At 30.6% G+C, this 72,089-nt stretch overlaps 6 protein-coding genes across 45 annotated transcripts; 4 read left to right on the forward strand and 2 right to left on the reverse strand.

The window, feature by feature from the left end:
- The first annotated feature begins 7,446 nt into the window (after positions 1–7,446).
- Positions 7,447–11,861, forward strand: LOC112287988 (uncharacterized). The gene is made up of 10 exons (XM_090253552.1): positions 7,447–7,780; positions 7,964–8,483; positions 8,785–8,927; positions 9,135–9,325; positions 9,451–9,726; positions 9,859–9,917; positions 10,097–10,205; positions 10,401–10,689; positions 10,813–10,918; positions 11,037–11,861. The coding sequence occupies exons 2-10, from the start codon at positions 8,204–8,206 to the stop codon at positions 11,312–11,314; spliced, it is 1,731 nt and encodes a 576-aa protein (XP_090109678.1). The 5' UTR covers positions 7,447–7,780; positions 7,964–8,203; the 3' UTR covers positions 11,315–11,861.
- A 4,685-nt stretch (positions 11,862–16,546) lies between these two features.
- On the forward strand, positions 16,547–17,970 carry LOC112288005 (uncharacterized). Of its 6 annotated transcripts, none has more exons than XM_024531733.3 (2): positions 16,547–16,999; positions 17,185–17,970. In XM_024531733.3, the coding sequence occupies exon 2, from the start codon at positions 17,303–17,305 to the stop codon at positions 17,726–17,728; it is 426 nt and encodes a 141-aa protein (XP_024387501.1). In that variant the 5' UTR covers positions 16,547–16,999; positions 17,185–17,302; the 3' UTR covers positions 17,729–17,970. The 6 variants fall into 6 exon arrangements, with proteins under 6 accessions (XP_024387501.1, XP_024387502.1, XP_024387503.1 ...); XM_024531734.3 differs by having other exon boundaries at positions 17,287–17,970; XM_024531735.3 differs by having other exon boundaries at positions 16,547–16,886.
- Positions 17,971–28,254: 10,284 nt separating this feature from the next.
- LOC141045874 (large ribosomal subunit protein eL29z-like) lies at positions 28,255–29,097 on the forward strand. Of its 2 annotated transcripts, none has more exons than XM_073536968.2 (3): positions 28,255–28,357; positions 28,563–28,672; positions 28,896–29,097. In XM_073536968.2, exons 2-3 carry the CDS (start codon positions 28,571–28,573, stop codon positions 28,983–28,985), a joined length of 192 nt encoding a protein of 63 aa, XP_073393069.1. In that variant the 5' UTR covers positions 28,255–28,357; positions 28,563–28,570; the 3' UTR covers positions 28,986–29,097. The 2 variants fall into 2 exon arrangements, with proteins under 2 accessions (XP_073393069.1, XP_073393070.1); XM_073536969.2 differs by having other exon boundaries at positions 28,566–28,672.
- A 573-nt stretch (positions 29,098–29,670) lies between these two features.
- Positions 29,671–32,282, reverse strand: LOC112287581 (uncharacterized). Of its 34 annotated transcripts, none has more exons than XM_073536947.2 (6): positions 31,642–31,901; positions 31,283–31,348; positions 30,770–31,146; positions 30,585–30,689; positions 30,301–30,384; positions 29,671–30,159 (listed from the first exon to the last, which is right to left on the reverse strand). In XM_073536947.2, the coding sequence occupies exon 6, from the start codon at positions 30,118–30,120 to the stop codon at positions 29,767–29,769; it is 354 nt and encodes a 117-aa protein (XP_073393048.1). In that variant the 5' UTR covers positions 30,121–30,159; positions 30,301–30,384; positions 30,585–30,689; positions 30,770–31,146; positions 31,283–31,348; positions 31,642–31,901; the 3' UTR covers positions 29,671–29,766. The 34 variants fall into 34 exon arrangements, 31 of the variants coding, with proteins under 31 accessions (XP_073393048.1, XP_073393051.1, XP_090109684.1 ...); XM_073536950.2 differs by having other exon boundaries at positions 30,585–30,678; positions 31,283–31,412; XM_090253558.1 differs by having other exon boundaries at positions 31,283–31,412.
- Positions 32,238–36,669, forward strand: LOC112287578 (uncharacterized). The gene is made up of 11 exons (XM_024530708.2): positions 32,238–32,537; positions 33,524–33,601; positions 34,007–34,096; positions 34,379–34,457; positions 34,558–34,656; positions 34,810–34,886; positions 35,170–35,280; positions 35,437–35,568; positions 35,658–35,763; positions 35,905–36,107; positions 36,356–36,669. The coding sequence occupies exons 1-11, from the start codon at positions 32,238–32,240 to the stop codon at positions 36,422–36,424; spliced, it is 1,344 nt and encodes a 447-aa protein (XP_024386476.1). The 3' UTR covers positions 36,425–36,669.
- A 1,848-nt stretch (positions 36,670–38,517) lies between these two features.
- On the reverse strand, positions 38,518–39,584 carry LOC112287579 (large ribosomal subunit protein eL31). Its single transcript, XM_024530709.3, has 2 exons — positions 39,438–39,584; positions 38,518–38,915 (listed from the first exon to the last, which is right to left on the reverse strand). Exons 1-2 carry the CDS (start codon positions 39,518–39,520, stop codon positions 38,636–38,638), a joined length of 363 nt encoding a protein of 120 aa, XP_024386477.1. The 5' UTR covers positions 39,521–39,584; the 3' UTR covers positions 38,518–38,635.
- Positions 39,585–72,089: the final 32,505 nt, after the last annotated feature.

The following is a 72,089-nucleotide window of genomic DNA, read 5'->3' on the forward strand; positions in this document are numbered from 1 at the left end:
AATAAGGTGACTTAAAAATATTGTAAAACTTAAGAGACATATGATTCCAAAACTCTCTATACTAAAACCATCATCTAACTTTATGTGTTTATTTTTACTATAATGTTCACCATTTAAAATATCTTCCTTTTTGAAGCACTATTAGAATTTATGGAATAGCTACTATTGAGTATTTTATTAACACTCTTTTAATGACAAAAAATATGCTATAAAAATAAGAAAAATAAATAAATAAATAAATAAATAATTAAAAAAATAAATAACTTATTAATTCTTAATTAAAAATAATAATGAATAGAGATAAAAAATTACATAAATTTTAATAACTTTATTTAACTTTATAATGAAGTAATTATAATTATCTTCTTTTAGATATAGATAGGTATCATACAATAAATATATTATGAAATAAGTAATTAATTATAATTCAATCATATTAAATATAAAACATAATTTTTTTTTTTATCTATTATGCATTATTCAGTTTTAAATAAAATGAAAAAAAACTAAAAAGAAACCAAGGAAAATATTTTAGGCTAAAATAAGTATCAAATTACTGCAATAACTTGAATAAATAACAAGATTGGTTCAAATTAGATTTATATATATATATATATATATATATATAATAAATTAGATGTTATAAGAATAAAATTTATCAATCTATAAAATTATTAATACTCATTTGAATATTAATATGTATATATTTATATAGAAATGAAATAGAAAAACTTAGGTTTGTTGAAGATTTTATTAATCTCTCAAGAAAGATCTTAAATCGAAATCAAGAAACTTCAATAAAATTTAAATGACCAACACACATACACACACACATATATATATATATATATATATATATATATATATATATATAAAACTAAGTATTGAGTAGAAATTAAGTTAATTTTGGTATTAATTAAAATAATAAGGATGTATTATATATATATTTTTAAACAATTGGTTGCATAAAAATAAATTATAAAAGTCTAAAAATTATATTACAAATAATAAATGTAAGATTAGAACTTTTTAAAATTTTAATTAGCTTCTATTACAAGTAATATCTACAATAAAATAATATACAATTACTCTAAGTTTAGCCATGTTTTAAAATGGATTATTATGCTCTAAATACAAATAATGTCTATAATAATTCTTTTATATTCTAAAATTTATTTTTATTTTTAAATATATTTTAAAACCAAGTAAAAAAAAAGTCATATAAATTAAATATTAAAATTAAATTTTTTAAGTTGTATGATTATTATTAATTTTTTAATTAATTTCAATACTATTTTTCTTAATAAAATAAAATAGTTATATACTTGATACTAATAAAAAATATTTATTTTTTATTTTATTAATTAAAATAAATGATTTTAAATTATTATTTTTTTATTTTTATTTACAAGTATATTAAATAAATTTAAATAGAATTTACAATAATATTTTATAAGTAAAAATATTATATATATTTAGTTTTTAAATATATTATTAATTTATTATTAAAAATATTTAAAGAAAAAAGAAGTGTATATATATGATATTATTAATAAAATTATTTTATATCAAATATTTTAAAAGATAATATATTAATATAAAATATAAAAAGTAAATTAAAAAAAATAAAAAAAAATTATAATCCGTAACAAATTATTTTTTTAAGTACAAGATGGTAACTGATATCAATCTTGTTGTAAATTTATTTTAGATATGTTGATTATTTCAAAAGAGTTGTATGAATGATTCATCTAAAAACATTATGTTAAGAGTGTAAATTTATTATGATTTTCAATAATATTATATAGATCTACTTAAAAGTTGTATTAAATTATTTAAAGTTTTTAAAATAAATCTTAAAGTTGTATTAATGAATAGTTATGATTTTTATAAGCTTGCAAGATATTTTAAAAGAATCTTGTAGCAAGTTTTTGTATCAACTTTTGAAGTGGCTAAAAAAAATACTTCTATAACAATTTTTTAATCTATTATATGTACATGTAACTAAATAGAAATTTTATTGGCAATTTTATAAGAAATTTAGAAATGCAATATAAACAATATAATGTAAAACAAAAAAATTATAATGTTTATATTGCATGCCATAGGTATCATAAATTTTAACTTATCCTTTATGATTCCAATTGCATTTTTTTGAGAAGAAACCTAGTCTTCTTTTGGTTGTTGTTGATGCAACTCCTTCAACTCTATAGAAAACTACAAGCCATCACTATTGGTGCTAACAAGAACTTGACACTAATAAATGCCATTGAAGATGTTTGCTTCACATCTATGGTTTTGCTTTATGTTTGACACATCCAAAAATATTTATTAGTCAACTGTAAGAAATATTTTCTATTCAAAGTAGATGGTGGTTGATCTAGCTTTCTCCGAAATGGACCAACGTCATAAATTTCTCTTTAAATGAGGTTTTTCAAATGGAGCACATGATCATGTGTGCTCAATTTTCTTTTGCTTCTACTAAAGTAATTGTAGCATGTCTTCAAAAAACCTAGACTCTTTATAAAAAATAATTTATAAAATCTTTAAAAAAATAGTAACTTCTATCTTAGTTGTATGCACACATTATATGTGAAAGGTCAATATTATGCCCTAAACTTATACATCAAATTCTCCACCAAAAATCTTCAAGGTATACACATTTTTCTATCTCACATTTTTGAGAATATAATTAGAGCAATTAAAACACAAAGAAAGCTCTAAATGTATGCATGTACATCGCCTTCACAAATATCAATTTTTTCAAAGGTGTTTTTATGAGGATATCAATGCATGCTCTTAATCTTGTATATGAGTAGCTTTAATTCTCTATAATTCTTTTAAATACTAACAATAATTTATGTTTAAGTGTGTTTATAACCACAATGAGACTCTCTTATCAATATCAAATTAAGAGAATTTTACAATGAAGTCTTAATGATCAATGATTTCTATAATCAATATCTCTTGATGAATCTATTAAGTTTTGATAGTTGAGTCAATTCTAAAGAGATTTGTTACTTTTATTGAATTGGACTCTATTTTTGAAGTAGTTGGTTATACATATCGGTTGATCCTACCTCACAAGTAGTAGAAGGTATATGAATAGCTTTTGGAGCTTACAACAATGACTAAAGGTTTAGAAAATCCGATACGAAGCCATCCAAAAGGTTGTTTGTGCCACACAACAAATAAATCAAAGCCACATTCTACACAATATTTTTCTTTGCAATTTAAAGAAGTCAAAGCCAAAAGTGCAAATGTGTGTCATTAAAAAAATTCCAAAAGCATCCAACATAATATATGCACTTGTCATTCTTGTTATGCTTATATTTCACAATCTTTTATTATTGCACAACCAATTGACTTGGATTTATAGTAGAGGTATTACAACCTTATTTAAGTAAAAATAAAAAAAATATAATAATCTATTGGCTGAGTAATCTCAATATGAGTTGAAATTGGAGTGCTATTCTAACAATCTAATATAATTTGATTTGTGCTCATGTCCATATAGGAGCATATGTGCTTATGTAAGCTATGATGATTTATGCTTATGTTTATATAAACTAATCTTATTGTTTTTATATAAGCTACCTTAATTTCCTCATTTTGACATTATATTGTTGATATTCTTAAACATTGTTGTTCATTGCAGCAAACATTAAGGTATTTAAGTATCTAAATAATTACAAGTTTTGAAATAGAGTTTTGTGTGCACTTCTTATGGAATTATTGTTCTTGCAGATACTTCATTGAAAGTATGTGAAGTTAAATATACTATAAAACTTGTATAATGCTACTACAAGAAAAGAAATTTTCTTCTCTATTTTAATGTTGTATGTTACAAAATGTGAATAAAAAATAAGCTTTAAATATAATCTCTACAAGAAAGATTTTTGTCACAAGTGTTACTACCTTCATAAATGAGACATAATCAAACCTCAAATATACTTATGCTAAACTAAATATTTTATTCTAGATACTAATCTTTCTTATATTTTTTTGTTATCTATTGGCAATGAAGTTTGTCAAATATCAAATTTAACAAAAACTCTCTATATTTGAGATTGGATTTTGTAGTGAAAGATTGCTAATCCAAGTCTATCTCTATTACAACCTCAAGTTGGATTGTTACCTCCATCTATAGCTAGAAATATTATTGACATGTATATTTATTCTAATATTTGCTTATATGATTAAATAGAAGTAGATAAAAGTAGATTTATTTCATAATATTTTCTAAAGAAGCTTTCTTGAAGCTGCATAGATATTATTTTGACTTTATATTTGTTTGTAGTTGATTGGTAGATTAGAAACTTGATCAACAAGTTAACCACATGTTGGTAGCTTGTAAAAAAGGTGAACTATATGGCATACATGTAGAAAACTTATCTTGTAAGTTAAAATATGTGTCTTGCAAAGTCAATATGTTTTGAAGGTCTTATAAGCCATTGCCACATAACTCCTAGTTAAGAGTATATATGGAGACAAAAGTGAATCCTTCTTCATTCTTGTCAATGCCTTTCTAATTCTTAGTCTTGTTTCAAGACTTTTTAGTCTTTTTATCTTTAGCAATAGTCATTCTAATTTAATATCATATCATCTTCGAGTGATTTTCTTATCTTTTGAATGACACAAGAGTGTATTGAAGTTTTCTTTCTTTGAGATTCATGTCTTTGATAAGAAATCAAAAAGCCAACGAAGCATAAACATTAGATTATTACTTCATGTATAAGACTTACGAAACCACATCTTGCATACAACAACATATATGTGCTTATTGCTTGGTAGAATAATATAAGTCTTAGATATAGAATTAAGGATTTGAATTGAATCTAGCAAGGTGCATATCCTACAATTTGCATAGTTGATTTTTTTTTATTTGTTTTGATTTGTGATTTGTATTAGAATTGTTGAAATTTATGAATTAATAGAAGTCGTTAATTAAGTTTGAAGGTTACTAGAATATATGATTTATTGTAATGTTTTTTATAGACATTAGATATTGCAAGCATGTTGTTAAATTCAATTGTGTCCATTGGTTATGTTGCAAATCAAGTATTGACCATACAAAGTTAAATCAAAGCTGAAATTTGATCTAATTCATAACAGATGAATGTAAGTGGTGTATCTAGTAAGATAAATTTATATAAAAAGCAAAGCTTACAACTAATCTTGGATATAACAAGGAAAAGAATTCATAGAAACTATGCTTTGATGTGTCACACACTAGCTTTTTGCCATGCTAGTGAGTCCACGACAATCTAAGAAAAAAAATACTTGCTTGCAATGCTTAATGCACCAAAGTACATAGTTACAAGAATAAAGAAGTTATTTGGTTCTTTGATTATCAATCATTGGCATAGTTGGTGGTGCATAATTTGCAAATGTATTTGTACAATATTTTTTTTTCCAATCATTTCTTGTGTTGATTTTATTTAGTGACGAAGCAGCTACATAAAGTTTGGAGTAATAGACTATCTTCCACCTTGTCCCAAGAAGAAGTCCACTCACTCTAAACCTAGTCACATAGTTAGTCATAGCTTTAATAAAATATCCAAAGATAAGTATTCTTGCTTATTGTCTATTTTTTTTTATGATTATAACCTTGATGGAATTTTTCCATGATTGTAACCATAATAAAAATAGACTAACCATTTTGTCATTGGTTGCACATCCAACATCAAAAAACTAAATTTGGTGATGATCTGGTATTTGATGATGGCTAGGATGGGTGGATCAATTTAACAATCGTTTACTTACTTCCTTACATACTTATTTATTTATTTATTGTTTTTAGTCTTAAGAACATTAGCCATCCTAGTTTAAAGATTAGCCTTTATAGGTTTGACTTCCTAATGGTTGACTTTCTGAATGGGCGGTGCTAAGATGGATGACCGCTTTCATCCACCCAAGCTTCATCCTCCTGCTCCCGTGCAATCGAGCGAATATATAGAGAGAAAGAAAACAAAATAAAATAAAATAAATCCTCCCTCATGGCCGTGCGGTGCAGGCTCGACGACAGCTACGGCGAAGTCAGATCGAAAGGAATTTCAAGGGGTGACCCCCAAATCCAAAGACGCCCAGGGGCGCCTGATAAAGAAGAGAGAGTGTATGATTTTGTCCGCACAAATGGAGAGATGTGGTGTTGTGTGCGAAGAATCGATTTGTCTTTCGACATGAAGTCCGTTCTTTGGCAGAATCTAGGCGCCGAAATTTCGGAAATTTCTGGCACGATCGAATGATCGTGGAGCCCAGTGAACACAACGCGGCGTCGGTCCTTGTCGTCGTCGTCGTCACCCGCTGAGCAATGTCATGTGCTGCCGATTGCCAAGGTCGTCGAGATTTGCAGTTCCACCGTCCATACTCAAGTTGTATTGTACACCTAGTACGAGTACGTTGTACATACGAGCTGAACTGGGTCACCTAAAGGCTTAGGCATGAACTTTTCGTGTTACAGTTAAGATTCTGGAAAGATAAATGCGAGATGTAGGAAGTATGATTCATGCTTGTCTCCGTAGCGTCTTTTCTTATTTCTAGAGGAATAAAGAACAATTGCCTTTTGAACAGGTCGTGGGTTTTGGTTGCAAGGCAGTACGGGGGGGGCTTCTTTTTTTGGCTTTTGCTTTGGTTTGACCGATAGTGGTTGCAACCGAACTTCAATATCCATCAGCTTTTTTTTCCCCTTACCTGAACCAACAACCGCACACAGTTTGCTTCTGAAAAATACTGTGCCATTGCTTACAAAGTCGCAATAACGTTCTTTCGCTGGTCTGTTCCAGTAATCTCACATGTTGGTCATGGAGACCACAAAGATACATTTTGTACACTGGTCCTGGTTACTAGCGTTTGTGCTCTTCCATGGGCCATTATGCTAAACCCCCACGTTTGAAGTCGTGGTATGAAACATGTGAAAATCAGAGTGTTGATATCTTCACATATTGCTTATTATAAGTTGTTAATCTCTTAACAAACAATGCTTCATGTTAAATAAAGAAATCCTGTCCCAATCCACATTTTGGCCTCTGTTGTTCGCGTACAGATTTATGCTTCCCTGTCTCCATCAACTAGCCCACTCCAAGGTCCATCCTCATTATCAAAACAAAATAACAAGCTACAGAAATCTCCCTCTACTTAGAGTGGGTCCAAAAGCGTACCAGTAAACAGTGTCAATAATGAGAAGTGGAACTGGTCCAAGCCGCCGATGACAACAAGTCTAAATTTAATTCCAAGTCAATCTCAGCCTGCGTTGATTAAGTGGCATCTGCACCTGCACTGGGAGGTTCTACCAAACTTCCTCTTAACCTCACCATATTTCGGAGAATCCTGAATTCCATTAGGGGACCGCCTACAGCGATTACTGGACGGTTATCAGCTACTCTTCAGATGCTATAGTAACATGGAGAAGGACGGACGCAAGAGAAAGTGGCACAGAAGCTGCAAAGGTTCTTGGGATTCAGGCTCCAGAGAGGCACAGGACTGGGCTTCTGTGGCGTGAGAGGCCGTTGATAGTGGAATACTCTTTCAGGGCTGGAGTCGTCACAAGTTTGGCCTGTTGTACGCTGGAAGCACGTCATGCTGGTGTCCACCTAGAGTGGACCAGTCAAGGCTTGTTGTTGCATTGACGTAACTTGATTGGCCGCAAGAGGTTCTTTCGGTATCGCGTGTGTTCGTTAGCATTTCGTGGCTACTTGATAATATGTAGATGAAAGAATGGAACTGCTCAAGGAAGTTTTGGTTGCTGTCGCCGTGTGCCAACAGGAAAGCTGTGAAGAAGGTTGGGAAAGTGGCCTCAAATGTTTTGATTTCTCCTGATTAAATGCTGGAGGAAACACAAGTCTTGTTTGCGACTCTGTGATGATCATTCTAGCTTGATTATTCTTGTTTCAATTTCGTTCAGCCAAGCTCGCACGATTGCACGCGGTTTGCTCATCTTTGCGACAATATTGATTTCAATCAGCTTTTGCAAATGCTTTATGCATTCCGGCAAGAATGAAGGCTCATGAAGGATCTTGCACTGTATTGGAGCTAGTTGGGGACAACCTTAAGGCCGTAGCAACTCTTTGTGTGCACTTGAAAGGATGCACACAATAGATTGTATGCCGCCTTACCGAGCAAATGCTAGTTTCCAAGTGGGAGCAATCATTGCGTGACACATTGACAATTAGAGTTCGGAGCGAACTGCAGTGGCTCGTAGCCAATGATGTCGAATCTCGGATTTGGGATTCCAGGGAGCGTGCAGCAATTAAAGTATGCAGTAGTCATTGGAGGATCACTGCCTCAAACCTACAGAATCCGCTCTTCTGTAAGAAGCAGTGTGAGTTTTGCAGGAATTTTGTTTGTGTATCTTGTTTGCTTAGCATTCCAACCGCAACCAGTGCAAAGCTACAGTGAGTACACACGAGTAAGAAGACTAGGAGGGTCATATCTCAAGCTCTTCCCAATTGCATCTGGAGACAGCGGTAGCGAATGGAAGTTTGGTAAGCTTTCAACACCTCCTTGTCTGTTGAATTGAATGCAGTAACTGAAAACTCTCTCAATTCTGAATTGTCCGGGATTGTGAAATGAACAAGTCCGGCAGTCGATTTGCAAGATTCTTTCAAAACATCTAGGATCATTGAATTAATTACAGGCGATGATGTCGCTTTACTTCGTAGAATGTAGGACGCACATCGATTTTAGTTTAGGTTTGGAACAGCTGTTAGACATTGTCTTGTACCGCTGGGGGTAGTTGAGCGGTTGATATTTGGCGACACTTAGCCCCTGATCGATTCAATGCAGTCCGCGGAAGATCATTATTGGCGACAAACACCTCAACAGAGAAATTCAGGCCGCTGGCACCAAGAGACGACAGACTGAACCCGTTTGATAGTTTCAACCATTATCGTGCCGGGTACGACATCAAGAGTAAGAATTACTGGGGAGTGAGTAACGTACAATCATGCCACCCTCACCCTGATTTCGTGGGCAAATCTCTGGAGTGCAATACTTGCTTTTGAACATCGTCTTTTCCACGCAAAAATTATTAAGGTCGGAGGCCATTTGAATGCATCACATTCCATGTTGATTCTTTCGTGAACTAGTCAGTCGCTGGATTACTCACTAGAGCGGTGCGATGTGGCGTATGGCAGTCTGTAGTGTTTACAGGAATCTATGGGTACGCAATTGCTGCCGCTTGGCTGGTGCTAGGGCTGGTCGTCCTTCTTGTGCTTTGCTGCCGATGTCTCTGCCGACGGTCATCCAAGGCTTCGAAGCGGCCACGCACAATAGCTTACCACTGTGTGCCCTGGACAATAATTTTCCTCCTTTCTGCGGCTACTGTGTAAGTATTGACACATTTCAAACTGTATAGTTGATTGCTGATTCATTCCCAAACCCTAAATTTCACGCACATTGTCTGGACGGAGTTGATTGATAATTTTCCACGGCCGCCGTGGGTAATTGCAGTGGCAGCAGCGTGGTGCTGTTCATAGCGTGCAAGAATTTCACCTCGCAGGCATACAATGTGGAGGACGTGATTGTAGACGCAGCTCAAAATGCAACGAATGCGGTTTACACCGTCTCCGACACACTTAACGAAGTGAAGGGCAATGTGTTGCCTTACAATCGTCAGTTGTATCGCACATTGAACTCGACGGAGAGCCAGCTTGTCAGTATCGCCGATCTCGTGAACGAAAAAGTTTTCGTCAACAAAAAGACGTATCAGAAGGTCTTCAAAATTGTGTGAGCACCCAGCACTTGAATGTGTGTAGAATCTTTGTTCCTATGCTGCAGTGGTGCTTCACAAATTTCATTCAGTTTCGTGTGATAGCTTAGCTCTAACTCTGCTAACTATTTTGTGATGGCGTTATGCAGAGAAATAGTGTTACTTGTTGTGACTTCGTTGAGTCTGCTGTTAATCATTCTTGGGTTGGGTATGCTGCTTATTACCCTTCTCTTCTTTTACGCTGAGTACATTTTAACTTAACAATTAGAAAACTGGTTGCAAATGAATTACAAAAATCACATGGATGAATATCTGGGGTATCTCATAAGATTGAGATTCAGACGCTTAACTAAAATTCTACTAATGTTTGGCGCCTTGAGGGAACAGTGTCAACGTTTCTAAGGTGGAGGCGCTTCTTCTACTTCATCATCGTGGTTACGTGGATGTTCACTGCTTTGACGTGGGTCATGTTTGGGTTTTTCCTGACAGTTCATAAGTAAGTTGACTACCTTTTTTGTTCAGTGAAGACCTTGCTAAGATTTAATTCTTATATCTCCAAGATGTTGCATATGAGACATTTGAAGTTTTGAGAGCATGAAGATCTTGACAAATATGGTGTCTTGAATACGATCGGACTTGAGCCATGTTAGAATTTGCGGGTTAACAACGAGTTTTTTTGCACGGATGCCAGTATTGCAGATGACACTTGCTTAGCTTTCAAGCAGTATCTTGAAAACCCCCAGAACACAACTCTTGATGACTTGCTGCCGTGCTCGGATTTGGCTTCATCTGATACGCAATACACGGAAATTCGGGAGGCGTTAAAGAACGTAATTTCGGATGCAACAGATCAATTTCTATTCTACGCCAATGGATCCACTGATCTGACAGGAGTTTGTGATCCAATTGGTCCACCTCCAGAGTACAAATACACTGGCATTTGTGCTAATGATACGCTTCCAATTAGCGAACTATCCAATGTAGGTGTAATAGATTTTCACTCAATTTTCTTCTGCTTTTGTGAGGACTTCTGCTTAGGTACTGGTAGGAATGATTCGGCTTTCAGAACCTGACATCTCCTAGATGTATCTCGTGGTTTGCAGCTTGTCAAGCCTTTTGTGTGCAATGGCACTCGAAAAGAATGCTTAAAGATATACCCATTTTATGCTAACCAAACTACTTACAACGGAATCGCTGCAATGACTAAAGGTATTAATTTCTAGCCTCATTTACCTCTTTGCCGATGCCCCTTTTGACATTTATTATCTGAGGTGAATACTTGGGGCATAGGCTTTTTAACAATGCATTGTTGACTCTTTGCTTGCAGCTTCGCAAAGCATTTTGGATGCCTTTCCGCTTATGGAGGGGCTTACCAACTGCTCCCTTTTGCTAAACCCAATCAAGACCATGGTGAATGTACGGTGTGGCCCTGCAAAGGTTGCCATCAACCGCATATGGGATGCATTTGCAGTATTGTCTTCCATTCTAGTCCTGCTCATCATCTTTTGGTGCTTGGTCAATCGCCGGTACAACGAGCAACGCCAACTTACCAGCATTGTACCTCACCAATCACCACCACGACCACCCTACAAGCTCCGGCACTGAAGTGAAACATGCTAGTTTCTGAGGAATGCTAACAAGCTAAAATCACGGTGTGATCCCATGCGCAACTCTCTCTTTCTCTCTCTCGCTCGCTTACCTTCTTCGTCTTACTGTGTAATCTAACTCACATGGCCTGCTACAATGTAAGATGAAGAAAGATCACCCAAACTAGAGGAGTGGCCCAAAGAGTGCTACTCCCTACAAGTGTTTTGGAGGTGAATGTTCTTCTAACATGGAGTATGCTTGGAGGTGCAGCCTGGCTAGTTAGTCCATAGGAATAGTTAGCATTCCTCTGGATAAGTACATTGTACCATGAGACTCTTTTCTTTCTCTTTCTTTCTTCTTCAAGGGATTGCTGATTCCCTACGATTTTGGGGTCTGTGGACCTTTTCAAATGTTGTACATTTAAAAAGAGAGGCAAATTGACCAAGTTTTCCAACATGGTAAGCTGAGTTGTGTGAGTTTTCCCTAGCGGTATATGGAGCAGATATCATCAAATTCGCCTTCTGGCAAAATATAATATACAAATGTCATTTTAGGAGTTCCTTTATTGACTTTGTACTCCATGGTAATCTATCACTGGATCTTGCCTCACAATGTGCTGACTAACTGGACGATGTGCTGTTGAAGAGGACCAGACCTTTTGGAATCTGCCATCTGCAACTGCTACTGAAACAAACTCATTCAACACCTACTCTTTAACATCATGCAAACTTAGTAAGGAGTGGTGTTTGTGAAAAACAATGTTTGTGCCTTTGGGGACACATGTTCACAACCCATTGTTGGAAACCACTTAAACTATCAAATTTTTGGCTAGTAATTGCATATCACTTAAGATGCAGAGGGTCTGAAGTTATTCCTGTAAAAATATAAATAAATAAATAATGCAGAATAACTTGCAAACATCAAGCATGCTGTCCCTAATTGGATGATATCGGCAGTAAGAATTAGGCACATGAAATATGTTTCAACAATTCATATTGATTTCTGTAAAAACGTGTAAGTTATCCAAATTTCTTGTGAAAGTCAACTTAGAGTTTCTAGGATTATGTTATGTATTAAAATACATGCATAGATATGTGTAATAATAAATATCACAAATTGAAGTTTTTGGTTCGACAGTTTAATATTTATGGTATATACATGTATATATATTACTGTAATTAAGATCTATAACCATTACAAAGAAAAAATCAAAATATATAAACTAATGAAAACAAATCAGTACTAAAAGTAAATTTTATTTTGTCTAATCCACATGTATGGGCGAATGTATGTGAATACATATATATATATATATATACGATTGTGTGTATGTATTTAATGCAATTGTATGATATTTATTTACAAATTTTAATCTAATGTGTATGTTAAAGAACTTAACTCTGCTATAAATCTATAAATAGAATTTGCATTCAACTCAATGAACAAAACATACAACAATTTTTTATAATAGTGTAAGTCAATTTTTAAAATCTTTCCAAGACTTACTATAAAATAATAATAATTTATATACATGTAAGTATTATTTCATCCAATGTAAATTTCATATTTTAAAAAATATTAATAATTACTAATTTAAATATTAAATATGAGTAATCAAAATGAATAAAACTTGATTTAAAAGCTACCAAAATACATACATATATTTATATATATATATATATATATATGTATATGTATATATATATTTAAATCTATAGCTTGATAAATAAAAAAAAATACAAATCTTTATGATTATAGTATTCAAAGTAAATATGAGTTTATTTAATTATTTAAAGATATTATGTTTGATTGATTCTAATAATTTTTAACTTGTTCACCAAGTTTCTAACCTATCAATCAACTATAAATACATGTAAAGTAAAAGCAGCACCTATAAAGTTTCTACAAAGCTTTCCTAAAAGATATTATGAAATTAATCTAGTTTTATCTACTTCTATATATTCATATCACCTAGATAACAATCATAATAAATATATGTCTATGACATTATGTTCGTTCTAGGGGCGAATTCTATGAGGATCGATAATCACATACCAAAGAAGTTTAAGATGTGGCAAATTATATTTGTCATGTATTTTAATCTTTATACCATTTGAAGGTAGTTGATAGGTCTTCTCACCCATTAATAATATCTCATTTTAAGGTAGGAAGACCACTTTATTATTTGATCATTTTTGAGACCTTCATAACTCCCTTCAAACAAAACATATATAATACCATCAAGAGTTATTCCTACCTCCAATAAAATCATCAAACATTGAGATTTTTTTTTCTAGGTCATGTAATTAAATGCATTGTATGTTGTCATGTATTTGAAAAAATACATGTTGCTCTTAAAGACTATGATAATTGCAATGTCTTGTCTAGTAAATCAGCAAATAATGGCTATTTAGTTGAATGTGTTGGTTGTTGATTCTCCATTTCCTCAACGTAACAATTACATAGAAATTACATAGAAAGATAGATAGTAGAATACAAACTTTTCTAAATTATGTTTCTTTTATAGAAAAGGTTTGTTATCCTTTATCTTAGTTTTGATAGATATTGTTGATGAAAAGCTTTGACCTTCTTTGCTACATTTGTAAGATTTTTTGCTTACTCTTATATATGTTTGCTAATATTCTATTTGTGCTATTGAATAAAATATTCCAACCTAAGTTGGTGCCGACTCAAGTCTAAGACTTCTTCTACATCAAATTCTTGATTATTATCTACTTCTATAGGAGGCAATAGTATTTGCTTTTTTCTTAAGATATTCACTATCTTATATGGCTCCAAAAAAAAATATGTGAAATATAAGATGGATTTTCATAGACTCTAGTAGATGTAATTAATAAGTGATTAGATTGACTTATTTATAAATAGAAAATAATCCAAGTCTATGATAATTCAACTTGTCACAAAGACGAATAGTTTTAATATTATGACAAAGCAATCATATTTTATCAACAATGTAAAAATGAAGTTGTTATTTAAGATAGGCATCCATGTTGTTCTTTTATTCTTCTTGAGTCTCTTTTAATTGTCCCTTCATTGTTATATATAGTTCAAATAAATGGTTACTAAATCTTTTATTATAAGATTATTAATTTTTAAAAAGTCAAAAGTATCAAATCATGGATGATAATCATAATTAGCAAAGAAAGGTGTTTGTTATGTAGAAGAATATATTGTGTTATTATAAGCAAATTCTACTAAAAGCAAAAGAGTTTTCTAATCATTTTATTGATAGTTGATGGTATATCTTATATACTGCTCCAAAACTTGATTTACATGCTTTGTTTGTCCATTAGTTTGAAGATAAAAAGCTAAAGATAGTTTTATATCTATCTTTAAAATCTTAAAAATTATTATTCAAAAGCTTAATACAAATTGAGTATTCATATCTGATATAAAATCCTTAAGTAATTCATGATAGCAATTAATGTTGTCAAAAAAAAAAACTTGATTGTTTTTTTACTTGTGATAGATTTTATATATGGTACAAAATATGTCATCTTAGTGAAATGACCTATTATCACAAATATAGAGTCAAAAAAACCTAAGACTAGAAGATCTATGATAAAATGTATAGAAACAAAAGCCTATGGTTGTTTTGGAATGGATAATGGCTAAAGAAGTTCATAACGTCAATAACAAGGAATTTTTGATCTTGAAGAAATATCACAAGATTGTACAAAATCTTTAAGTGACTTCTTCATTTGGGGCCATCAAAAATATTTAGATATTACTTTCAAAGTCTTATTGTATCTAAAATGTCTTGCTATTAAAAAGCCATGATAAGTTTGAAGAATACATAATTAAGCTTCACCTTTTAAAATATAATAGATTATTCTTAAATTATAGTAGATTTTTTTTGAATTCAAATTTGAAAGTATTATAAGACTTTGAAGAATTTTACTTAATATCATGAATAAGAGGATCAAAAGACATACTTTATTGAACTTGCTTAATAAAATTTGAATCAACAATTAGTATTGATTTTATTACTCAAAGATAATGTTACTTTGGCTTTAAAAAAATTATCTATTATTAATCAAAAGCATCATTTTTTTCCTTTGCTATAAGATAGGATTGTATAGAGAGTGTATTTGACAAATTTTTATTCAATTAGTGAGACACATTAGGAGGTTTTCATACTAGATGAAATAGTTCCCATGTATGTTGTGAACATGAAACCATAATACATGGGAACTATTTCATCTAGTATAAAAACCTACTAATGTGTCTCACTAATTGAATATAAATAATTAAATCTGAGGCAAGGCTTTAAGATTTATGGTCAATGTAATCAATATCCAGTGCAAGGACACTTTTGTCATGACACAAATGATTTGAAATGATATTATGACTGCCATAATTACAGAATTAAAATAAATATTACACCACTTGATTTTTTTGTGAAATAATAAATATATATTTGCTTCATGCCATTTCTTATGCACCAATTGTGTTTATTTTATTTTATTTGTTTCTTCTCTTAGATTTGTGACCGCAGAATGTCTCTTTATGTTGACATTGTTTTACACAAGTTGTTGGCATCTCAAATAGTGGTATCAAAGTATAGGAATGTACGAGAAGGTATATTTTTAGAAGAAGCACATAACCCGATACTTGTTCAGTAGGTAGAATCTTAAATAAGGCCCTCTTTGATGCTCTAAAGTTTTTCTAAAAGAAATAACCTAAAAATAGTAGGCACGTAAAATATAGAGTAAGGATGTTCTATAAGATATCTTTAACATTTATTAATTTCTAAATAGTGAATAAAAAAATTAAAGATTCTTCAAAGAATTAACTTCTTCCTTTCTATAAAGCAAGTTATATTTTAAATTTGTGTAAGAAACTACTAGATTAGAACCCCCCCTTTTATTGCATAGACATTCCTTGTGGCATGCACCTCTATAAAAAAATAACTAGTTTTGATTTTACATATTTTTTATATTATTAATTTGACATTGATGAATATATTAAGGTGTCCTTATGAATATATTAAGGACCCCTTAATATATTGGTCCACAATTTCTTAGCAATTGTGAATTTAAGTTTCGGGCCCATCGTTCGTACATACATACATACATACCCTGTATACGTGTGTACAAAGGACTCACCGATCGTTTGACATTCATAAACTAGGACCGTGTGGGTCACGGTCTTAGGCCAGCGTCGCAGTGACCGTGGCCACCTGCCCTTGAGAGAGAGCGAGAGCCCTACCCCTGCACTTCCCATGTCGCTCGCGCCTTTCTTCGTGTCCTCGGAGGCTCTTGTTCGATCGACTGTTACAGGCCCCTTCTTCACACATCCCCGACGCTACCCCGCCGCTGTTCATTTTTGTATTTAACCTTCTGTTTTTCTTTCGATCTGTCGCTTTGATTTCGCGTATGCTGTATGTTGAATATTTTTTTGTACTTAAGTTTTTGTCTTGTTTCTGGCGAGGTTTTAGGGTTCGTAATTTTGAATACTTGCTGTTAGTTCTGGAGGGAGCTAATCCAGTGCGGATGTATCTTCGGTGTGAGTAGTGGTCTAGCACCCAGCGATTGATTACTGAAAGCTTGCGTTGAGCCGTCTCGGGGTAGGTTATTATTGGCTGTAGTGTCTTGTCGCTGTGTCTGTTCTTTGCATTGAGGGACAGGGTTTTAAACGCCATAAAATCAGCGTTCGACAGTGATAGCACGAATATCTTCTGTGAGTGTTGGTTTCGATTTCTGAATACCCATTTGGATCCCTAGGTTTTTTTTTCTATTTGGTGCATGCTGTTGGTTTATGGTAGCATGCGAGTACTGCATGTGTGAATTCATGAGGTATTTATGTGTTGGAGGATGGAATGTGATTCATGGAATATTTGTTGCGAATCTGTAATTTTTTTGCAGGGTTTCACTCGTAGCATGGTATGCCACTTCGGGAGTGCCTGAGTCGTCCTTGTGCACAATTCGTAGGCGGAGTCGGGTTCTAAGTTTGTGCTATTGTATCAGGTGGAGTGAAGGTACAATGTCGTACAACAATGTGGTCGGGGGGAAGCTGAAACTTAAAGGGAAGGCCTTAGATGTTAAAGCTGGGGGGATGAAGAAGAAAAAGAAGAGGCGAGATACGCAGGAGCAGCTTCGATTGCTTACAGGTCGGGAAGTAACTGAACGGGAAGAGAACCACTCTCCCACACGCTCATCTGAAGCAGACCCCACTTCTCAAGGAGGGGATGAAGATGAAGCGGAAGAACGAAGTGAAAGGCAACAAGCTCCAGCGGAGGACCACAGAACGCCTGCAGAGAAAAGATATCACGAACAGAAGGCCAAACTGGAAGCCCGACGTCTGACGAAAGTGGCCACGAAGAGTCACCGACAGAGAGTAGAAGAATTTAATCAATATTTAGCCAATCTTAGTGAGCATTATGACATACCTAAGGTCGGTCCTGGGTAAGGTTGCAAGATGTCGTGTTCTCAGTCTCGATTGGAAGTTGGTGTTGGCGTTTATGCTCAAGGTTGGCAATCTGTGAACAATTTCTCACGTAATTTTGTATCATTTTAGTGTACGTTTGGATTTGGATTTACACTTTGTAATGAAATGAATAGTCATACGTATTGAAATGGTGCATTTGGCATCCTATGGTTCAGTAACTTTTAATGATGACATTATTAATCTAAATTATTTTGAGGCTTCTATATGTGGAGTGCAGGAGTATTTTCTGCGTGAGTGTTTGTGCTTTTAGAAGTCTCATCTATGTTTCTTGAGTAATTGAGTTGTTCGACGACCCCAAAGTTTGTGGCCAAGACCGAATCGTGTTGATGCTAGTTAACTGATCAATGTGTTGTAGCAAATTATACTGCTCAGTGTTGTGATCAAGAGTTTCAGACTGGCGCAAGAATATCATAGTGGTACCGCTGATGATGAATACGGCCAAGGTGGGTGCTGATTTTTTATCCTTGGCTGAAAGTACTCGCCTTTACCCCACCGTCACGTAAACCTAACTCCCCAAAATTGCACGTCGTCTGCACGAATGCAATGACACAAAAACCTCAACCCCTGAGAATGACCCTGAAAAAAAAAAAAAAAAAAAAAAAAAAATGATTAGAGCTCATAAGCGCTATTTCTCCTGAAACTCTCCACACAATACAACGCGTGTTGCAGTTAAGCTCCCATTGATATGATACAAGAACTTAGAATTACTGTCGGCGAGCTACACTCTCAAAACAGAACACGGCACAAATGGGGGACCTAACACGACGACACTGATACTACACAATTCGAATACGAAAATAGCCTCAATGTCCCTCAAAAAACAGAAACTTGTGAGACACCCTTATTTATTAATATTTTTGTAAGACACCCTTTCCAAGGCCCTTCCGGAGCACTTTGAAACAGTTAGTGAGAGAGAGAGAGGCATGAGGCTTCGCAACCTGGAAGTGCTGTGAAACCCTAACTACACTTTCCTTGCATACTATCATTGGAATTTGAAGGAAGAACTGAGACCTTGCTTTGTTTTCTTCACATTCACATTCATATTTTTCATGTTTAAAACTCATATCCAGGATGCTATTGATTGGATCCTGGCACATTTCATTGCTATGGCGGCATTCTAGCCTGATTGTGCCTGGATGTTGTTACATCCTTGGTAATATCTTGCCATCCTTGAAAACAATATAGCTTAAACCAATATTTCAATGATAAATTGGTGTATAAGAATAGTGAATTTGTATTAGAAAGAGATTGAATATGTTCCACTTAAATCTTATATTTTTATTTTTTTAAATGAATAATTAAATACATATTGATTATTGTAGTAATTAATAAAGACATTAATTCCATTCAATAAATGAAAAAATATATAATTATTTCTACTTTAGAAAATATTTTGATAAAAAAAAAGATAAATAGAATTCTTAAAATATATCCAAAATTTGTGGTGTGTGTTTGTATATATAGGTAGATATACTTTATTTTTAAATAATTATTTTTTTATTCAATAAATATTTGAATTGACACAATATTATTTCAAATGTTATCTAAATAAAAAAAATAATATTTTTAGCTATGATGAATAAAGGTGTCTTATAATAAATTTATTACATATATTTTTTAAAAATTAAAAATTAAAAATATATCTAATAAAAATATTATTATTAAATTATATTTTTTTTATTACACATTTAAATTTAAGATATTGTTGACATCATTACACAAAAATTCAATGTATCATGGACATATATTTATTGTAATTGCTACCTAGGTGATATGAATAGCTAGAAGTAAGTAAAAGTAGATTACTTTCATAATATCTTCTAGAAAAGCTTCTTAGAAACTTTACATGTGTTTGTAGTTGATTGGTAGGTTAGAAATTTGGTCAACAAGTTAACCACATGCCATACATATTGTCCATATAAAAAACTTGCCTTGCAAATTAAGATACGTTGTCGTAATACGTGGCATTGGCTTGAAAATGCATTCGGCACCTGATTGTGGAAGATAAAAAGAAAATTGCAACAACAAGTCCTAACAACTCTAATAGATTCTTAAACAAATTACAATTAAAGATTAGCAAGTATAATCAAACATTAATCAAATTTAATCAAAATTACACAAGAATTATGTAAAAAATACAAAGTAATCCTAAAGATCATTTAGAGAAATTATAAAGAAATAACATAGGAATTCAAAAATATACTAAAATAGAAATCTTAATAAAATATTAAAATATAAACCTTAATTAAATCCTAACTAAATCTTAAATAAATCTTAATCAAATCCTAACCAAACTCTAATCAAACCTTAATCAAATCCTAATCAAATCCTAATCAAATCTTAATCAAATCCTAACCAAATCCTAATCAAATCCTAACTAAATCCTAATCAAATTCTAATTAAATTCTAATCAAATCCTAATCAAAATCTAATCAAATCCTAATCAAATCCTAATCAAATCCTAACCAAATCTTAATCAATCATAAATAAATCCTAGTCAAATCTTAGTCAAATCCTAAACAAATCTAAATAAACTTTAACTAAACCCTAATCAAATCCTAAACATATCCTAATCAAACCCTAAATAATCTAAGTAATTCCTGTAGCACTTTAAAACCTCAATAACTAATAAATGAACTATTGATTTTAACTCAAATTTTGCACACCTCTTCACAATTAAGTTGACTACAAGCACAAATGTTTTGAAGAAGATCAATCCTAATATTTGCTCGGATATTAGCAGGGCCTCCTTCTTCAATCTAAATGTTGAATTTCTAGTATCAATATCTCCTTATCAAATCATTCGATTGATCTCAAATTTCTCACATACGTAGAAAAATAAGTCTAATATCCACACACATAATTTTTATTTCAATCCAACTAATAGATAGCATAAAATCTTAGAAACCTTCACTGGACCTAAAACTCTACTTCACAAGATCTTAACCCACTTAAACTTCAATAATCCTTGATCCAACCTTTCGATCAACTTCAAACTCACAACATATATTGGATACATATATATCCACAAACCTTCAAAATTTCACTTACTGATCTATTGCCAAATTTACAAAATTCTCCAAAAATTATCACCTACTTTATTCTACAAATCTAGAGTCACCCAAAACAAATCCCGACTTTGCAAAGCTCTTAAAAAATCAATACATACTCAAATTACATCAAATCAACTCTCAAAGAAATCATATCAAGTCAGCTTTGAGATCCTATCCTCTGATTTTCAAAAGAATCCTTGAATTATCGTCAGAACTCAGTTTTATGCATTGGGATCTATTTTCAATCCATGTTTATAACCAACCTTCTTTGGATATTAATATCTAATTTTTCTATATAATTTTTGCTAAAATTTATTTTTAATTTCTTTTTAAAGATGTCTAAATCATTTATTTTTCCAATCTACCTTATTTTGTCTTACTTATGGCCCTACAAAGGAAGTAGAAGCCATTTTTTTAAAAAAAACAGCATTACTATTAAAAGTTTTATGACCTTCCTATCTTTTATCCATATTTTTCTACTTTATCTTTTAACTTGATTCTTCTATAATAAGATCCATATTATTATCTTTCACCATATAGTTGTATTACAACATGACAATGTGTTGTATAAAGTCAACATGTTTTAAAGGTCCTATAGAATGTTACCACATAGCTCTTAAGTAGATAGTATATATAGAAGCAAGAATAAATCTTTTTTTACTCTTGTCTACTCTTTTTTGCTTTTATTCTAGTTTAAAGAATCTATAGTTTTTTTGTTTATTGAGAATAGCCATCCCAGTTTCTTTTTAATATATATACTTCATTATTTCTATTTTATTGTACTTCTTTGAAAATAATTCACTTGTTTATTTCTTTTCTTTAAATTCTTGTCCTTGACATATTGATTAGAATATGCTTACAATATCATAGCTTTGTCTTATCTTCATTAAGAGTAATTTTTTTTTTCTTAATAAAGCATAAATGTAATACAAGTTATAGATTATCCTCATCTAAATTAGTATTATTTTTAGTATTATTTTTATTCTCAAGTTCTTTCTTTTTCTTATCTTTAATAATATTAAACATCTCTTTTCTTCTAAGTGTTATTATAGTAGAGTTTGTCAAAATCAAAAGTGTAATAGCACAAATGCAAGAACAATTGAGAAAATTAATGCTTGTAATGCATCAACTCAATTTACTATCACAAAGAAGAACAAGAATGATAGAAAGTGGAAATATAGAGATGATTAGAGCTGCTTCAAGATTTGTACTAAATTATATCCGTTTACATATAATAGAATATCATTCAAGTACTAAAGAACTAAGAATTGTCTTACTTGAAAAGTTTGATGCTACAATATTAAAGTTTCAAGGATTCATCAATCAAGTACAACTTGAATAACTTTGAAATTTCAAAGTTATTCAACTCTAGAATCACAAGTCATGCTTATTAAAACACTACTTTTTGATTCTATATTATTATGATTTTTATCTTTTTTTGAATAAAATGATCTAATATTAGATAATTTAAAAGTTTTTTTTGCAAAATTTTGATCTTTGTATAGAAGACATGATGCAGTTTATATTGCAATAAATAAGATCTACATTATATGACAAAAAATCAATTTATAAAATTGTATGCTTTACATTTTAGACAACTTGTGATTGATATTAAATGGAATGATGTTTCATTGATTAGCTAATTTTTTTATAGATTATAATATGAAATAAAGAAATAGATGTTTAGTTTACTTGATCCTCAAACATTAAGTCAAGCAATTGATATTGTTGTAAAGTTTGAAAATTGACTTTTTGAATTTTGGTCTAAGAATTACATAAGCAAGCTTCAATGTTATTATAATTCAATGGCAATATCAAAATCTTCTCAATACATACCTTTGAAAGTAGAAGATATATAAATTAATGTAGTACATTTGAAACCTCTTATTGAGCAAAAAAAGACTCATCATTGTCAAAAAAGATTGTATTTATATTACAGAGAATGAAAGTATATTGCTCAATATTATCCAAAGAAGCAATGCAATAATAAAATAAAAAGTACAATTGTTAAAGAGGACAATATGTTGAAAAATAAATTTGTCCAGCTACATTAGAAATCATGTAGTTGGAATCTTGTACAATAACTAATAAAGGTCTTATTCTCTCATCAAAATCCTTTCTTTGTTTTATAATAAATGTTAGTTTAGGACCTAAATATCACAAAATCTTTGTCTTATTAGATTCAAGAGACATAGCTTGTTTTTTAGATGAAGAGTTTGTTAAAAGATATAACATACTCTCAATAAAGAAAACAAAATATATTCATATAGAAGTCATAGATGGTCATTTATTGTTTTCTAGAGATATTAATCATGAAATATTTCAACTAGAAGTAATAATTAATGATCATAGTAGCATTATGATATTTAATAACATTACATTTTTTTTCTAATTTAGTCATTTTAGATCTATCATGATTAAATAAATACAATCCTTAAATAGATTGGATTTCTTGTAGTCTTGATTTTTTTAAAAGTATAACTAAAGGTGTAGTTAATCAAGTAAAAAGTCATAAGTCTAATACAACCAAACTTATATTTATAGGTGCAAGAGCTTTCTTGTATACTGCAAAAAAATGAGCAACTTATGTCATTTATGCCATACCTATTTCTAATGGTGGAAAGACTTCAAATGGCATTTTTAGCCAATATTAAGATTATTAAGATGTATTTGAGAAAAAGAATGAAGATATTCTTTTGGAACATTGTCCCTATGATTGTTCAATTGACCTTCAAGAAAGAACTCAATCCCTATTTGGACCAATTTATAATTTATCATAAAATGAATTGAATGAATTCAAAGAATATATTAAAGAGAATTTGGCCAAAAATTTTATATGCCATTCTAAATCTCAAACAAGAGCTCCAATTTTATTTATGAAGGAAAAGATGGATTATTATGGATGTATATTAATTATTGAAGATTCAATAAGATCACCATCAAGAACATATATTTGCTATATTTGATATCTAGATTTTTTTATTAATTGAATCAAACTAAGATTTATTCAAAAATAGATTTACAAAGGACATACAATCTAGTTCATATTAAAGAAAGAGGTGGATAAAAGACTATGTTTTGAACCAAGTACAAATATTTTGAATATAATGTCATGCTTTCTAGACTTATAAATGCACTTGCAGCTTTTTATCATCTAATGAATGATGACTTTATAGAGTTTTTGGATAATTTTATTATCAATTATTTAGAAGATATTTTAATCTATTCTAAGAATACAAAAAAATATGAACTTCATATTTGTCATGTATTACAAAAACTAAGAGATGCAAGATGCTATGCCAAAATAAAAAAGTGTATATTTTACATTATTTAAGTTGGCTTCTTAAAATGTTTCATTTCAAATGATGGACTTATGATAAATTTTAAGAAAGTTCAAACTATTATGGATTAAAAGATTTCAAAAGTAGTAAGAGATGTCTTATGCTTTTTGGAATTTGCAAGCTACTATCAAATCTTTATCAAAGACTTCTCTCAAGTTATAACACCAGTTATATGTTTGACTTATAAAAACAAACTTCAATAGAATCAAGAAGCCAAAATAATATTTGAAGCTTTAAAGACAATCTTTGTTTTTGTACCAATTTTTTATTGTATAGACTTTTTTAAGTTATCTTTTTATAGAAACAAATGCATCAGACTTTGCTTTAGATGATATATTGTCAAAAATAGAAACAAATGATAAACTTCATCCAATAAATATTCATCCCAAAGAATATTTAGCAGCCAAAATCCACTAAAAGATCTATGATAAAAAAACTTCTTGCAATTATGGATTTATTTTAGAATGGCACCATTATCTAAAAGATGCTCTTAATTTAGTCATCATATATATAAATTATAAGAACCTTGAATATTTTATATCAACACATATTTTAAATCAATAATAAGCTTATTGGAGCATGTTTTTTTCAAGATTCGAATTCAACATTATTTATTAACTAAAAAAATAATAAGATTTGTCAAATACACTCTCTATACAATCCTATCTTATAGCGAAGGAAAAAAAATGATGTTTTTGATTAATAATAGATAATTTTTTTAAAGCCAAAGTAACATTATCTTTGAGTAATAAAATCAATATTAATTGTTGATTCAAATTTTATTAAGCAAGTTCAATAAAGTATGTCTTTTGATCCTCTTATTCATGATATTAAGTAAAATTCTTCAAAGTCTTATAATACTTTCAAATTTTAATTCAAAAAAAATCTACTATAATTTGAGAATAATCTATTATATTTTAAAAGGTGAAGCTTAATTATGTATTCTTCAAACTTATCATGGCTTTTTAATAGCAAGACATTTTAGATACAATAAGACTTTGAAAGTAATATCTAAATATTTTTGATGGCCCCAAATGAAGAAGTCACTTAAAGATTTTGTACAATCTTGTGATATTTCTTCAAGATCAAAAATTCCTTGTTATTGACGTTATGAACTTCTTTAGCCATTATCCATTCCAAAACAACCATAGGCTTTTGTTTCTATACATTTTATCATAGATCTTCTAGTCTTAGGTTTTTTTGACTCTATATTTGTGATAATAGGTCATTTCACTAAGATGACATATTTTGTACCATATATAAAATCTATCACAAGTAAAAAAACAATCAAGTTTTTTTTTTTGACAACATTAATTGCTATCATGAATTACTTAAGGATTTTATATCAGATATGAATACTCAATTTGTATTAAGCTTTTGAATAATAATTTTTAAGATTTTAAAGATAGATATAAAACTATCTTTAGCTTTTTATCTTCAAACTAATGGACAAACAAAGCATGTAAATCAAGTTTTGGAGCAGTATATAAGATATACCATCAACTATCAATAAAATGATTAGAAAACTCTTTTGCTTTTAGTAGAATTTGCTTATAATAACACAATATATTCTTCTACATAACAAACACCTTTCTTTGCTAATTATGATTATCATCCATGATTTGATACTTTTGACTTTTTAAAAATTAATAATCTTATAATAAAAGATTTAGTAACCATTTATTTGAACTATATATAACAATGAAGGGACAATTAAAAGAGACTCAAGAAGAATAAAAGAACAACATGGATGCCTATCTTAAATAACAACTTCATTTTTACATTGTTGATAAAATATGATTGCTTTGTCATAATATTAAAACTATTCGTCTTTGTGACAAGTTGAATTATCATAGACTTGGATTATTTTCTATTTATAAATAAGTCAATCTAATCACTTATTAATTACATCTACTAGAGTCTATGAAAATCCATCTTATATTTCACATATTTTTTTTTGGAGCCATATAAGATAGTGAATATCTTAAGAAAAAAGCAAATACTATTGCCTCCTATAGAAGTAGATAATAATCAAGAATTTGATGTAGAAGAAGTCTTAGACTTGAGTCGGCACCAACTTAGGTTGGAATATTTTATTCAATAGCACAAATAGAATATTAGCAAACATATATAAGAGTAAGCAAAAAATCTTACAAATGTAGCAAAGAAGGTCAAAGCTTTTCATCAACAATATCTATCAAAACTAAGATAAAGGATAACAAACCTTTTCTATAAAAGAAACATAATTTAGAAAAGTTTGTATTCTACTATCTATCTTTCTATGTAATTTCTATGTAATTGTTACGTTGAGGAAATGGAGAATCAACAACCAACACATTCAACTAAATAGCCATTATTTGCTGATTTACTAGACAAGACATTGCAATTATCATAGTCTTTAAGAGCAACATGTATTTTTTCAAATACATGACAACATACAATGCATTTAATTACATGACCTAGAAAAAAAAATCTCAATGTTTGATGATTTTATTGGAGGTAGGAATAACTCTTGATGGTATTATATATGTTTTGTTTGAAGGGAGTTATGAAGGTCTCAAAAATGATCAAATAATAAAGTGGTCTTCCTACCTTAAAATGAGATATTATTAATGGGTGAGAAGACCTATCAACTACCTTCAAATGGTATAAAGATTAAAATACATGACAAATATAATTTGCCACATCTTAAACTTCTTTGGTATGTGATTATCGATCCTCATAGAATTCGCCCCTAGAACGAACATAATGTCATAGACATATATTTATTATGATTGTTATCTAGGTGATATGAATATATAGAAGTAGATAAAACTAGATTAATTTCATAATATCTTTTAGGAAAGCTTTGTAGAAACTTTATAGGTGCTGCTTTTACTTTACATGTATTTATAGTTGATTGATAGGTTAGAAACTTGGTGAACAAGTTAAAAATTATTAGAATCAATCAAACATAATATCTTTAAATAATTAAATAAACTCATATTTACTTTGAATACTATAATCATAAAGATTTGTATTTTTTTTTATTTATCAAGCTATAGATTTAAATATATATATACATATACATATATATATATATATATATATATATATAAATATATGTATGTATTTTGGTAGCTTTTAAATCAAGTTTTATTCATTTTGATTACTCATATTTAATATTTAAATTAGTAATTATTAATATTTTTTAAAATATGAAATTTACATTGGATGAAATAATACTTACATGTATATAAATTATTATTATTTTATAGTAAGTCTTGGAAAGATTTTAAAAATTGACTTACACTATTATAAAAAATTGTTGTATGTTTTGTTCATTGAGTTGAATGCAAATTCTATTTATAGATTTATAGCAGAGTTAAGTTCTTTAACATACACATTAGATTAAAATTTGTAAATAAATATCATACAATTGCATTAAATACATACACACAATCGTATATATATATATATATATGTATTCACATACATTCGCCCATACATGTGGATTAGACAAAATAAAATTTACTTTTAGTACTGATTTGTTTTCATTAGTTTATATATTTTGATTTTTTCTTTGTAATGGTTATAGATCTTAATTACAGTAATATATATACATGTATATACCATAAATATTAAACTGTCGAACCAAAAACTTCAATTTGTGATATTTATTATTACACATATCTATGCATGTATTTTAATACATAACATAATCCTAGAAACTCTAAGTTGACTTTCACAAGAAATTTGGATAACTTACACGTTTTTACAGAAATCAATATGAATTGTTGAAACGTTTTGAGTTTGAAAATGAACTTAAAAAGTTGTTTTGCCATCTTGAAAATATCATGAAAAGAAATTGCTTCTTAACAACTTTGTTTTAGGTCAGTACAATTACCACTGTTCCAAAGTCTTCTGATAAGGGACCTCGTGAAGTGTTACAAAACCGTGTGTTACTAAACCCTCGCACGGCCACATCAGGAGTACAGCGTGGCCCTTCAGTCGACCCAACCCCAAAGTGAGCTTTTTAGGGTTAGGGCTTCGCCAATGTCACTCTTTCTATTATTTGCCTACTTGTCCTATTGCACGATCGCCCCTGTGGCCTTCATGAGGTGAGCTTCGTCCCGTATACAGTTCTTTCGGGCGCCGCACTCAGTATTTTTTGTGTTCCTCGCGTTTCTGCCGGTGTTGATAGGCTGCCTCCACAGGTAAATTTCTAAAACCACGCTTCATTGCTAGTTTTGAGGTTGTTATGTATTGCATCAGGGTTGCGAAGTTAGTTTTCTGCTTGGTTGTGGGATCTTAGGGTTAGCTTAGTTCGGAGATGATTTAGTTGAATTTTGGAGGATTCTGGGTAGTTAGCATTGGAGCTTCTCCATGTTTCCTGCATTGAGTTTTTCATTCGCTCGATAGCAGGTAAGATGGCCAAGTCCAAGAATCACACCGCACACAACCAGTCCTACAAGAACCACAAGAATGGTATCAAGAAGGTTAAGAAACACAAATATGCCTCAAGGAAGGGGGTGAGTATCTTGCTTAGCTTTCTTTTTTTAAATTGTTTTTATTATTTCATCTAGTTTCGTTATGTATCACAACCTCAAATGTCCAATGTGATTTTGGTGATCCAGTCGCCTTAGGTTTGGCTACCCGATCTGCGTTGTAGTATTTGCGCAGTGTGTTCTTGTTGCTGTCTCTTAGCATCTGCACCGTAGAGCGTTTTTTGAGGCGTGTTCGTTGATGGCGCAGATGGACCCCAAGTTCTTGAGGAACCAGAGGTATGCCAAGAAGCATAACCGATCGGGTGCCGCCGACGAAGTTGAGTCTGCGGAGGAGTAGATCTTGTACTTACACCTATTTTTGTCGAGATTGCCTCTCAACTCTAAGCTATCCTATTTCGGTGTTTTAACATTCTGAAAAATCTCCTTTAAAGGCTTTTTTGGTTTCCTAACTTCCTTCTATTCGATTCTCTCTATTTTGAGTTCACTGATGGAGGTCTATCTCTCGGTTGGTATGCTCTGGTCGATCGAGCCATGTTGGAAGCATGACGTATTGCTAAGATATTTTAGCATGTCTGATGTCCATTGTGTATTTACTGTTTGCAAAAGCCCGTCATGATCGTGTTCGGTGATAGTTAGGTGGAGGATTATGTTTGGACGGGCTTTTCTCTTGATAACTTAGGAATTGAGGGCCTCAAACTGTGTATGTAGGATAAGCTTTGAAAGTTACACTCAAATGCACTTTGCTTCGGGATCTGGAAGACATTGATGTCACTACCATCAAGTGAAAATGGAAAATAAGATACGACTTTCACTCGAACTTGGGGGTTTTGAGTTCTGATATTGCCACTGAATTAAATTTGGAATTCCGGGAAATCAACCAAATTCTGTTGCAGGGAACTCTCAATTGTGTAGCATTAGAGGTAGAAACCGAGATGTAGCTCCAAGTTAGTGGTTTAAAACATCAGGGGTAATCCACAGAACTCAAATTTCTTCCCGAACATAGCTTCATAGGATACGTTCGGTGAGGAAATTCAGGTGCAGCATTACTGGTTGATGAACGCATCCAGTTATACTCACACTTTTTTAATCAGGAGAATTGAATGCACATTGAATCGATTTCAATCTGTGGGAGAAAGCTTACTGAGTCTTTCAGATGCTAACTCAAGGTTGCCCTTGACATCATGGCTCGCAATATCAATGTTATCTCTCACTGGTGTAGACGGAACAGTCAGTGGAGCCACCTCAATGACATCCACTATTGACTCCTTCCTTAGAACCCTCTCTAATGACTTGAGGTCTGAAGGACCTGTCTCTACAGAATTTCCATCAGGTCTTCTGAAGGATAACCTGTGACTAGGATCGGATTGGCAACTGTTGCTTGATGATGAAGCTGCAATGTCCTCACTGCGAAGCCGAGGACGGTCTACATCATCATTGCCTCGTTGCCTCACTGTGCCTTCAGTTTCCGCCATGGAATAGCTACTCACTCTTTACAGGCTCCTGCAGCCCTACTTTATCACAGAATCCCCCAATCAGAAATGTTATTCTTTATAGAATATATAAGGGGGAGGTGGGAAGTCGATGACCAGCTTGACTGTTAAATTTGATTGCTATTTCTCAAGCTCAATTTACACATCTAATGTTGAGCTTACCTGGCATCTGCAGACCATCAGGTCCATTCTTCCCAGGTCCACATCGCTTTAGGTTACGGTTGCATCAGATAATGGTTCTCGGAACTGGAATAATTCAGGGGATATTCAATACATCTTCATGTACGAACATTTAATGCACAGGCACTGACACTGAAAGGCCCATATTGAATTGCACTAGTCTTGGTAATGAAGAGACAAAAGGCAGTCTCCAAAACAGATCGGAATGTAACCTGAGAAACCTCTTTACCATGTAAACTAATTCTACGTGGATGTTAAAACTACACCTGATAACGCCTTCACTGAAACCTTACTGAGACGTCAATGACAGCTTCGGTCCACTCAACATGGAAATCTTCCTGCAGATGCGAATACTTGTACCTGTAACATAACTTCATTATGTCAAGTGAATCCATCGTCAGTCGGTCTGGTAAAGTATATTGTAAATAGGATCATAATTCAACTCTACGACCTGTTGTGTAAAATGGCTATGAGAAGTTGAAATCTTTAGGCATCGCCGCAAGCTTTGTTTTGGACTGTGGAAGAATCGTTTAACCAAGGATATTTGTTCAAGCTTTGAGGACAATAGCCATGCCCGATCAAACGCACATACAATCTTAATTGTTGAGGATTGCTGACTTAAAATTGGTGTTTATATTTGCTGTGATTCCCACTAACAGTCCAAGCCTGAAGTTATGAAGATACTCGGTTTGCCTCTCAAGACTTGGGAGGAGGTTGGAATCCACGAACCGCCTCTTCCCATCAACAGTAAATCAGAATTTCTCGTAAACTTGCGATATCAGGATTGTAAGCTGTGGTGGACTAGAAATAAATCTTGAACATATTGCCCTGTCATCAAATTTGATGGACCGAGACCACAAATAAGCAGGCAGGGCTTCCTTATCAAGATCCATTGGATAAAAACAATATCAAAACTGTGCTTGGACAGCGATCAATAATTCTGCAGCGAGTGAAAAAAATCTACCTGAAAACAGCCATCGCAGTTAAACTAAACCAACAAAGTATGATGCGCGTGAACAGTAGCGGCAACCTGTGTAGTTCTCGTTTTAGATTTGAGTGAAATGCGATCTAACCGAACCATCATCATACAATCCCTGACACTCTTATCAAAAAAATTAGGATAACAGCTCATCACAAGACGAAATTGGTTGTGTTTCACTTTAAGGTTTGCATTTAAGATCGTTAACATACATTGCAACCCTTTATCTCATTCTCTGGTGATGACCATGCCAGATTCAACATGTTCATACAAAGGGATTCTGATGATCAACGACGGATTATTTCTTAATCCATATGAGTAATCGTACTTGCAACTCTTCACACCTTGAATTGTGAAGTAGCTGCAATCGTCGTGAACAATAACAATCTCTCATCCAGATTTCAAAATTAAATTTCTGGAGTGAGGACGATCCTTTCCTTTCCTCGAAGCCAAACACGAAGGGAAAAGGAGGAAGGTGTAGAAATGTAGAACCTCGACTCAGGAACTTAAAGTGATCGCATGGACAGGGGGAGTGAAATGCAAAGAGAAAACATCAAAGACATGCTTGCATGGGAAGAGCTGAAAGACACCAATCGAAGCGGTTTCGAATTAATCAATGTGTCCCAAAACCCTAAAGGTCCCATGGGTTTGGATGATCTCATTCATCTCTCACAACATGATCTGCGGGACAACAGTGCACAGGTTTGCTCTTAAAATTGCTTGAAAAGAAGTAAACTCGCCGAGGAGGAATCTATTCCTTCCTATTCTACCCTGTTTCACACAGACCCCATTGAAAATGGATGTGAGGGATTTGATTGAAGAATGAGCAGCCAGGTGTATGAATCTACCGGCTAGAAACGCGGGGACCGGTTAAACCAGTGGCCATCACTCTCGTTGTCAAGCTCCAGAGTTCAGTGATACTTGTACCGATGACAAATTGATGAGCAGTAGCTTTTGGGACTCATTGCAGCGTGTAGGTTGCGCAGAGTGGATCCGGGAGAAAGCATTGGTTGTTCGTGTGTCCCTTCGTGCGGCCTGGTGCCTGAGATTGATCACAATCAGGAACCCTAGGAATTTCAGAGCGTTTTTTGGGATCTCCTGTGTAAGCTCTAGTGTATCTCTGAGGCTGTTAAAATTTTTAACGGTGAGGATGGAGGGTTTTGGGTGCCCCAGTGGCCTGTTCTTCATGATTCTATTATCTCTGCTGGTCATGAAGCTGATCGCTGTTTCGGGCTCCCAGGTATTAACTAATCGAATTATGTGAGTAGAGCTCTTTGTAAAACCTATCCGTTTTACCAGTTTTTGTTTTTGTTTGTTTGTTTGTTTGTTTGTTTTTTTTTTGTTTTTTTTTTGTATTTTTGTTTTTTTTGTAGATTCAGCATGTGAGGGATGATTCAAAAATTCGATAAGTGTATACCCGCCACTTAATGGGAAACTTAGATTTAAGCGGTGGGTTTCATTTCTAAATCCTGAAATTCTAAAGCTAGATTTGTCTTGGCGGATCGTTTTCCACCCATCGCACAGAGGTTGTCAAGGGTTTTTGGTGTGTTTATTTTGTCCTCAAGTCTGTAACTCCCGTCGAACATGTTTCGAAAGGAGTATCTACCTATCTATCCATCTATCTATATTCTGCTCTGAGCATGAGTCATCACACTCTGCAAATTGAATCCACTCTAGTCTAGCTGTTGTTTATCGTTTGCTTCTCTTTACACATGTATCAATTAAACGTATTTCGGCTGTCTCTGAATAGTGATGCTGAGATGGTGGAGAGAAAAGTGAAGTTAAGCCGATTGAGATTGAGAGAAGAGCTGAATTTTGTATATACCTGAATTTCTCATTTAGAGAGCTGATACGGAACTGGAGATTTATGTGGAGGAAGCACCAGCCATTTAGTGTATTGTTAATTGTGACAGAATGAATTGGTGTTATCCGTACACGATGTACGTGCAAGTGTGTGATTGATGGAATTCAATCAATCTTACATTTTAATTTAGATTTAAGTATGGTTTTATTAGTGTGCAGCAATCATGGAGATTCATGTTTGCTTAGTAGTTGTGGAACGGCATAGGTTAATCTCATGATCAGCATTTTAAATTTTTTTTACCTCTTCTCCGTAATTCAAGCTCACATGATCTTTTCATCTGATGAATAGTGAATTTATCAATAGATTCTGCAAAGCAGTCAAACTGTGAAATTTTACGTTAGCTTATTCGGTGGGTTTTCCAGGCAGATGGTGCCGTCATCTTTATAGACAGCAATATCAGGCCAGAGCATTTGAGGAAGACTTCTTCCATCGAAAAAGAGGTATGTCAACATTGCTATGGCTTGTGGTTGGCGGAGGAGGGAGGTGTGATCTTGGAATATGTTATTCTGCAGGTGTCTGTTTAGGTTGTGCTCCATTACATAACAGGTCCCTCTTGATCCAAGGACTCAAGCCTCTTGAGAAGAAACTAAGATCGAATTTGTTCATAACAGTAAGAAATAGAGGACTATGCTCTGGTTTTGGGTTTCGCTGAATCTACTAGAAGGAAATAGAGTTTACACCTTAATCAGTGGTGGGTTCTATTGTGGTCTCTGCTAGTAAATCATTTACGATATTGTGTAGCTCATAATGGTTTTTCATATACATCTGTGTGCTAAGTTTTTTCTTTTTTCCTTTTTTACAGCTTTTGCTCAAGATATTTTGGTTTTGGTAATATGTTTATGCAGGTGTTTACATATGAAGATATAGCGACGTCATTGGCAGTCCTTCTAGGAGTAGTCCCAAAAGTTGCTGTTGATGAAAAAGCTGCCTCTAAGGTATGTCTTTGTAATAGACTATATTGCAGTGCGTATTGCTGCATGATGACCATATAATCTGAATTGGATACTAAAAGAGTTTTAGCACTTTCGCGAGCTTGCGAGAGTTGCAATGAGTGACTGAATTGCTTCTTGAACTACAATGCAGCGTTTGAAGTGGATATTATTTTTCGTCAGCGATGTTCACAGTAAGCTTGTCTGATTCTTATAATTGAAGGGGTTACGGTATTCGATGTGGTGGCTCCTTTGATCATTATTTATTTAGTTGGTTTGTCTTGACAGATCGACTCTGTGGTGTCACCTAACTTGTTTTATCGACCACGAGCTGTTCTTTCACTAAACATTGGTGGAGTTGAACTTGGTAAGTGTCTTATTTTTCTTCTACTTTAGATCTAATCATTCGAGAACTTGTCCTAGTGTTTTAAGTACTATGTGTACTGAAACTTTTCTTCTCCTCACAGATTCCATTCGCAATGAAGCCACCCTGGATTTGCTTGGCCTTGGATCGTACCAGCAGAGCCCTTTGATAGCAGATAATACACACCCCAGACGAATTTCTGGTAGCCCTTGCTTGTCATTCTGTACAATAGCCTTCTTTTTCATTATTGTGTTCCATCCACATTGTTTAGGAAGACTTGCGCACTAATGCCGAGCTATCTGGTGAAACACCCTCTGCTCCTCTGGTAACCTATGATTGGTTTGGGTTCTTTCAGACGATTACGTGAACGTAGAGGTGTTGACGAGCCTGGATGAAGCTGATACACACATCGAAGTATCTGAGCAAGACTTGGTAAGTTTCACGTGTTCTTTTCCTATCCTATCTGCCTTTCCACAAGAAACTCTTGTTGCACTAATCTCTATTTTTTCAACAAAATGTTTGATAGTGGAGTTGATCAATTATAAATAATTATGGGTAGATTGTTTTTATTTGGATTATTTATCATTAATCATTGTTAATTTTATTGTCAATATTTGAAAATTATTGTTTTTGATCATGCCAGATATCAGATTTTAGTCGAGTATTGGTTGCATAATTATTAATGCTTGTATGTTTATTCTCATCTATCTTACAGGAGTTTGAATTTATAAGTACATCCTACGTCTTGAACGGGGACTCTAAAACAGTGAATACTATATCATGGGATATGAGCAATGGCGAATCCTTCTCCCTAGATATGTCCAATGTAAGATTAAGCAATGGTTTCAATAATAGAGGATCCGATGAGAGTATACTGGTTCCTGTACGTGTTCTGTAGTGATATATAGTTCATCTTTTTGAATCCCAATCGTTTTGTGAATTTTAATGGGTCCGAGGCATTAAAGCAGTAATATGTGCGCAGAGTGCCGACAGACTTTTCTTCAAAGAGTTGATGGAAGTCTTCAGAGGCATGAAGCGGGCGGTTACTTCACAGCAGTCTGTAGAACTGGAACAACCAGCGGATCTTTATTTTGGAACATTTAATGGAATCATAGTAAGTCAATCTTTTTTTTTTTTTTTTTTTTTTTTTTGCGGCTGCAGGTATCTTGCTCAACTGATTAAGCTGTTTGCTTTTCGTTATAGGAATTTCGAGATCATTATGGGAGCGGACATCAGACTCAACTTGCTTCCAAGTTTGTGCTCTATGCAATGAACCAAGCTCTACAGTTTTTGCAGGCAAACTGCAATGGTGAGGCTTTTTCTTCAGCTCTTGGCTATAAAGATCTTCTCGTCTCTTTTGAGGTTAGATATGCTTACATGTTGGAGGCATTATATCTATGTGTCTGGTACGTAAAACTCTTGTTCTGAGTTCCCAACCCTTTTGTGGCAGATAAACTTGTGGGCGTTTTCACCTTTACGGAGAGCGCCAATGATTTTAAGGTCCTGACTACTGAAAGGGGAGCTCGGTTCCTACAAGCTGCAGCCCCAACCCCAGGAAATGAAACATATCCTGAAGAGATGGCCTTGCGCCTCGGAAACCAGGCTGTTATTTTCTTCACTGTGATCATTTTGCTCGTGGCTCTCCTTCTCTCGGTTAGTCGTGCCCCGACTTTCTACTTTAACAATTCATTCATTTTGCTAAGATTGATTGGAGGCAATCTCGGAAAGACTTATTTATATTCCATATTTAATCATCTTCATTTATTTAATTGTGTCTGACTTGAAATTATATCAAATCTCCCAATGTTTAAGCTTTAGTTTGAGAGGACTTCCAGGTTATATGGAGAAAATGATGGGTTTCCCTACACATGTCAATTCTAAGCAATATCTTTTTGCTGCAGACTTGCTGCATGTTTACGATGCCTTTGACGAAGGACTCGCTGCTTTACTCAGGATTGAAATTGGATTAGGTGGGGAATGCCTCTTTTGATCTCTTTAGATGAGCACATAGAAGGTTTTCTCCTCCCAAATTGATGACATAGCTATTCATGTGTTATCGTGTCGGGGGTTTTATGTATTAAGGAATGACATTGGAGCTTCGATCTGGAAATTTCTTTTTCTTCTGTAGCAGGCGAAGGCAATAGGTTACAATCCTGCACTTCCATCTAATGTGAATCTTTTTATTAATGATTATGGTGTAAATTTACAGCAAGAAGATTGGCATGCTGTACTGCTGTCAGTTGGGCATCTTATGGATGTGCAGAGTTTGCAATTCACTCAGTTGCACCTAGATCAAAATGTTGATTTCGTTCATTTTATGGCGGTTCTCATCTAGAAGCTACTATGCAAGTCATTCTTAGATGCCATGTAGAGTTAGATTGAAGGTGAATTCCAAAGTTGAATCCTTCTAAATTTAAAAATAGTTAGACACGTATAAGTGTGTGCTAGAAATCAATTTCCACGACTTCTGTTTGCCTCCAAACAGAATCTCTCATTTTTTTTTTTCTTGTCTTAACATGATGTACCGAATAAGGGATATAGCCATCGAGGGGTTCATACCACCATACGTAACGAATATTCTGCAAGTGATATTCAGCAGTTCCAGGCCCAGATCATATTTTGTTGCTGAATTCTATGGAGATGTACAATGAAGTTATATATTCTTTTCCTACTTGCGCCTCAATCTCTCCAGAAGGGTTCAAGTTGGAAAGACAAAGTGACGTGAGTATAGTACTGTTATTCTATTTATAGTCAAGGACGTCCTTGACATCCTTTGCAACTGTACGCAGTTCCGAGCTGGTGAGTGAATTTACATGCCTGTTTATATTTTCTTGTCATGCACATACCCCTACTCTACAATTTTCTCACGTGCTCTGCCCTGTAATATCACACCATTTTTGCATGCACTGTAGTTAAGAGAAAGGCTAGTATATTTTCTTGTATTTTGCAAAAAAATTGGTTATCCTGCATACCTGTGTTAAAAGTCAATTCCCGAACAATGCATCCTGCTCTTAGAACATTTAATGACCACTTAAAGGGGAGTAAAGTAGTCCAATTGTTCAGGATAATGGTTCACAAAACTTGATTTTTCTGTTAACGAAGATGTTTGTAATTACTTAGGCAGGACATTGCTGACCTTGCCTTGGATTAAGGTGGATGCAGTTAATTTGGAGTCAATGCTATTTTCCCTCGAAAGTAAATTCAATGGTCCTTAGGTGCTTGTGTTTAGGAAGTAGAAACTTATTTTCACTAACCGGAAGTGTAAATACAATGTATATGTGGTAATAATTATTTCTGTGCAACAAAGTTTGGTAGTTAAAGTTGTGGAGCCAAGGAGGACATGGAAACCTATCAGCAATGATGGACTACGTTCTAATTCAGTCAAGTCGAAATTATTCAAGATAATAAATTCTAATTTGATGTCACAGTTTTTCATTTTTATCATTCACGAGCACCTAAAACTGGTGACTCATGATTGTGGCTTGAAAGAAGTATTTCTGAAAGCTCATTCAACCTAGTGTATTTCAAGAGAGATTCAACGGTACCCATGAGTAACTGAGAATAGTCATAAATTTTCAAAAAATTGAAATAGTGTAAGTTCTTTAAATTGTGGATTACTGTAACTTGATCAATGAATATACTTATCATCCTGAATCAAAGCAGAAGACCACTTGTGACATCCCATGCACCACAGCTGAAAAGAGCAATCTATGACTAGAATTGCAATACGATGCGAGAAAGTATTTCTTAATCCTTTATGCACTACCTGCTGCCAGTTCACCTGTCAAACTCAAAAGCAAACAACCACTCCAGCTCCAACGACATTTTGACCAAATATCAGTCCAGCTTGGTCAGCCAGGGAAGACATTCTAACAATCACAATTTGCAACCTTACAACAAAGGATTGTGCAGAAAAAGCCTCAGATATTACGAAACCTTAGTTGAATAAATCATCACATTCTGGGCATATTCCAAACTGAGAGAGAATGGTAAGAGAGACGATTTCCAGTAAAATAAAAACAGATTTCAGCAATGCAACCAGTTAATGACAGAAAGAACTCAATTACTGAGAAACCTCATGTTAAGGTCTTGTATTACCCTTAGAATAAAGAACACGGCAAATCGATAGGAGTGGACGCCATTTCATATTACAAGCTCAAAATCGGGGGCTAGGTAGAGACCTATTCCTCCTCCTCTACGACTTTGGTTCCCAAATTTCTGAACCCTTCAGCGGGTACCTCAGCAACAGAAACGTACGAGTACAACTCCTCCTTAGCATCCTCGTCGTCATTGCGCTTCCTGGCAATGCGCACTCGGACTCTGGTGGGAACGTTGCGGACACCCCTGCTCCAGATGTGCTTGTTCAACTTAACATCAAGTCTCACATCACTGGTCCCCATGGTCTTCTGGGCAAACTTCCTGATCTCCTTCACTGCCTTGGGAGCCATCTTCTTGAAAGTACTAAGTAAAAACAAAAAACACAATAGGCGACTAGTGAGAGAATGTTCCAGTATCCGCATCCTAACTTCTGTGTCCATAAGTTGCTTGCCTTTTCTCTAATAGGTTTTCACTGTGAGTCCACAATCACAACCATAAGCAAGGAGACGGAACAGCATCATCGCGCAGATCATCCTTGAACTACAATCGCCGAGAGACCGCTGTAACCAGACAACGCTCAAGAAGCCGTTCCTTGCGACGGCGACCGACTACGACCAGATATTAAATCGCACAACAATACTAAACGCGTGGCAAGGTTCAAGTATTGAGGACTGAATGGTTCTGCGCAAAACTGCCACATAACTTAACTAGCTACGACCACACGATAGCAAAAGCACTGTCGATTGCGACAACATTTTCCTCTTATTCTAAAGACTGAAATGCATTCTGAAACCTACGAAACCCACGAGAAAATTCTAAGCAAAAACATAGCTACCCAGAGCGAAAGGGCGAAGAAAGAAGGGACAAGATAGGCAAGATTAATACCAGCCATGCAGTCTCTTGTGGAGATTAATGGTGTACTCGCGAGTCACGACCTCATCCTTGCGGATTTTCGTCTTTTCCACCATGGTTGCTTGATGCACAGACGGACCCCGGATCGGAGACGGAGGATGGCGGTGGCGATGGCGATGGACGACGCGAAAGGGAGATGGCTTGCAAAGCCCTCCGGCCTTGTTGTCCCCCCCCCCCCCCGGGCCGTTTGCCCTAACCCTAATGAATGATATCTGGTGAATGCCTCCACGCCGTTGATATTTTTCATCCATCCACTGAAGCACACCTGGTGTCCACTTCCTCACAGTCCCATTGCCTGCCCCCTTCCCTTGAGTAATCAGTCCATGCACAGAAGTGCCCTCACTGCAAATTTTCAGGAACATATTTGTGTATATGTATGTATATACAGTTTTCCTCCAATAATTAATCCCCCAAAGCTAATAAACCCTAATAATAAAATCCCCAAAAACTAAGCAACCCCAATTAATTACCCCCTCCCCCCTAAAAAAATTTAATAAACTCAATAATTGATAAACCCCAATAATCAAACAAAATTTGGGAAACTGACTCCAACTAGAATTTAAATATATAGAATTTCAGTATTTTTTTTTTTTTGTTATGATGGTTAATAAATTATAATATATATATATATATATATATAGATAGATAGATAGGGAGTTGTTATAGCCACACCTCTCCCAAAGATGATTAATTTTGGAGGGCATGGAACGAGGGATGGAGTTGGGGATGGGAAGAATCAATCATGAGATGGTAATATATATTTGCAACAGATGACATTAATTAGTGGGGGGTAACTATATATACATATCAACATTTTTTAATTTTTAATTTTTTTCTTCTGAAATACTAGTAATTGCGATACACAATACAAAATTTTAAATTTCGAATGTTGATGTAAAATCTTGAAGTGTATTTTTATTCTAAGGACTGATTGAGCTTTTGCCAATTTGCTTTTATAAAATGCAAAAATAAATTACATTCAATTGATATTTACACATGTCAGAACTGTTTGTCTATTTAATGTGATTGAACATGTTTAAATTTCCAATTTACTTTTATAATAATTTAGATTATATTTATATGTATATATATATATATATATATATATATATTCTGACTAGTAGAATGTTTTACAAGGATGCTTCAAAAACCAACGTATATAATGTTATAAATTATATTACAGCATGAAGGAAGATCTTCAATAATTTGTTTTAATTTTTCAGAACTTTTAAAAACTTGTCCAGGATAAATTTATTCAAAAACTATTGTCTTTGCAAATAACTGGATGCAAACATGACATGAATATAAAAAAGTTAAGATTTACAGCAGCCTTACCTTACAACGTGGACACCCATATGTCTCAAGATTCACTATTTTGCAAGCTAAATATGGATTGCAATCACAGAGTTATATGAAAAAAATTACCACAACCTTCATAGAGTCAATGACGATTAATTAAAAATAAATAAAATAAAATACATTCACTTAATTTTAAGCATCAATTGTTTACAAAATAACTTGCACAAAATTGATTTTTTTGACTATTTTTATATTGAAATAATATTCATTTAATTCTTAAGTTAGTTATAGAATATTCTTTAAAGAATCAAAAAATTCATATACATATAGTTTATACATATATGTAATATTAGTAATTATAACTTAAATAAATAAATAACTTATTTGAAAAATCAAGAAATTTTACATAAGCATTTATATACGTACATAGACACATAATTTTTATACAGATATATCAATAAAGTAAAATTAATATTTTAATTCAACTTATCTATTAATTTTAGATAAAATATTTTATGATATGAAGATATTTAATGGGATGATTTTTCAAAGGAACATTAAGATATTTTATCAAGTTTTATTTTTAGAATTAATATCATTTTTCTAAAACATGGATAGATTGAAATTGATCATATTCTATGAAAATCTAGTTGTTTTTTATTATTTATATTTTATTCACATTTGATTTATGTATATATATTTTACAATTTTATAAATATTGTTGCTTATCTAGTGTGTTTTAAGAATATCAAATTTTAATATTTGATATTCATATTATAGAAATACATTATATTATGGCAAGTTAATATACATATTTGTAGAATGTAAGCTTGCTCAATATTTCATCAACTACCTCAAAAGAAATTCTAAGAGAAGGCAAAGGCATTTTTCTAGTCCCTTCTAAGTAGGGAATAGAAGCAATATCTTTGCAATACTACTTACATCTTATTCGGGAGGCACCTAGAATATTTTTTAGACAATCTTTGAAGATTTTAGAAGCTCTTGTGCTAGGCTTAATAGAATCCTAGTTGTTTATATATTGATATAATTATATTTAAATAAATCTATTTTGTGCTGATTTTGTATGTAAGATTTTGTATCTAATTTCTAAAAAGCTTAGGTATTAGAACAAAGTTGAGATAATGCAATAAGAACAAGGTTCTGAAATGAATTTTTTTTGATAAAAATTCAATTATGGCTACCAAAGCTGAAACATTTGCTAATATAATAAAGAATTTACAAGAAACAATAACAAAGAGTGAGAAGAAATCAACTTTAATAATATAAATATAATTTATTTAAATCTCACAAATAAACTAATATATGAAAAAATAGAAAATTATTAATGCTACATCTCCAATTGATATTGCTACACTCCACATGACTTTTTATAAATAACTAGGTAATAGTGTCATTTTTTTGTGTACATTTTTTTTTCTTTGCTTTAGAAAAGGATGGTAGTTAAGAGAAAGATAAGTTACAAACTATTATTTTTAAAAATAAAGTTTTTTCCTTTAAAATTATTTACTTAAATTAAATTAAAATTTTATTTGGCTATATATATTTTATTTATTTATTTATTTATTTATTTATTTATTTATTTATTATATATTTGGATCAATATTGAAATTAAATATAGAGCTACCAAATACATTTTATATCAAAGACAAATTCAATGAAGATAAATAAATGAGATATCTATCAAAGATAGATGAAAAAATAGAAATAAGAATGTATGTATATTCAAGAAAAAACTAAAATAGCTATTTCCAAAGACAAATAAATTAGAGACTCTTGAAACTAGAGTAAAAGTAAGAAAGAAGTTAATAAGAGTAAGAAAGGCCTTACTCTAGCCTCAATAAATACTATTTAACTAAGAGCTATATGGCAATGCTCTATATGACCTCTAATACATGTCCAACTCGTAAGACATGTGACTAACTTACAAAAGAAGTTTTTTATATATATGCCACATGGTTAGCTTGTATCATAAGCTATCAATACATATAATACATGGCTAACTTTTTGGCCATGTTTTCAACCTACCAATTACTTATAGAATTATATAAAAGTGAAATTGAATCCATGAAGCTTTTTTAGAAGATATTATCAAATTTATCCATTTTTATCTATTTTTATCTAATTTGATCTATTTAAATTATTTATATAATTATTAAAATAAATAAATATATATGTTTATAATATTATCCTTTCTTATAGAAACAAGTTTTATAAGAAGCGGTGATCACATATTGATGAAATCTAAGAACAAATAGTTTTGATATTATAAAAAAATAATTATAATTTTTTATCTACATAGAATTAAGGTTGTTTCTTGCAATAGGCATTCACATTATTTTTTTTATTTCTTTGAGCTTCTTTTAATTGTGCCTTCATTGTTGTATGTAGCTCCAATAAACAATTTTTCAAATCTTCTACTATAGGATTATCAACTTTTAAAAAGTAAAAAATATTAAATTCTCAATGATAACCATAATTAACAAAGAAAGATATTTATTGAGTAGAAAAATATACCAAGTTATTATAAGAAAACTCTTCTAATGGCAAAAGAGTTGATTAATCATCGTGATGGTAATTGATAGTATATTACAAATATTACTCGAAAACTTAATTCATCTATTCCATTCGTCTATTAATTTATAGATAAAAAACTAAAGATAAATTTATATCCACCTTCCATATCTTAAAAAAGATTTTTTAAAATCTTAATACAAATTATGTTCTTTTATTTGATACAATATCTCTTGATAATCAATAATAGCAATAGATGTTATTAAAGAAAGTTTAGATGTTCTTTTACTTGTGATAGATTTTTTACATAATACAAAATATGCCATCTTGGTGAAACAATCTACTATCACAAATATAGAGTCTTATAAACTTAAATTTGAAGATCTGGGATAAAATCTATAGAAACAAAAGACCAATATTATTTAGATATAGGTAGTTGTTATAAAACTTTGTAAAATCAATGATAAGGAATTTTTGATCATAAACAAATATCACAAGATTGTACAAAGCCTTTGACTGCTTTCAATATTTGTAGCCACCAAAAACCTTTTGAGATTAATTCTAAGATCTTGTTGTATCTAAAATATCATGCAACTAAAAAGTTGCAAAAAGCTTGAAGAGTTTGTAATCATGCTTCACTTTTTGGAACATATAAGTATCCTTCAAAATAGAGTATATTGTTTTTAAATTCAAACTTGAAAGTATCATAAGATTTTGAATAATTATTCTTAATACCATAAATGAGAGAATTAGAGGAAATACTTGATTGAACTTGATTAAAAACATTTGAATCAAGAATTAATATTAATTTTATTTTTTAAAGATAAAAATGGTTTAGCTTAAAAAAAAAAAAAATTTACTAATCAAAAGTTCAATTTTCTTCTTTTGGTACAAGATAAAAACATATAGAAAGGGCATTTGATAAACCTTGTTATTTTCTTAGCCAATACATAATCTTGAATTCAAATCTTGATAAAAACTTGGTTTAATGGACTTTGTAATAATTTAAAATACTTATTGATATACATTACTTTAGGTTTTTGTAATTTTTATAAATGATTATTGGATTTGAAGTACCTTTTACATAATAGCACTAATCTTAATTCCATTCAATTTTTTTTTAAAGAATAAATGTGTAAGTGAAGTTGCAACTTAAAAAAAGTTCTTAATAAAGTTTTGATACTAATTAGAAAATTAAAAAAAATATTAAATATTTCTTATTATTTTAGAAACTTTAAATCTATGATAATTTGAAATTTCATAAGATCCATAATAAGGCCATCATTTAAAATGGTGTATCCTAAAAAGTCAATTTAAATAGTATAAAATAAATAAATATATATATATATATATATATATATATATATTTTTCTTGGTATATATTCTTCTATTTTTAAATTTTTGTAACATATGATGAATACAAAGTTCATATTTTTTTGTATTTTTAGAATAGATTAAGATATTATTTAAATAATAGATGATAATATTATGTAAAAATTCTTGAAAGATAACAATCATAATATATTCAAAAGCAGTTGGACTGTTTGTCAGTCCAAAAGGCATGATATTATATTTAAAATTTTCATACCTAATTTAAAATGCAATCTTCTATTTATCTCCTTTTTTGATATTCACTAGATTGTATGCTCCTTATAGATCTGTTTTAATATAGATCTTAATTTGATTCAATTAATTAAGAAGTTTTGATATCAAAAATAGAAAGTAGATATTTTTAATGGTAATTTTATTGAAACTTTGATAATCTACACACATCCAAAATAATCTATCTTTTACCTTCACAAATAAGATAAGAGGTGCTATAAAAGATTTTAAATGGTATATGAAATTCTTGGCTAGATTCTCATCAATGTAATCATTGAACTCAGCCAATTTATTTTGTAATAAATTATAGATTGCTCCAAATAGTAATTAAACTTCTTCTTAAAAATCAATTAAGTAATCATAAAACAATACTCTAAAAAAGTATCTATTTTATTTATTTTTTTATTTTTTTGAAAAACATATTGATAATCTTAATATTAGCTTAAAATACCACTTGAAGTATTTTCATGATTAGAAATAGGTGTGGCATAAATAATCCAAGGTGATTCTTATTTTTTAGCATGTAAAAGAACTCTTTTACCTACAAATAATAGTTTAATTGTACTAAAATCATGTTTTTATTTTATTTTATTTTATTTTATTTTTTATATTAAGAAAACTCTTAGTTATAATTTGAAAAAATTAAGCTATAAGAATTTTTATTTAATTATGGATTATATTTATTTAGCCTTAATAAATCTAAAATAATCAGATTAAAATAAAAAATAATTATATTAAATATTATAAAGCTATTATGACCATTAATTACTACTTTTATAAGAAGGATTTTACAACCATTATCTTCAAAAGACAATAGATGACCATCTATGACTTCTACATAAACATGTTTAATTTTTACATTAAAAGTATGGTATATCTTTTAATAAAATCTTCATCTAAAAAGCAAATTGAGACTCCTAAATCTAACAAGATAAATGCTTTATGATGTTTAGGTCATAAATTACTATCTATTATAAAACAAAAGAGGACTTTAAGGAGAGAATAGGACCTTCACTAGATGTTGTACAAAATTCTGGCTACATAATTCTTATTGTAGCTGGTATCAAAGATAAGAATTTCATGAAAATAAATAAATAAGTGAGACTTTTTTAAAGAATTATTACAAAATAGAATTAAAAAAATATGTATATTAAAAAAAAATTAGAATGGCTATTGCCATAAGGAAAAAAACTAGGGACTTCTTAAAACTAGATTAAAAGCAAGAAAAGAATTGTCAAAAATGTAGAAGGCTTCTTTCTTGCCTTTATATATAATATCTATTTAAAAGCTATGTGGTGATGTTCTATAGAACTTCTAAAATATATTGACTTTGTACAACATGTATCTTAACTAAGAAGACAAGTTTTTTATATAGACGCTACATAATTAGCTTGTTTTGTAAGTTACTAATATGTGTGATACATGGTTAATTTGTTGATTAAGTTTCTAATCTATCAATTAATTATAAATATATGTAAAGTCAAAGCAGCATCTATGAAGCTTCTAAGAAGCTTTTTTAAAAGATATTATAAAATTAATCAACTTTTATTTACTTCTATCTATTTATATTAATTAAATAAAAATTACAATAAATATATATTTGTCGTATTACCTCCCCTTTTAGGGCCAAATTCCATAAGGAGTGGTGATCATATGTTGAAGAAGTCTAAAATGTGGTAAATTGTATTTGTCATGTATTTTGATCTTTATTTCTTTTGAAGATAATTGATAGGTCCTTTTAGCCATCAATAATGTCCTATTTCAAAGCAAAAAGACCACCTTATTATTTAATTATTGTTGAGACCTTTGTAACTTCTTTCAAATAAAATATTTATAATACCATTAAGATTCATTTTCACCTCTAATAAAATCATCAAACATTGAGACTTTCTTTTCAAGTCATGATATTAAATACATTGTATCTCGCTATTTATTCAATAAATAACCTCTTGCTCTTAAAGGTCTTCATTTCTATTATGTTATTTTAAAGGTTGTGATAATTATAATATCTTATTTAATAAGTCAACGAATCATGGCTTTTAAAGCTAAATCTATTGGCTATTAATTTTCCATCTTTTTAATATCACAATTATATAGAAACTACAAACAAAAATAGAAGATAGAATGCAAAATTTCCTATATTTTATTTCTTTTATAGCAAAGATTTGTTGTTCTTCATCTTCATTTTGATGGATGTTGTTGATGTAAAGCTTTAACCTTCTCTATTGCATTTATAAGGTTTTTTGCTAGTTTCCATAAGCATTTACTAATATTGTATCTACACCAATGAATAAGATATTTCAACCTACTTTGGTGTTGCTTTGAATCTAAGATTTCTTCTACCTCAAATTCTTGATTATTATTCATTTCTACAGGAGGCAATGATATTTGTCTTTTTTTTTGGAGTATTCATTATCTTATATAGCTCCAAAAGAAACTTACAAAATATAGGATGGATTTTTATAGACTCTAATAGATGTAATTAATAAGTGACTAGATTGACTTGTTCACAAATAGAAAATAATTCAAGTTTATAGTAATCTAACTTGTCACGAAGGTAAATAGTTTTAATATCATGACAAATTAATTATACCTTATCACCAATGTAAGAATGAGGTTGTTGCTTCTGATAGGCATCAATATTATTTTTATGTTGTTTTTGAGTATCTTTTAATTTTATCTTCATTTTTATATATAGTTCAAATAAATAATTTGCCAAAATATTTTGCTACAAAATTATTAATTTTTAAAAAGTCAAAAACATTAAATCATGGATGATAGCCATAATTAGTAAAAAAAATATTTATTATATAAAAAAATATATTATATTATTATAAGCAAATTTTATTAATGACAAAAGAACTGTCTAATCATCTTATTGATAGTTGATGGTACACCTCACATATTGCTCCAAAACTTGATTTACATGCTTTGTTTGTCCATTGCTTTGAAGATTAAAAGCCAAAGATAGTTTTATATCTACCTATAGAATCTTGAAAAGTATTCTTCAAAATCTTGATACAAATTGAATTCTTGTATTTAATATAATATACTTAAGCAATCTAAAATAGCAATAGATATTGTCAAGAAAAAGTTTAGTTATTTCTTCACTTATAATAGATTTTTTATATGGTTTAAAATGTACCATCTTGATGAAAAAATCTACTATCACAAATATAAAGGTATAAAAATCTGAGATTGAAAGATTTGTGATAAAATCTATAGAAATAAAAGAGTATGATTGTTATAGAATGAGTAATTGCTAAAGAAGTTCATAACATCAATGATGAAGAATTTTTGATCTTGAGCAAATATTACAAGATTGTACAAAATCTTTGACTACCTTCTATATTTGGAACAATTAAAAATCCTTAGATATTACTTCTAAAATCTTATTGTATCTAAAATATCATATTGCTAGAAAGTCATGACAAGCTTCAAAAACATGTAATTGAGTTTCATCCTTTGAAACATATAAGCACTCCTCAAAATATAATAGATTGTTCTTGAATTCAAACTTAGAAGTATCATGAGAATTTGAAGGATTTTCCTTAATACCATGAATAAGAAGATCAAAAGATATACTTGATTAAATTTGCTTGATAAAAATTGAATGATAATTAGTATTGATTTTATTGTTTAAAGATAATGATACTCTAGCTTCAAGAAAATTATTTGTTTTTAATCAAAAGTAGTCTCTTCTTCCTTTGGTATAAGATAAAATCATCTAAAGAGTGCATTTGACAAACCTTTTTATTTTTTTAGTCAATAAGTGATCTTAAATTTGAATCATGAGAAGGACATGCTTTAGCAAGTTTGGCAATAATTCAAAATATGTAGAGATATAAAATACTCAAGGTTTTTATGATCCATATATACAATGATCGGACTAATAGCACCTTCTAGATAATGGTGTCATTTTTAAAACAAATCCATGATTGTAAGAAGTTTTTTGTCGTGGATTTCATAGTTGATTTCAACTACTAAAGTATTTTTGGAATATAAAGCTACTAGGTGAAGTTTATTATCTATTTCCATTTGTAACAATATAGCATCCAAAGTAAAGTCTGATCCATCTATTTCCATAAAAAATGGCTTAAAAAAATTATCGTAATACAAATTTGATACTGAATCAAAAGTTGTCTTTAAAGCTTCAAATGATACTTCTGCTTTTTTATTCCATTGAAGTTTTTTTTTACAAATCAAATATATAAGTGGAACTACAACTTAAGAGAAGTTTTTAATGAAGATTCAATAGTAGTTGGCAAATTTTAAAAAACATATGTTATCTTTTATTATTTTTGAGATCTTTTAATCCATAATGGTTTGAACTTTCTCAAGATCTATAATTAGTCTATCCTTTGAAATATTATATCCTAAGAAGTTAACTTAAATAGTATAAAATTTACACTTTTCTAACTTGGCATAGAATCCCATATCTTTTTATTTTTATAACATACAACAAATATGAAGTTCATGTTCTTTTGTATTTTTATTATAGATTAAGATATCATCTAAATAATAAAAAATAAAAATTTCTAATTTTTTTCAAAAGATATCATTTATTAAATGTTGAAAAGCAGGTGGTGCATTTGTAAGTCCAAAAGCCATGACATTATATTTAAATTGTCTATACTTAGTTTGAATTACAATCTTTCATTATTTTTTTTTAAAATATATTAAATTGTATACTCCTTGTAGATCTATTTTTGTATAGATTTTAGTTTGATTTAACCAATCAAAAAGTCTAGATATCAAATATAGCAAGTACTTATTCTTGATCGTAATCTTATTGAGTCCTTGATAATTGATACACATCCGTAATGATCTATATTTTTCCTTCACAAATAGCATTGGAACTCATGCTAGAGATTTAGAATGGTGTATGAAGTTCTTGGCCAAATTCTCTTTAATATATTCTTCAAATTTAACTACTATATTTTGTAATAGAATATAGATTGGTTTAAGTGGTGGTTGAACTCCTTATTAAAGGTCAATTGAATAGTCATAGAAACAATGTTTTAGAAGAATATCTGCACTCTTTTTCTCAAATACATCTTGAAAATCTTGATATTGAATAAGAATGTCATTTGAAGTCTTTCTACCAAAAGAAATTAGTGTGATATAAATGACACTAGGTGATCTTTTTTTTGTACCATGTAAGAAAGGTCTTGCATCTATAAATATAATTTTGGTTGTATTAGAATCATTATTTTTTATTTAATTAACTATACTCTTAGTTATATTCTCAAAAAAATCAAGACTATAAAAAATCTAATCTATTTGAAGATTATATTTATTTAACCACTATAGATTTAAAATGACTTCATTAAAAAGAGATGTAATGATGTTAAATACCACAAAGCTATTATAACCATTAATTAGTACTTTTAAAGGAAATATTTTATAAATAATATCTTCAAAGGACAATGGATAACTATCTATAACTTCTTTATGAACATGTTTCATTTTCTTTACTAAAAATATGTTATGTCCTTTAAAAACTCTTCATCTAAAAAATAAGTTGAGATTCTTGAATCTAATAAGGTATAGAATTTGTGGTATTTAGGTCATAAATTAATAAAATAAGGAGAGGATATTGAGAAGAAAATAGGACCTTCATTACGTGTTGTATAAGGTTTCAGCTGCACAATCACTATTGCAGCTGAACAAACTTGTTTTCTAACATATTGTCTTCTTTAATAGTCATACTTCTCATTTTATGATTGCATCACTTTTTTGGACAATATTGAGCAATTTTCTTTGATTTTATAAGATATAAATACAATCCTTCTTGACAATGATGAACCTTTTCTTACTTAATAAGAGATTTGAAACATATGGCATTAATTTGAATGTCTTTTACTTTTAAAAGTATGTATTGAAAAGACATTGGTATTTCCATTGAATTTTAATAATATTGAGGCCTACTTATGCAATTTTCAAACTAAAAATCAAAAAGTTAATTTTCACACTTTATAGCAAAATCAATTCCTTAATTTAATATTTGATGATCAAATAAACTAAACATCAATTTCTTTACCTCATATTATAATCCATAAAAAAATTGGCTAATGGATGGAAAATCATCCTACTTGATATCAATTACAAGTTGTCTAAATTATAAAGTATATAATATTACAAATTGATTTTTTTGTCACAAATGATGGATCTTGTTTATTGTAATACAAATTGTATCATGTTTTTTATATATAGATCAAAACTCTACTAAGAAAGCTTCCACATTATCTAATATTTGATCATATAATTCAAAAAAAGATGAAAATCATGATAACATAGAATCAAAAAGTAATATCTCAATAAACATGACTTATAATCCTAGAGTCAGGTAGCTTTGGAATTAAAGTTTAAATTCTAGTTGTACTTGATTGATGAATCCTCAAAAATTTTATCTTATACCATTAAACTTTTCAAATAAGGCAATTCTTAGTTCTCTAGTACTTCAATGGTATTCTACTATTCTACTATAGATAAAAAGACATGATTTGGTACAAATTTTGAAGCAGCTCTAATTATTTCTAAATCTCTACTTTTTGTCATTTTTATTTATCCTTGTAGTAGTAAATTGAGTTGATGCATTGCAAGCATTAATTTTTTTTAATTATTCTTGCATTTGTACTATTGCACTTTTCATTTTGACAAGATCTACCATAATAATACTTAAAGAAAATAGATGTCTAATATTACTTAAGACAAAGAAAAAAAAGAACTTAAAAATAAAAAATACTTAAAAAAATATTAATTTAGAAGAAAATAATTCATAGCTTCTAATATACTTATGTCTTATTTTAAAAAAGAATAATCTATTATTAATCAAGAAAAGATAAAACTTTGATATTATAAGTATACACTTGTCAATTTGTCAAAGATAAGAACTCAAAGAAAACAAATAAATAAGTGAGACTTTTTCAAAGAAGTATAATAAAATAGAAATAAAGAAGTATGTATATTAAAAAGAAACTGATTTTAATAAAAAAAAATATAGACTCTTAAAACTAGAATAGAAGTAAATTTTTTTTTAATAAGAGTGAAGAAAGATTCATTCTTTCTTCTATATATACTATCTAAGTAGGAGCTACATTATCAAGAAGGCGAGCCTTCTGAGGAGAATATAAGATCCTTGATTATAAGTAAGTTACAAGAAGACAAAATATTATTTTAAATAAAATGAAATATAAAGGGTAGCCCAAAGGCTAGGTATAATTTATAGATTAATTTCTTTCTTATATTAGAATACATTAATTGCTACTTTTAATCTCAAATCCTAACTTTTTTTTTATTAAAATATCTTTAATACACTTATTACTTATTCAATCTAGGCAATGTTTAGCTTATTGAAAATAAAATTAAAAAAAATCCAATAATTGCATAAAAAAATCCCAAATCACTCTTAAAATTTGCTACTCAAAAATTCCAGCAACTTCCTTCTACAAATATTTTTAGATCTCTCTTTTCACAACTTCATTTCTTACATACTATAGTTTGTTAAAAATCTTACAATTAGATCTAGCTTCTTTCAAAATATCAACATAAAAAGATAAAAATATAAGAAGTGGCATAGAAAATCCAAATTAGTGTTGAATCTCTTTCCTCCTCCTAAAAATAATACAAAAAAAATCCTACTTGATTTCAAAACCTCTGCCTTAACCTTCTTCTAATACTTGCTTTAAACAACTATATAATCAGATATCTATCCTAAAAGACCATACCCTCAAGCTTGATTAATCTATTCAAGCCAAAAACCTCTTATTCTAAATCCTATTCAAGTTTGTAAATATATTAGCATTATCTTTTTTCTCTTCTATCAGTGAAATTAATTACTCTCCAAATATATTTAATGCACTTAAATTAAGTGCATTATGAAAACGTGGCAATATTCTATAAGACCTCTAAAATGTATTTACTTTACACAATATGTATTTGAACTTACAAGGGAAGTTTTTTATAAGGATGCCACATAATTAACTTGTTTTACAAGCTACCAATATGTGTAGCATGTGGTTAACTTGTTAACCAAGTTTCTAACCTTTCAAATAATTATAAACATATTTATTAAGTTAAAGTAGAATCTACAAAGCTTTTAAGAAGTTTTTTTTAGAAGATATTATAAAATTAATCTATTTTTATCTATTTCTATTTATTTATATTATTTAAATAATAATAATAATAAATAAATAAATATATATGTATATATCTATGAGAGCTTGAAAAATTGGTTTTTTAATATAATGGTTTTTTTTTTGATAGCCATACTCCTCATTTTGTGGTTGCATCACTTTTTTAGACAATGTTGAGTAATATACTTAAATTCTACAAAAAATAAGTATAATATTGCTTGACTATAATGAGTCTTTTCTTGCTTGATAAGAAATTTAAAATATACCATATCAATTTGTATGTCTTTTATTTTCAAATATATGTATTGAAAAGACATTGTTGTTGCTATTTAATTATAAGAATGTTGAGATTCATTTGTACAATTCTTAGATAGAAACTCAAATAGTTAACTGTCACAATTCACAACAAAGTTGATTACTTGATTTAATGTCAAAAGATTAGATAAATTAAATATTAATTTTTTTAGCTAATATCATAATTTTTAAAAAATAATAATAAATAATTACAATATCATCTCACTTTATATTAGTTACAAATTATCAAAATTGTAAAGTATATAACATTATAGATTGATTTCATTATTGTAAAATACAAATCTTATTGATTGTGACACAAATTCTATCATTTTTTTGACATGTATCAAAATTTTGTCAAAAAAGCCTCCAAATTATTTAATATTAGATCTTATCATTTATAAAATGACAAAAATCAAGATAAAGCAAAATTTGAAAGAAGTGTTTCAATAAATTAGACTTGTCATCTTAAACTTGGATAGCTTTGGAATTGAATTTCAATCATCAATTATAATTGATTGATAAATTGTAAAACCTTTGATCTTATGCCATTAATTTTTTCAAATAAAATAAGTCTTGATTATATAATACTTAAAAGGTGTTCCATTGTGGGAGAAGTAACATGATTTGGTGTAGATGTTAAAGCAACTCTAATTATTTCTATATCTTCACTTCTTGCTTATCTTGTTATTCATTATGGTAGTAAATTGAGTTGATACATTGCAAGCATTATCTCCTTTAATTGCTCTTGTATTCGTACTATAGTATTCTTCAATTCAACAAGCTCTACCATGACAATACAATAGAAAAGAAGATGTTTAATATTACTCAAGATAAGTAAAAGATAAGACTTGAAAACAAAAAAAATAAATAATAAAAACAATATCAATTTAAAATCAGATAATCTGTAACTTCTACTATTTTTATATTTTTTTTTAAGAAAAATGGATAATTTCCGCTTAATTAAAAAAAGATAAATCTTTGATATTATAAATTACTCTTGTGAATTTGTCAAGTACAAGAACTTGAAGAAGATATGTTGTTGTAATGCTCTTAATTTAAATATATCAAAGATATTTAGAAGACAATTAGTTTTACTTGTAGGAGGTGGAAGAGGAATATAATGCTATTATATTTATAAATTTTAATGGAATTTAGAATAAAAAATTATTACCTTAAATGGATTATTCAAGCTTTAAAAGTATTGACTTAGAGTAGATATCTGACTCTATAGTGGTTCAAGGTGGATATTGAGAGAAGGTTAAGGAAAAGGGGGATTTTAGTATCAAGTAGAGTTTTTTGCTTAAGTAAGTGTGTGTAGAAGGGATGTTGTTAGAATTTTTAGGTGGTGAATTTTAAGACTAATTTGAGATTTTTTATAATTTTTATTACATTTTTTTGTAATGAGATTTAGAAGGAAATTAGATCTTGTTGTTAGCTTTCCAACAAGTCTTAGCATGTAAGAAATAAAGCTGAGATGAGAGAAATTTAAGTAAATTTGTAAAGAGAGGACTGTTGGAATTTTTTGATGGTGGGATTCAAAACTAATTAGAGATTTTTTATGCCATTTATTAGATTTTCTTCTTTTTATTATAAGATATTAAAAAATAATTTTTTTTGATAGAATTCTCATAAATCTTAGCAAGTAAGAAGTAGAGTTGAAACAAGGGAGATCCATGCAAACTTCTAGGAGGGGGGACATTGGAATTTTTGGAAGATAGGATTTAAGACTAATTTAGGATTTCTATATCATTTCTTTTATTTTTTTATTTTTTATTTTTTTATTTTGATATTTTGAATAAATTCAGATCTTATTGTTAGCTTTTCAATAAGCTTTAGTACATTAAAAAAAGAGCTTTAATAAAGGAAATTCATGCAAATTTGTAGGTGGAGGATTGCTAGAATTTTTGAGCAACAGATTTTAGATTGGTTCAAGGTTTTCTATGCCATTTCTTGCATTTTTATCTTTTTATTTTGAGATTTTGAAGAAATCTGGATATTATTGTTAGTTTTTCTACAAACTTTAGCATATAAGAAGGAGAGATGTGACGAGGGAGATCCAAGCTAATTTTTAGATGGAGGTTTTGAAGGCAACAGTTGCAAGAAGTGGCCAATTTTTTTTTTTGGTTTAGCTCTCATTTTTTCAAAATTTTATTTATTGAATTTAAAAATTTGAAGTTTGTAGCTTGAATTAAGCTCAATAAGCTAAATTTTTATATAGATTAAATTAATAATAAATAAGTTATAGGTATTTTAGTAAGAAGATGTTTAGATTTGAGATTAAAGTTAGAGGTTGGATGCATCTTAGTACAAGAAAGAAATTAATCTAAAATTTATACTTAGTCTTTGGCCTATTATTTTATATTTGGATTTATTTGGATAATATTATGCTTCTTATAATCTACTTGCAATCAAGAACCTTGTGCTTTTTTGAAAAGATTCTCCCTCTTAATATTGTACATGTGTAAAATATATATTAAATATATATGAAAAAATAGAAATAAGAAAGTATTTATATTCAATAAAAAATTAGAATGGCTATTGCCAAAGACTAAAAAAATAGAGATTCTTGAAAGTAAACCTGAAGCAAAAAAAAGAAGTTGATAAGAATAAAAAAGACCCCACTCTTGCTACCATATATACTATTTAACTAAGAACTATATGGCAATGCTTTATTGTGTTTGCTACATATTTTAATCTTTTTTTTTCTTTGAAGGTGGTTGATAAGTTGTTTCAAGTATTGATAGTGTATTATTTGAGAGCAAAAAGACTAACTTATTATTAAATCATTGTTGAGGCCTTTGTAACTTCTTTCAAATGAAACATTTGGAATATTGTCAAGAGTTGTTTGTACCTCCAATAAAATCACTAAGCATCAAGAATCTCTTCCAAAGTTGTGATATCAAACATATTTTATCTTATCATCTATTCAAAGAAGAATGTATTATTCTTGAGGATCTTTATTTTTATTAATATTATATATATATATATATATATATATATATAGAAACTATAAACAAAAATAAAAAATAGAATATAATCTTTTTTGGATCTTCTTTCCTTTATAGAAAAGATTTGCTATTCTTCATCTTAGTTTTGATGGATGTTGTTAATAAAAAGTATCAACCTTATTAGCTACATTTATAAGATTCTTGGCAAGCTCTCATGTACAACCACTAATATCATATTTGTGCCAATAAAAAAAATATTCCAACCTATTTTGAAATCTTCTTAAGTCTAAAACTTCTTCTACTTTATATTCTCGATTATTTCCTACTTCTATAAGTAGAAGTGGCATCTATCTTTTTTTTTAAGATATTCATTGTTTTATATGGTTTAAAAATAAATATATAGAATATAAAATAAATATTTATAGATTTTGGTAGATATAATTAATAAGTAATATAATTGATTTTTTTACATATAAAAAATAGTACAAGCCTATAATAATTCAAGTTGTGATAAAGGTAGTTAATCTTGATATTACAACAAAGTAATTATACCTTATTGTCAACATAAAATTAATATTCTTCTTTGTAATAGGTATTTGTGTTAATCTTTTGTTATTCTTGAGCTTCTTTAATTTTTCTTTTGTTGTTATGTATAACTCGGATAAACAATTTGCCAAAACTTATATTGTAGGATTATCAACTTTTGAAAAGTCAAAAGTATGAAGTTGTGAATGATAATCATAAATAGTAAAAGGTATTTATTGAATACAAGCATGTACTATATTATTATAAACAAACTTTGCCAGTGACAAAAAAATTATTCAATCATCTAATTGATAATTAATAGTACATCTCAAATACTTCTTCAAAACTTAATTTATGCACTTTGTTTGTCGATCAATTTGAGGATAAAAAGCCAAAGATAGTTTTATTTCTACCTTTAAAATCTTAAAAAGAATTCTCCAAAATCTACATATAAATTGAGTCTTTTTATTTGATATAATTTTCTTAGATAATCCATGACAGTGATGGATGTTGTCAATGATGAGCTTATCTATTTCTTTACTTGTGATGGATTTTTTACATAATACAAAATGTGCTATTTAGGTAAAATAATCTACTATCACAAATATTAAATCATAAGAATCCAAGATTGAAAGATTTGTGATAAAATCCATTGAAATAGAAAACCATAGTTGTTTTACTATAAGTATTAGCTGAAGAAGTTTATAAGATGGATGATGATGAGTTTTTAATCTTGAATAAATATCACATAATTATACAAAGTCTTTTGCTGCCTTCTATATTTGAGGCCACCAAAAATCTTTGAATATTAGTTCCAAAGTCTTATTGTATTCAAAATATTGTATTGTTAAAAAGTCATAACAAGCTTGAAGAATATATAATTGTACTTTGGCTTTTGGAATATATATATATTTTTTGAAATAAAGTAGATTATTTTTGAACTTAAATTTAAAAGTATCATAAGACTTAAAAGAATTATTTTTAATATCATAAATAAGAAGATCAAAGGACTTTATAATTAAACTTACTTAAAAAAGATTTAATCAATAGTCAATATTGATTTTATTGCTCAAAGATAAAAATACTTTAGCTTCAAAAAAATTATTCTTTGTTGATTAAAAGCTGCATCTTATTTTTTGGATATAAGATAAAAATGTCTAAAAAGGATATTTGTCAAAAATTATTATTTTTCAAGTCAATAAGTGATCTTGAAATCAAATCTTAATAAAGACATGCTTTAATTTATATGGCAACAATTCAAATCAAGTACCATCATAAAATACTTGAAATTCTTATGATTTTTATATATAGTAATTATTTTAGAGGGATATTTTACATAATGATGCTATTTTTAAAATGAATCCGTGATTATAAGAAGTTTTTTATTATGGATCTTATAGTTGATTTCAATTATTGAAAATTTCTTAGAATAAAAACTACGAGGTGGAGCTTGTAATTTACTTTCATTTGTGACAATATTACATCCATAATAAAGTTTGATATTTTTTTTTATAAAAAATGCCTTAAACAAGTCAATGCAATACATTATTGGTGTAGAAATAAATGTCATCTTCAAGGCCTCAAAAGATGCTCCAATATCTTTATTCTACTCAAATTTTTCTTTACATGTTAGATGTATAAAAAGAGTTACAACTTGAGAAAAAATCTTGATAAAGATTCAATAAGAATTGATAATTCTTAAAATACATTATACATCTCTAATTATTTTTAGGACCTTCTAATATATAATAGTCTAGAATTTCTTAGGATCCATCATAAGACCATTGTTTGAAATGATGTATTCTAAAAAATCTACTTAAATAGTATGAAATATATATATTTTCATCTTGGCATAGAATCTTACATCTCTCAATTTTTGTAATATACAATAAATATAAAATTCATGATTTTTTATATTCTTAGAATAAATTAAAATATCATCTAGATAACAAATAATAATATAACCAAGAAATTCATAAAAGACATCATTCATTAGATGTTAAAAAGAAACTAATGCATTTGTGAATTTAAAAGGCATGAAATTATATTCAAAATACCTATATTAGATTTAAAATATAGTTTTTTTATTTATTTCTTTTTTTAATGCATACCAAATTGTATACTTTTCATATATCTATTTTTATTTAGATCTTTATTTGATTAAGTTGATCAAAAAGTATGAAAGACATAAATTGAAAGAAGATGCATAAACTTGTGAAATTTGTGTCAAAAAAAAAGTAAAAAATTAAAAAATAAAGAAGTATATATATTAAAAAAAATTGGAATGACTATTGCCAAAAGATAAGGAAACTAGAGACTCTTGAATCTAGAATAGAAGCAAGAAGGAATTGACAAGAGTGAAGAAGGCTTCATTTTTGCCTTTTACGGCCATTTTTGAAGATCAGAAGTTGCGGCTAGAATGGCAATTTCAAGACTTATATTTTTTATAAAAGAATTGTTGTTTTTGGAGTTCATGTAAAGAAATTATAAGGAGTTGAAGGCAATGCTTTCAAATCAAAGGTAGTAAGTGAGCAATTTTGTTTATAGTAATGGTTGGAGCCATAATTTAAGTTTTCGGACAAATTTTTGGTTCAAAATTTCTGAAAAATATAATATTTTGTGTTACAAAGCTATACATGCAAATTTCGTGCCATTTAAGCTTATATTTTGTGAGATATGAAGAAAATTACACTCGGATATATAAAGACAACGGTTTAAAGTGACTATTAGGATTTTCAAGATATCTCAAGATCCACAATGAATTTGCAATTGAAATTTATTAGAAAAGTTAATAAGAATACATCAGTATGTCATATAAAATTTGAGTTTTATTGGACAATCAGATTAGGAGATATGAAGTGTTGAAGTTTGAAAAAATTTCCATATAAGGATATTTAAGGTTTTAGAGGATTTTATCATATTTTGGATATTGTTGGTTACTTGAGGCTTATGTATTTGGTATAATTGCTCAAAAAGAGAAATTTTATATATAAACTTGGACTTTCTTATCTCAAGACTTCATTGAGTAATTCGTGATAGCTAGGAGCTCAGTACTTTCTTGAAACAAATTCTCTCTATCCCGACAATATTTTACAACACTGATAGATATAATCAATAAGTAATAAGATTGACTTGTTCACAAATAAGAAAAAGTCCAAACCTACAATAGTTCAACTTATCGTAATGACAAATAGTCTTGATATTACAATGGAGTAACTATACCATGTTGAAATGTGGTTGTTTCTTGTAATAAGCATCTGCATTAGTCTTTTGTTGTTCTTGAGCTTTTTATAACTGTACTTTTATTATTTCATGTAATTCTAACAAATAATTTGTCAAATCTTTTGTCATAGGATTATTAATTTTTAAAAAGTTAAAAATATCAAATTATAAATGATAACCATAATTAATAAAGAAAGATATTTGTTGTGTAGAAGAATATATTGAATTATTATATTCAAACTCTGCTAATAGCAAAAAAATTGTCTAATCATCTTAATGATAATTGATGGTACATCTCAAATACTACTCCAAAACTTGATTCACTCATTCTGTTTATATATTAATCAAAGGATGAAAAGTCAAAGAGAGCTTTATATCCACTTTTAAAATCTTCATATAAATTGAATCTTTATATCTAATATAATATCGTTGGATAATTTATGATAGCAATAGATGTTGTCAAAAAAAACTTAGCCATTTTTTTACCTGTAATAGATTTTTTATATTGTATAAAATGTGCCATCTTAGTAAAATGATCCACTATCACAAATATAGAATTAAATGAACTTGAGATTGGAAGATTTATAATAAAATCTATAGTAGTAGAAGACCATGATTGTTCTTGAATAGATAAATATTAAAAAAGTCCATAAGATCAATGACAAAGAGTTTTAGATTTTGAACAAATATCACATGATTGTATAGAGTCTTTGACTGCTTTTTATATTTGAGGCCACTAAAAATCTCTAGATATTAGTTCCAAAGTCTTATTGTATCAAAAATATCTGGATATTAGAAAGTCATGATGAGCTTGAAGAACATGTAATTGTGCTTTGTCTTTTGGAATATATAATCATCTTTCAAAATAGAATAGATTATTTTTCAACTTAAACTTCAAAGTATCATAATACTTAAAAGAATTATTCTTGATATCAACAAGAAGTGGATCAAAAGACATACTTGATTGAATTTACTTAATAAAAGTTGAATCAATAGTCAATGTTGATTTTATTACTCAAAGGTTAAAATGCTCCAATTTCAAAAAAATCATTTTTTGTTGATTAAAAGCTACATCCTTTTCTTTTGATATAAGATAAAAATATCTAGAAAGAGCATTCAATAAATCTTGTTATTTTTCAAATCTATAAGTGATCTTGAAATAAAATCTTCATAAAGACATATTCCAATGGACTTGGTAATAATTCAAAATACATATCAACATGAAGTACTCAAAATTCTTGTGATCCATATATACAATAAGCGGACTAGAAGTGCTTTTCAAATAATGATGCCATTCTTGAAATAAATCCTTAATTACTAGAAGCTCTTTGATGTGGATCTTGTAGTTAATTTTGGTTGTTGAAAATTTCGTGGCATGAAAGCTATCAGATGGAACTTATTATTTATTCTCATTTGTGATAAGATAATATATATAGAAAAGTCTAATGCATCTATTTTCATGAAGAATGTATTAGAAAAATTGATATAATATAAAATTGGTTCAAAAATAAATAATGTCTTTAAGGCTTCAAAAGATGTTTTAGTTTCTTTGCTCCACTTAAGTTTGTCTTTACATATTAAGCATGTAAGAAGAGCCACAGTTTAAGAAAAATTCTTGATGAAGATTTGATAATAATTGACAAATCTTAAAAAACATAACATATCTCTAATAATTATTGGAACCTTCCAATCCATAATAGTCTTAACTTTCTTAAGATCCATAAATAATTCTTTGCTGGAAATAATGTATCTTAAGAAATCAACTTGAGAAGTATGGAATATATACTTTTTTTTATCTTTGTATATAATATTGCATCTCTAAGTTTTTGTAAAACATAACAAAGATGAAATTTATATTCTTTTGTATTCTTAGAGTAGATTAGAATGTTGTTTAAATAACAAATAACAAAATTATCAAGAAATTCACAAAAGATATCATTTATGAGATATTCAAAAGCAATTGGTGCATTCATGAGTCCAAAAGGCATGATATTATATTTGAAATATCCATACCTAGTTTGAAAAGTAATCTTTCATTCATCTCTTTCTTTGATATGAACCAAGTTGTATGCTCTTTGTAGATCTATTTTTGTATAAATCTATACTTGGTTTTGTTGGTCAAGAAGTCTTGAAATCAAAAGAAAGGGATGCCTATTTTTAATAGTAATTTAATTAAATTTTTGATAATTTATGCACATCCACAAAGATACATATTTTTTCTTCATAAATAAGATAAGAGCTCGTGCTAGAGATTTTATATAGTATATGAAGTTCTTAGTCAAGTTCTTGTTAATGTATTTTTTTAGTGCAGCCAATTCATTTTACAATAAGCTATAGATTGGTTCAAATGGTGATTGAGCTCTTTTTTGTAAATCAATTGAACAATCATAGATTCAATGTTCTAGAAGAATATCTATATTTTTCTTTTTAAAAATATCTTAAAAATCTTAATATTGGCTAAGAATATTACTTGATGTCTTTTCACCATAAAAAATGGATGTGGCATATATAAGAAAAGATGGCCCTTTTTTTGCCACATGCATAAAAGCTCTTGCATCTATCAATAAGAATTTGAATGTATTAGGCTTATCTATTTCTACTTTATTATCAAAATTTTGGATTAAACTACAAGAAAAATTAAGGTTATAAGAAATTCAATCTATCCATGGATTATATTTTTTTTAACCACAATAATCCTAAAATAATTGAATTAGAGGAAAATTTTATGACATTGAATATTATTATATTATTATGATCTTTAATTGTTACATCTAAAGGAACAGTTTCATAAGTAACATCTTCAAAAGACAATAAACGACTATCTATGACTTCTATGTGTAGGAATTTAGGTTTTTTGACTAAAGATATTTCTTATTTTTTGACAAAATCTTTATCTATAAAATAGGCTGAGGCTCTTGAATTTAATAATACAAAGATTTTGTAATTTTTAGGTCCTAAATATACATCTATTATAAAAGAAGATGAGATATTTAAAGAAAGAATAGGATCTTTATTAGGTATTACATATGATTCTAGCTACACAATCTCTTTTGTAACTAAAAAAAACTTTTTTTTTGATATATTATCTTTTTTAGCAATCTTGCTTTTTGTTGTATAATTACATTGCTTCTTTGGACAATGTTGAGCAATATACTTAGCTTTTCTACAATATAAATACAACCCTTCTTCATGACATTAAGTCTTTTTTTGCTTAATGAGAAGTTTAAAATATACCATATCAATTTATATTGATTTTGGCCTTAATATATAAGTTTTTAAAAACTTGAAAGCTGCCATCATTACTTGGCTTATTTCTCTTTAGGCAAATCTTTATTCTTGATGCCTTTCAAATAATCGATTATTGTATGTAATGGCTTGAGCAATAAATTATTTTAAAGATTATACTTTTGATATTTTTTAATAATAAATATTTGACATTATCCTTCAATCCATATCAAAATTAATTAATGAAAGCTTTGTTATTCTAGTCCACATTCCAAAGGAGGTTTTGGAGTTCAACAATATATATGGTGGCTGATTGTGATCCTTCTCGTAAAGATAAGAACTTGATTTCTACTACTCTTTTTCCATGACTATCTCTAAATGTAGTTGTAAACATTTCTAGGAATGAATAAAAATCATAAAAAAGTTGTAAATCCTTTTCTATTAATGGTACAAATTAGAAAAGAGTACTTCTAGATAGAAGTGCATATATGAATCCAACTTGAGTAATTCTATGAAAGTATTGAAAGAGATACAACCTTAGATAGACCTTCACTTGTTGTAGAAATTCTCAAAATTTTGATCTTCTTCCATCAAACTTATTGGGCATACTAATCCATATCCCTATTACATTTGTAGAAGCAAAATTTCTTGGATTTGGTTGTCAGGTCAATCTACTTGCTTCCTTTCAATTACATAAATTCTTAACATAGATTTTGAACTTCTTCCATAGACATAGGATTAGTGTTTCTATAATTTACATTAATAATGTGTGAAATTTCCACTCTAAGAGTATTAACAAGTTTGTGAAGTTTTGCAATACTTGTCAATCTATTCTTCTTGCCACCAAGTATAACATCCATGATTTTTTCTTCCATTTCAAAAAATTTAATAAATTCATAAGTCAAATTAGAGAAAGGTAATCTACAATCTTCAAAACACAATAATAGAAGTGAGATAATCCATTCACTTTTAAAACAAGACAAGAACAATAAGTTAGTATTCTTATCAAACTATTAAGGACATATATCTTAAAGAAAGTAATCTTCAATGTACTCTTGTGTCTTTCAATAGAACTAAAAAGTCACTCAAATTTAATATAGTATTAAACTATAATGGCTATTGCCAAAAACAAGAAGACTAGAAAGTCATGAAATAAGACTAAGGATTAGAACGGCATTGACAAGAGTGAAGAAAGCTTCACTCTTGCCTCCATATATACTCTTAACTAGGAGCTATGTAGCAATGTCCTATAGAACCTCTAAAATGTGTTGACTTTGAAAGACACATATCTTAACTTTGAATACAAGTTTTCTATAGGTGTGCCACATAGTTAGCTTGTTCTACAAGTGTCAGGGCCATAATCATGTAAGCTAATAATTACATATAGAAATAAGTAGAAGTAAGTAAAAGTAGGTAAAAGTAAGTTAATTCTATAATATTTAATATGGAAGCTTCCTAGAAACTTCTTAGACGTTGCTTTGACTTCATAGGTGTCTTTAATTGACTTTTTGGATTAGAAATGGGGTCAACAAGTTGGCCATGTGCCACACATGTTGTTAGCTTAAAGATCAAGCTAACTATGTGGCCCACACATAGAAAAACTTGCCTTGTAAGTCAAGGCATGTGTCCTACAAAGTCAACACATATTGGAGGTCCTATAGAATGTCGCCACGTAGCTCTTAGTTAGATAGTATATATAGAGACAAGAGTGAAGGCTTCTTCACTCTTGTCAACTCCTTTCTTGCTTCTAGTCTAGTTTCAAGGGTCTCTAGTTTTCTTGTCTTTTGGCAATAGCCATTCCAGTTCCTCTTTCAATATATATACTTATTTATATATATTTTGTTACTTCTCTTTGAATGAAGGCTCACTTGTCTGAATTGTTTTTTTCATCGAGTCTTTGTCCTTGACAGATTGACAAGAGTACACCTACAATATCAGAGCTTTGTCTAATCTTGATTAAGAGTGGATTATCCCTTTTTCTTGATAAGATATAAGCGTATTAGAAGTTGCGGATTACCCTCTTCTAAACTGATATTGTCTTTAGTATTTTCTTTGTCCGCAAGTCCTCTTTTCTAGTTGTCTTGAGCGATATTAGACATCTTCTCTCTTCTAAGTGTTATCATGGCAGAACTTCTTGAAATAAAGAGTGCAATGGCACAAATGTAAGAGCAATTGAGGAAGTTAATGCTTGCAATGTATCAATTCAATTTACTACCACAAGGAGCAACAAGATTGGCAGGAAGTGAAGATATAGAAATGGTTGGAGGTGCTTCAACATCTGTACTAAACCATGTCCTTTCTCCTATGGTGGAACGCCTTTCAAATGTTAGAGAACCAAGAATTGTCCTACCCGAGAAGTTTGATGGCACCAGATCCAAGTTTCGAGGATTTATCAATCAAGAGCAACTTGTGATTGAACTTCAACCCCAAAGCTATCCAACTCCAAGATCACAAGTTAGATTTATTGGTACGCTTCTTTCAGGTTCGGCACTATCGTGGTTTTCATCTTTTCTTGAACGACAAGATCCAATATTGGATAATCTACAGGCTTTTTTGGCAAAGTTTCGATCCATATATGGAGAACATGATGCAATTCGTGTTGCAACCAATAAGATCCGTATTTTATGACAAGGTAATCGATTAGTAACGTTATATGCTTCAGAATTTTGACAACTTGCAACTGATATCAAGTGGGATGATGCTGCACTTATTAGCCAATTTCTCTACGGATTACAATATGAGGTAAAAAAATTAATGCTCAACTTACATGATCCTCAAACATTGAGTCAAGTAATTGACTTTGCTATGAAATGCGACAATCGCCTTTTTGAATTCCGATCTGAGAATCGTATATGTGGACCTCAACGTTACTATAATTCAATGGCAACACCAACACCTCTTCAACACATACATTCGGAAGTAGAGGATATGCAAATTGATGCAGTATGTTTCAAACCTCTTATTGAGCAAAAAAAGACTCGTCGTCGTCAAGAATGATTATGTTTATATTGTGGAGAACCAAAGCACACTGCTCAACATTGTCCAAAGAAACGACGCAATCACAAAATGAGGAGTATGGCTGTGAAAGAAGATAATATGTCGGAAAATGAGTTTGTCCAGCTAGAATAGGGACCGTGCGGCTGGAACCTTACACAACTTCTAGTAAAGGTCCTATTCTCTCCTCAGAGCCCTCTCCTTGTTTTACATTAAATGTTATTTTAGGACCTAAACATTACAAAGTCTCTGCCTTGTTAGATTCAAGAGCCTCAGCGTGTTTTTTAGATGAAGAATTTACTAAAAGACATAGCATATCTTTAGTAAAGAAAACTAAACTTGTTCATGTAGAAGTCATAGATGGTCGTCCATTGTCTTTTGGAGATATTACTCACAAAACCCTTCCTATAGAAGTAATAATCAATAGTCATAATAGTTTTGTAGTATATAATATCATTAGATCTCCCTCTAATCCAGTCATTTTAAGTTTATCATGGTTAGAAAAATACAACCGTCAAATAGATTGGATTTCCCGAACTCTTACTTTCTCTAAAAGTATAACTAACAGTGTAGTTAATCAAGTAGAGAGTCATAAGTCCAGTTCAATTAAACCCGTATTTATAGGTGCAAAAGCTTTCTTGCATGCTGCTATGAAAGAATCACCATATATTATTTATGCTACACCTGTTTCTATTGGTGAAAAGACTTCAAGTGGCATTCCAAGCCAATATCAAGAATTTCAAGATGTATTTGAAAAAAAGAATGCAGATACACTCCCGGAACATCGTCCCTATGATTGCTCAATTGACCTTCAAGAAGGAGCACAACCACCATTCGGACCAATCTATAGTTTATCACAAAATGAGTTGGCTGAACTCAAGGAGTATATTGAAGAAAATCTAGCAGAGAATTTCATACGCCATTCTAAATCTCCGGCAGGAGTTCCATTTCTATTTGTGAAGAAAAAAGATGGATCATTGCGGATGTGTATTGATTATCGAGGACTCAACAAGATTACCATCAAAAACAGGTATCCACTACCTTTAATATCCGGACTTCTTGATCAGCTGAATCAAGTTAAGATTTATACAAAAATAGATCTTTGGGGAGCATACAATCTAGTACGCATCAAAGAAGGAGATGAATGGAAGACTACATTTCAAACTAGGTATGGATATTTTGAATACAACGTCATGCCTTTTGGACTTACAAATGCACCAGCAGCTTTTCAACATCTAATGAATGATGTTTTTCGAGATTTTTTGGATGATTTTGTGGTATGTTATCTAGACGACATCTTGATCTATTCTAAGAATCTAAAAGAACATGAACTTCATGTTCGTCATGTGTTACAAAAATTAAGAGATGCAGGACTCTATGCCAAGATAGAAAAGTGTGTATTCCACACTACTCAAGTCGATTTCTTAGGTTACATCATTTCAAATGATGGACTTATGATGGATCCTAAGAAAGTTCAAACTATTATAGACTAGAAGATCCCAAAAACGGTAAGAGATGTCCAATGTTTTTTGGGATTTGCCAACTACTATCGGATCTTCATCAAAGACTTCTCTCGAGTTGCAGCTCTACTTACACGTTTGACTTGTAAAGACAAACTCCAATAGAATCAAGAAGCGAAAGTTGCTTTTGAATCTTTGAAGACAACGTTTGTTTCTGCACCAATCTTGTATCATGTTGATTTTTCCAAAGCATTCTTTATGGAAACAGATGCATCGGACTTTGCTCTGGGTGCGGTTTTATCACAAATGGGAACAGATGACAAACTTCATCCAATAGCCTTTCATTCAAGAAAATTCTCAGCAGCAGAAATCAATTATGAGATCCATGACAAAGAACTTCTTGCAATTGTGGATTCTTTTCAAGAATGGCGTCATTATCTAGAAGGTGCTTCTAGTCCAGTCACCATGTATACGGATCACAAGAACCTCGAATATTTTATGTCAGCACGCGTATTAAATCGTCGCCAAGCTCATTGGAGCATGTCTTTATCAAGATTTGACTTCATCATCATTTATCAGCCAGGAAAATAACAAGGTTTATCTGATGCCTTATCTAGACGTTCTTATTTTGCACCAAAAGAAGGAGATGCAGCTTTTGAGCAACAAAGAACGGTTCTCTTGAAGCCGGAACAATTTCATCTTCGAGCAATAAAATCAACATTGACTATTGATTTAACTTTTTTTAAGCAAGTCCAATTAAGTATGTCTTCAGACCCTCTTGTTCATGATATCAAGAACAATTCTTCGAAATCTCATGATCCATTTAAATTTGAATTCAAGAACAACCTACTCTATTTCGAAGGACGCCTATATGTTCTAGAAAGAGAAGCACGTTTACGTATTCTTCAAGCTCGTCACAACTTTCCAACAGCAGGACATTTCGGATATAATAAGACTTTGGAGCTGATATCTAGAGATTTTTGGTGGCCTCAAATGTGGAAGGCAGTTAAAAATTTTGTACAATCATGTGATGTTTGCTCAAGATCGAAAACTCCTCGTCATCGACCTTTTGGACTTCTTCAGCCATTACCCATTCCTGAACAACCATGGTCTTCTGTTTCTATGGACTTCATCACGGATCTTCCAATCTTAGGTTCTTATGACTCTATATTCATGATAGTAGATCGTTTTACCAAGATGGCACATTTTGTACCATATACAAAATCTATCACAGGTGAAGAAATAGCTAAGCTCTTTCTTGACAATATCTATCGCTATCATGGATTACCCAAGGATATTATATCAGATAGGAGAACTCAATTTGTATCAAGATTTTGGCGGACTCTTTTCAAGATTCTTAAAGTGGATATAAAACTATCTTCGGCATTCCATCCTCAAACTGATCGACAAACAGAGCGTGTTAATCAAGTTTTGGAGCAATATTTAAGATGTACCATTAATTACCAACAAGATGATTGGACAACTCTTTTGCCATTGGCAGAGTTTGCTTACAATAACACGGTACATTCTTCTACAAAACAAACACCTTTTTTTGTTAATTATGGTTATCATCCATGACTTGATACTTTTGAATTTTCAAAAGTTGATAATCCTGCTGCGAAAGATTTGGCAATTCATTTATCAGAGCTACATGCAACGATGAAGGCATAGTTAAAAGAGGCTCAAGAACAACAAAAGGCCAATGCAGATGTCTATCGAAAGAAACAACCATTATTCGTCTTGGGTGATAAGGTATGGCTACTTTGTCGCAATATCAAGACCACTCGTCCTTGTGACAAGTTGGACTATTGAAGGCTGGGTCCAACTTGTCACAAATGATAAGCCATCTACCCATCCATTCAGCCAGCCATCTACCCACCCATGCAGCCAGCCATCTATCCACCCGTTCAGCCAGCCATCTACCCATCCATTCCTTCTGCCATCTGTCCATCCATTCCTTCAGCCATCTATCCATCCATTCCTTCAGCCAGCCATCTACCCATCCATTCCTTCAGCCAGCCATCTACCCATCTATTCCTTCAGCCAGCCATCTACCCATCCATTCCTTCAGCCAGCCATCTACCCATCCATTCTTTCAGCCAGCCATCTACCCATCCATTCCTTCAGCCAGCCATCTACCCATCCATTCCTTCAGCCAGCCATCTACCCATCCATTCCTTCAGCCAGCCATCTACCCATCCATTCCTTCAGCCAGCCATCTACCCATCCATTCCTTCAGCGAGCCATCTATCCATCCATTCCTTCAGCCATCTATCCATCCATTCCTTCAGCCAGCCATCTATCCATCCATTCCTTCAGCTAGCCATCTACCCATCCATTCCTTCAGCGAGCCATCTATCCATCCATTCCTTCAGCCAGCCATCAATCCATCCATTCCTTCAGCTAGCCATCTATCCATCCATTCCTTCAGCCATCTATCCATCCATTCCTTCAGCCAGCCATCTATCCATCTATTCCTTCAGCCATCTATCCATCCACAAATCAATCCAGTTGCATATCGTTTAGATCTACCAGAGTCAATGAAAATCCATCCAGTATTCCAGGTGTCTCTTCTCGAACCATACAAGACAGTGGACATACCAAGAAGACGACAAGCTCCACCTCATCCTATAGAAGTGGACAATAATGAAGAGTTTGAAATAGAAGAAATCTTAGATTCAAGGCGGCGCCGAAATAAATTAGAATATCTTGTCCATTGGCGCGGATATAGTATTAGTGAACGCACATGGGAGCCATTAAAGAATCTTACAAATGCAGCAAAGGCGGTGGAAGCTTTTTATCGACGACATCCATCAAAATCAAGATGAAAACCTTCTTTATAAAAGAAACAACATCTAGGCAAGATAACATTCTATTTTTAATTCTTATTCGTAGCTTCATTGTAGTAGTGGCGCTCAGGAGATGGAGAACCAACAACCAGCGGATTCTACTCAAGAGCCTTCATTTGCTGACCTACCAGGCGAGACATTACGATTGTCACAACCTTCAAGACGACGCAATCGAGATGAAGATCTTCAAGAACGACATGTTCTTCCTCGAATAGATGGTGAGATACAACGCGTTTGGTATCACGATTTGGGAAGGGACTCCCGATGTTTGGTGATTTTGCTAGAGGTAGGAACAACTCCTGATGGTGTTTCAAATATTCTATTCGAAGGAAGTTACGAAGGCCTCAACAATGATCAAATAACTGGGTGGTCTTCCCGCCCTAGTATGGGACACTATCGATGGTTGAGAGGTCCTATCAATCATCTTCGAAGAGAACAGAGATCAGAGTATGTGGCGAATACAATTCGTCGCATCATAGATTTCCTCAACATATGATGACCGCTCCTCGTAGAACTCGTCCCTAGAAGGGGGGGTAATGTCACGGCCATAATCATGTAAGCTAATAATTACATATAGAAATAAGTAGAAGTAAGTAAAAGTAGGTAAAAGTAAGTTAATTCTATAATATTTAATATGGAAGCTTCCTAGAAACTTCTTAGACGCTGCTTTGACTTCATAGGTGTCTTTAATTGACTGTTTGGATTAGAAACATGGTCAACAAGTTGGCCATGTGCCACACATGTTGTTAGCTTAAAGATCAAGCTAACTATGTGGCCCACAGGTAGAAAAACTTGCCTTGTAAGTCAAGGCATATGCCCTACAAAGTCAACACATATTGGAGGTCCTATAGAATGTCGCCACGTAGCTCTTAGTTAGATAGTATATATAGAGACAAGAGTGAAGGCTTCTTCACTCTTGTCAACTCCTTTCTTGCTTCTAGTCTAGTTTCAAGGGTCTCTAGTTTTCTTGTCTTTTGGCAATAGCCATTCCAGTTCCTCTTTCAATATATATACTTATTTATATATATTTTGTTACTTCTCTTTGAGTGAAGGCTCACTTGTCTAAATTATTTTTTTCATCGAGTTCTTGTCCTTGACAACAAGCTACCAACATATGATTAATTTGTTGACCAAATTTCTAATCTATCAATAAACTACAAACACATGTAAAGTCAAAGCAATATCTATGAAGCTTTTAAGAAGCTTTTTTGGAAAATATTATGAAATAAATCTACTTTTACCTACTTCTTCTTAATCATATAAATAAATATTTAGATAAATATATATGCATGTAATACATATATATTGTAAATATTCTTGGCAATAAGTTCTTGCTCACACTCTAACTCAAGTCTTTTTTTTTTAAGGACCATGAGCAAAATCATATTAAAATATATAATAAATATAAATTTCAATTCTATCTTAAGATTTGTCATTATTTTCTATTATGACTTCTCATCTTTTTAGAATATTACTAAATATTTAATATAGAATTCATCAAGCTATAGTCTCAATTATGATCATTGTTAATAAT

Source organism: Physcomitrium patens, chromosome 10 (assembly GCF_059467195.1).
Source record: "Physcomitrium patens ecotype Gransden chromosome 10, ASM5946719v1, whole genome shotgun sequence".
Taxonomy (NCBI): domain Eukaryota; kingdom Viridiplantae; phylum Streptophyta; class Bryopsida; order Funariales; family Funariaceae; genus Physcomitrium; species Physcomitrium patens.

Excerpts from the sequence above, each read along its gene's own strand:
- LOC112287578 (XM_024530708.2), top strand. The coding sequence starts at position 32,238 with ATGAGCAGTAGCTTTTGGGACTCATTGCAGCGTGTAGGTTGCGCAGAG. Across the intron at positions 34,458-34,557 it reads CATTGGTGGAGTTGAACTTG|ATTCCATTCGCAATGAAGCC; the intron begins GTAAGTGTCTTA and ends TTCTCCTCACAG. Across the intron at positions 34,887-35,169 it reads AAGTATCTGAGCAAGACTTG|GAGTTTGAATTTATAAGTAC; the intron begins GTAAGTTTCACG and ends TCTATCTTACAG.
- LOC112288005 (XM_024531733.3), top strand. The coding sequence starts at position 17,303 with ATGTCGTACAACAATGTGGTCGGGGGGAAGCTGAAACTTAAAGGGAAG.
- LOC112287581 (XM_073536965.2), bottom strand. The coding sequence starts at position 30,120 with ATGGCGGAAACTGAAGGCACAGTGAGGCAACGAGGCAATGATGATGTA.
- LOC141045874 (XM_073536968.2), top strand. The coding sequence starts at position 28,571 with ATGGCCAAGTCCAAGAATCACACCGCACACAACCAGTCCTACAAGAAC. Across the intron at positions 28,673-28,895 it reads AATATGCCTCAAGGAAGGGG|ATGGACCCCAAGTTCTTGAG; the intron begins GTGAGTATCTTG and ends TTGATGGCGCAG.
- LOC112287579 (XM_024530709.3), bottom strand. The coding sequence starts at position 39,520 with ATGGTGGAAAAGACGAAAATCCGCAAGGATGAGGTCGTGACTCGCGAG. Across the intron at positions 38,916-39,437 it reads CACAAGAGACTGCATGGCTG|TACTTTCAAGAAGATGGCTC; the intron begins GTATTAATCTTG and ends GTTTTTACTTAG.
- LOC112287988 (XM_090253552.1), top strand. The coding sequence starts at position 8,204 with ATGATGTCGAATCTCGGATTTGGGATTCCAGGGAGCGTGCAGCAATTA. Across the intron at positions 9,326-9,450 it reads CTCCTTTCTGCGGCTACTGT|TGGCAGCAGCGTGGTGCTGT; the intron begins GTAAGTATTGAC and ends GGGTAATTGCAG. Across the intron at positions 9,727-9,858 it reads CAGAAGGTCTTCAAAATTGT|AGAAATAGTGTTACTTGTTG; the intron begins GTGAGCACCCAG and ends GGCGTTATGCAG.